The sequence below is a fragment of the Cherax quadricarinatus genome, chromosome 18 (genome assembly GCF_038502225.1).
Source record: "Cherax quadricarinatus isolate ZL_2023a chromosome 18, ASM3850222v1, whole genome shotgun sequence".
NCBI classification, from domain to species: Eukaryota; Metazoa; Arthropoda; class Malacostraca; order Decapoda; family Parastacidae; genus Cherax; species Cherax quadricarinatus.
Genome location: NC_091309.1, coordinates 15,001,153 through 15,073,241, shown reverse-complemented (window position 1 = coordinate 15,073,241; position 72,089 = coordinate 15,001,153). Strand labels below are relative to the sequence as shown.

The 72,089-nt window shown below is 38.6% G+C and overlaps 3 protein-coding genes across 4 annotated transcripts in view; 2 read left to right on the top strand and 1 right to left on the bottom strand.

Annotated features, from left to right (window-relative positions):
* LOC128689414 (uncharacterized) overlaps positions 1-11,996 on the top strand; it is an 82,048-nt gene extending 70,052 nt beyond the window's left edge. The window contains exon 2 of the mRNA XM_053777652.2: positions 7,234-11,996. The gene's annotated coding sequence lies outside the window, so the exon portion shown is untranslated. The remainder of the gene's footprint in view (positions 1-7,233) is intronic.
* Positions 11,997-23,675: 11,679 nt separating this feature from the next.
* Positions 23,676-40,412, bottom strand: Aldh7A1 (aldehyde dehydrogenase 7 family member A1). 2 transcript variants are annotated; one of them, XM_070086271.1, is made up of 9 exons: positions 40,142-40,412; positions 37,828-37,935; positions 36,374-36,482; positions 35,587-35,804; positions 34,374-34,589; positions 29,270-29,449; positions 28,816-28,975; positions 26,012-26,241; positions 23,676-24,219 (listed from the first exon to the last, which is right to left on the bottom strand). In XM_070086271.1, the coding sequence occupies exons 1-9, from the start codon at positions 40,337-40,339 to the stop codon at positions 24,007-24,009; spliced, it is 1,632 nt and encodes a 543-aa protein (XP_069942372.1). In that variant the 5' UTR covers positions 40,340-40,412; the 3' UTR covers positions 23,676-24,006. The 2 variants fall into 2 exon arrangements, with proteins under 2 accessions (XP_069942372.1, XP_069942373.1); XM_070086272.1 differs by lacking the exon at positions 40,142-40,412 and adding an exon at positions 39,414-39,434 and having other exon boundaries at positions 23,855-24,219.
* Positions 40,413-52,258: 11,846 nt separating this feature from the next.
* On the top strand, positions 52,259-67,641 carry Non1 (nucleolar GTP-binding protein 1). Its single transcript, XM_070086270.1, has 11 exons — positions 52,259-52,361; positions 54,913-54,984; positions 56,041-56,211; positions 56,877-57,195; positions 57,627-57,742; positions 57,938-58,129; positions 58,870-59,034; positions 60,689-60,821; positions 65,375-65,577; positions 66,400-66,804; positions 67,232-67,641. The coding sequence occupies exons 2-11, from the start codon at positions 54,937-54,939 to the stop codon at positions 67,382-67,384; spliced, it is 1,905 nt and encodes a 634-aa protein (XP_069942371.1). The 5' UTR covers positions 52,259-52,361; positions 54,913-54,936; the 3' UTR covers positions 67,385-67,641.
* The last annotated feature ends 4,448 nt before the right edge of the window (positions 67,642-72,089 follow it).

The following is a 72,089-nucleotide window of genomic DNA, read 5'->3' as shown; positions in this document are numbered from 1 at the left end:
GCTCCTTCCTTAAGTGGATATGACCTGGGCCTGACTATGTTGCGACTTGGACCTGCCTCGCATGGGCCAGTAGGTTTGCCGCAGTGTTCCGTCTTATGTTCTTTCCGTCCTCTCTACGTACTCCATGAACTTCCTTCAGTGCTACTCACTTCACCTCTTGAGAGAGAGAGAGAGAGAGAGAGAGAGAGAGAGAGAGAGAGAGAGAGAGAGAGAGAGAGAGAGAGAGAGTTGGGGACGGGTATCAGATAGTTTTCTCTCCTGACACATTGCTGATATAAAACAGAGAACTGACGGTAGTATACCACATGACAGTAAGAGTGATAGTGGATGGATGGCATGACTCTACAATAACAACTGCTGCTCAAATATTATTTCTACCACTGTTAATACTTAAGCAACTCCACTGTATCTATCACTGGAATCACTAATCTCGTGCCATCATTAAATACCGTAGTCCGGGTGGAGCATTGCCAACCCAACAACCTAAGCTGGGACGGAACTGTCTCTCCAGAGTGACGGTGCCATCACCATCTTACAGCACAGCACCTACTCACTCATGGTCTCTGCCTACTCATTCATGGTCTCTGCCTACTCATTCATGGTCTCTGCCCACTCATTCATGGTCTCTGCCTACTCATTCATGGTCTCTGCCTACTCATTCATGGTCTCTGCCCACTCATTCATGGTCTCTGCCTACTCATTCATGGTCTCTGCCTACTCATTCATGGTCTCTGCCCACTCATGCATGGTCTCTGCCCACTCATTCATGGTCTCTGCCCACTCACTCATGGCCTCTGCCTACTCATTCATGGTCTCTGCCCACTCATGGCCTCTGCCTACTCATTCATGGTCTCGGCCCACTCATGGTCTCTGCCTACTCATTCATGGTCTCTGCCCACTCATTCATGGTCTCTGCCCACAGACTCATGGTCTCTGCCTACTCACTCATGGTTTCTGCCCACTCACTCATGGTCTCTGCCCACTCACTCATGGTTTCTGCCCACTCACTCATGGTCTCTGCCCACTCACTCATGGTCTCTGCCTACTCACTTATGGTCTCTGCCCACTCACTCATGGTCTCTGCCTACTCATTCATGGTCTCTGCCTTCTCGTTCATGGTTTCTGCCCACTCATGGTCTCTGCCCACTCACTCATGGTCTCTGCCCACTCACTCATGGTCTCTGCTATGTCATGCATAGAGACTAGTTATATCATGTGTGTGTTCTAACCATTCTTGCAGGACTTCACTTTTTTTTCCCTAATAACATGACTGGGTGTGATTGGAACCTGCCTAGCAAGGGCCAGTAGGTCTGCTGCAGTGCTACTTCTTTCTTATGTTTTTTTCTGCACTTCAGAGGGGCAATTGTTCCAGTGTTGTACACTGGTTTGCTGGGTTTAAAGCCGAGAGTCATTAAGGCTGCAGGCGTCAAGAGTAGTACTTTAATCTCTAAAATATGGATTAAGGTAAACTTTCAGTGTATTTGTACTGCGAGACATACACCTCTCGGTGTATATGAGCTTCCAGTGTTACAGATCTTAGCGAAATAGCCTTTCCATCCATTTGTGTTCCAGCGCCTGCCACGGAGTTTCATAGGGGTGAGAAAGAGAGAGAGAGACAGAGAGAAACAGAGAGAGAGAATCAGACAGAAACAGATCATCAGTTAGTATGTTTATACTCTGTGAGTTGCTTACCCACCGCCACCACCACCACGACCACCGCGACAACCACCACCACCACTACCGCCATCACCACTACCGCCATCACCACCACAACCACCGCCACCAAAACCACAACTACCACCACCATCACCATCGCCGCCACCACCACGAAATAGAAAGACATGGGGGAAGAAGGTGAGGTGGGCGATGGAGTAATGCAAATAAGCACTGCAGCTAGACATGATGTTGGAGGAGTATGTCGGGACAGTGTTGGAGGAGGATGTTGTGGTAGTGTTAGAGGAGGATGTTGTGGTAGTGTTAGAGGAGGATGTTGTGGTAGTGTTAGAGGAGGATGTTGTGGTAGTGTTAGAGGAGGATGTTGTGGTAGTGTTGGAGGAGGATGTTGTGGTAGTGTTAGAGGAGGATGTTGTGGTAGTGCTGGAGGAGGATGTTGTGGTAGTGTTAGAGGAGGATGTTGTGGTAGTGTTAGAGGAGGATGTTGTGGTAGTGCTGGAGGAGGATGTTGTGGTAGTGTTAGAGGAGGATGTTGTGGTAGTGTTAGAGGAGGATGTTGTGGTAGTGCTGGAGGAGGATGTTGTGGTAGTGTTAGAGGAGGATGTTGTGGTAGTGTTGGAGGAGGGGTGGTGGTAGTGTTGGAGGAGGCGTGGTGATAGTGTTGGTGGAGGGGTGGGGGGATCGAGTGGTTCACCTTGGGCTCCGTTAACTAACAGTGGGATTTACCCTGTACATTCCTCCCCTCCCCCCCACAGGGCACCCCATCTCCCTTACTACTCACCCCCATCTCCCTCACTGCTCACCCCCATCTCCCTCACTGCTCACCACACCTTCAAATGCAAGAGATTCGAAGACTAACCCAAAAGGATTCTTTCAGGTATACAGAAGTAAGATCAGGGACAAGATAGGTTCACTCAAAAGTTCCTCGGGTCAGCTCACTGACAGTGATAAGGAAATGTGTAGAAGTTTTAACACATACTTCCTCTCAGTTTTTACACAGGAGGATACCAGCGATATTCCAGAAATGATAAATTATGTGGAACAGGACGATAATAAACTGTGCACGATTAGGGTCACAAGTGACATAGTCCTTAGGCAAATAGATAAATTAAAACCTAACAAATCCCCAGGCCCTGATGAACTGTATGCAAGGGTTCTAAAGGAATGTAAAGAGGAGCTTAGCAAACCTTTGGCTAATCTTTTCAACATATCACTACAAACTGGCATGGTGCCAGATAAGTGGAAAATGGCAAATGTGATACCTATTTTCAAAGCAGGTGACAGGTCCTTAGCTTCGAACTATAGACCAATAAGCCTAACCTCCATAGTGGGAAAATTTATGGAATCAATAATTGCCGAGGCAGTTCGTAGCCACCTTGAAAAGTATAAATTAATCAACGAATCTCAGCATGGTTTTACAAAGGGGCGTTCCTGCCTTACGAATTTATTAACTTTTTTCACTAAGGTATTTGAGGAGGTAGATCATGGTAATGAATATGATATTGTGTATATGGACTTCAGTAAGGCTTTTGACAGGGTCCCACATCAGAGACTATTGAGGAAAATTAAGGCACATGGAATAGGAGGAGAAAATTTTTCCTGGATAGAGGCATGGTTGACAAATAGGCAGCAGAGAGTTTGCATAAATGGGGAGAAATCAGAGTGGGGAAGCGTCACGAGCGGTGTTCCACAGGGGTCAGTGTTGGCCCCCCTGCTGTTCACAATATACATAAACGACATAGATGAGGGCATAAAGAGCGACATCAGCAAGTTTGCCGATGACACCAAAATAGGCCGTCGAATTCATTCTGACGAGGACATTAGAGCACTCCAGGAAGATTTGAATAGACTGATGCAGTGGTCGGAGAGGTGGCAGATGCAGTTTAATATAGACAAATGCAAAGTTCTAAATATTGGACAGGACAATAACAGTGCCACATATAAACTAAATAATGTAGATCTTAATATTACGGATTGCGAAAAAGATTTAGGAGTTCTGGTTAGCAGTAATCTGAAACCAAGACAACAGTGCATAAGTGTTCGCAATAAAGCTAATAGAATCCTTGGCTTCATATCAAGAAGCATAAATAATAAGTCCTCAGGTTGTTCTTCAACTCTATACATCCTTGGTTAGGCCTCATTTAGATTATGCTGCACAGTTTTGGTCACCGTATTACAGAATGGATATAAATGCTCTGGAAAATGTACAAAGGAGGATGACAAAGTTGATCCCATGTATCAGAAACCTTCCCTATGAGGATAGACTAAGGGCCCTGAATCTGCACTCTCTAGAAAGACGTAGAATTAGGGGGGATATGATTGAGGTGTATAAATGGAAGACAGGAATAAATAAAGGGGATGTAAATAGTGTGCTGAAAATATCTAGCCTAGACAGGACTCGCAGCAATGGTTTTAAGTTAGAAAAATTCAGATTCAGGAAGGATATAGGAAAGTACTGGTTTGGTAATAGAGTTGTGGATGAGTGGAACAAACTCCCAAGTACAGTCCTAGAGGCCAGAACGTTGTGTAGCTTTAAAAATAGGTTGGATAAATACATGAGTGGGTGTGGGTGGGTGTGAGTTGGACCTGATTAGCTTGTGCTACCAGGACGGTTGCCGTGTTCCTCCCTTAAGTCAAGGTGACCTGACCTGACTAGGTTGGGTGCATTGGCTTAAGCCGGTAGGAGACTTGGACCTGCCTCGCATGGGCCAGTAGGCCTGCTGCAGTGTTCCTTCGTTCTTATGTTCTTATGTTCAAATATCATATTTAATCCCCCCTTCTCTGCGTCCAATCATCCTCACCCCAGTTACACCCCGCTCAACTAATCCCAGTGAGGTAAGACACATATGCAACAGTTAGACAACTTTATTCCGAAACGTTTCGCCTACACAGTAGGCTTCTTCAGTCGAATACAGAAGAAGCCTACTGTGTAGGCGAAACGTTTCGGAATAAAGTTGTCTAACTGTTGCATATGTGTCTTACCTAACAACCTGTCGGTATTGTATACCATTTTGATGTTAATCCCAGTGACCCACACCACACCCCGCCAATGTTTCCAGTTACCTCTGTTGCCCCTGCACACCTCACAGTAAAACCAGGCACCTGTGTACTCACCTACTTGTGGTTTCAGGGGTCGTGTCGTGGCTCCTGGCCTGTGTGCTAGCTGACTGTTGTAGGTCGTATCCGGAAAACAACCACTGTACAAATATGTTAATACCTCCAATCCTGCTGGAAGTTGTATATTCTTCGTTAGTACCTCCAGTCCTGCTGGAGGTTACGTATCCTTCGTTAGTGCCTCCAGTCCTGCTGGAGGTTACGTATCCTTCGTTAGTACCTCTAGTCCTGCTGGAAATTATATATCCTTCGTTAGTACCTCCAGTCCTGCTGGAGATTGTGTATCCTTCGTTAGTACCTCCAGTCCTGCTGGAGGTTACGTATCCTTCGTTAGTGCCTCCAGTCCTGCTGGAGGTTACGTATCCTTCGTTAGTACCTCTAGTCCTGCTGGAAATTATATATCCTTCGTTAGTACCTCCAGTCCTGCTGGAGATTGTGTATCCTTCGTTAGTACCTCCAGTCCTGCTGGAGGTTACGTATCCTTCGTTAGTGCCTCCAGTCCTGCTGGAGGTTACGTATCCTTCGTTAGTGCCTCCAGTCCTGCTGGAGGTTACGTATCCTTCGTTAGTACCTCTAGTCCTGCTGGAAATTATATATTCTTCGTTAGTACCTCCAATCCTGCTGGAAGTTATATATTTTTCGTTAGTACCTCCAGTCCTGTTGGAAATTATATATCCTTCGTTAGTACCTCCAGTCCTGCTGGAGATTGTGTATCCTTCGTTAGTACCTCCAGTCCTACTGGAATTTATATTCTGTGCGACATGTCATTATGTTAGCAAACTTCCGCTGGAAGTGTTTAAATGTTAAGTAAATGGCATCCGAGCACTGCGTTGTATCTAATATATGCCATTTTGTTAAGCAGCATGTCCAGCCCTGGTCAGAACTATTAAATGAAAAACAAAACATGTTCAGATATTAATGTTACACCCCAGTGATCGGCGGGAGGTCCATAAACCACCTAGATAACTTCGTATTTTCGACAAGAAAGTCAAATATAAATGTCAGTGTTACGCAAGTTTTTTTTTTTTTTTTTTTTTTTTTTTTTTTTTTTTTTTTTTTTTTTTTTTTTACATTTTGTCCTGAAGGTGGAATTTCTTAGACAGCCTCACTCATCCTGTGAGTTGACATACTGCCTTAAGGACAGCATTGGGAAGTGCCACTCATGCTGTGAGTAGTACTGTCCAATAAATAGTTGATCCACCATAGGCATTATCAGTTCCAGCTGCAATATTCAGGTATTACCACCATTATAAATTATCACTAACAGATTCTGTGTATGGGTGTTAGATGTTACCACGAAGCTGAATCACAACGTGTTTAGATTCCTCATGAATGTCAGTGATCTTACCTAAATATTCACGTATTCTTTTGCATTGAAGATATAATGTATTTATCATTCTCTACACACATTTTACGTCTGGAGTACTTACTGACTTAGGAAAGAGGCGAAGAAATGGGCAGGGCAGGGTAATGGAGGAAAAACTATTTAACCTGACCCCAGTGTACTATATATGTCTGTAATTTAGCTGTGTATGTTTGTATTAGTACTGGAGAAACCGTCACAATTAGTTTCTCGATTGAGGCCTAGTTGACTGAAAGACAACAGATAAGCATGAATAAAGAGTATAACATTGTTGACACAAGTGGCGTTCCACACGAGTCAGTGTTGGGCCCCTTGTCCGCAAGGGGTTAAAAAAATTCATTAGAAGATACAAATAACTTTCGAGATGCAAACTAATGACGACGTTTCGGTCCGACTTGAACCATCCACAAGTGTGACTTGTTAATGGTCCGAATCTGACCGAAACATCGTCATACATAAGTTTTAATCTCTTAAGTGTGTATTGTTCCAGCCAAAGTATTGTGAGTTTTTATTCAATACATGAAAAGGGTTGGGTGTGAGCAGCACCGGCCTTTATTTTCTTATCACTCTGGCCACCAGTGTCTATACACCTCTGTTTGTTCTTTATTTACAATAGTAACATAATGTTCTTCTATCTATTGAATCTGTAAACACGGAATTCGATATTCTATCATCTATTGAATCTGTAAACACGGAATTCGATATTCTATCATCTGGTGAATCTGTAAACACAGAGTTTAATGTCCTTCTATCTGCTGAATCTGTAAACATGGAATTCAATATTCTATCATCCATTGAATCTGTAAGTACGTAGTTTAATATCCTTACATCTACTGAATCTGTAAACATGGAATTCAACATTCTTCCATCTGTTGAATATGTAACTAAACTCGATATTTTTCTATCTATAAACATGGAATTATATATTCTTCCACTTACTGAATCTCCAAAAATAGTATTCAGTATTCTCCTATCCACTGAATGGCCAAATACAGAATTTAATATTTTTTTCATTTATTGACTCCACGTAAAGTTCGGATTTGATGATGCGCTCGTGTCTAAAATAAATATTATAATTCCAGGTGGAGGGAGCGTCGGCCAGCCTACTACTACTACTACGGGACTCGGGGACCATCTACGGAGAGTGCACATGCGCTATGGAACGGACATGACACGTACGCTCAGGAGCCACCAGCGTCCACAGAGCATGTGCTCGGAACCAGCAACGCGCAGCGCACGTTTCGTCCCGCCAGTTAGGCATTAGTGACTGTACATACATTAGTATGCACTGGTGTATAGACTTTAGTATATACACTGGTGTATAGACTTTAGTATATGTATTGCTGTATAGACTTTAGTATACGCACTGGTGTATAGACTTCCGTATACGCACTGGTGTGTATATGTAACGCACTCGAGTATAGACTGAGTGTACACACTGGTGTAAAGACTGAGTGTACACAATAGTGTACATACCGAGAATACACACTAGTGTATACACCGAGGGTACACACTGGTGTATAGACTAAGTGTAGTCGTAATCTCAGAATGCCAAGGTATCAAAGCACGCTACGTGAAGCAGCGGTCAAGATATTCCTCGCTTTTTTTAAATATTCGCCAGGAACGAAGTCCTGATACGGGTGTTTGCCGGATGGTGACCCGTCGCTATTTCTTGCTGAAATATCAGTGTTTGAATTAAAATAGCACTAACGCTGAGCGATGCAAAGTGACTAATTGCTTGGACGTAATATGAAAGACGGGTCAGAAATTTCTGTTTCGGCGTCAATCGGAGGCCCTCTTCATCTGATGGTCTCCGACTGAAACCAAGATATACCGACAAGACCAGAGGGTCTCTGGCTCATTTGACTGAGTCATCACATCCCACTGAGTGGGCCATCACATCCCATTGAGTGGGTCATCACGTCCCACTGAGTGGGTCTCATCACGTTCCATTGAGTGGGTCATCACGCCCCAATGAGTGGGCCATCACGTCCCATTGAGTCACCATCATGTGCTACGTCACCTGATATTCTCTTATGAATAAGTAAATAGAAACATGGGTGGTGCATGAAGCAGATCCTGGCCGCTGCAGGTACCAGCAGCAGCAGCAATAACAACAGCAGCAGCAGCGTACCTGGATGAAGGAAGCACGCTGAGGGAGGATGGTGCAACCTGGTACTAGGGCCACCCCGCCCAATCTCGCCATCCACTAAACCCCCAACCACGCCCACTACCTTGCAAACCACACTGTCACCCCCACACCTACTAGCACAGCCTGTCACCACCACACCTACTAGCACAGCCTGTCACCACCACAACAACAACAATACGCAACCACCACCACCTCACCAACAACCACCACCACCACCACCACCCCCCATAACTGTCTGGCTGACCCGGAACCCGACATGTCCCTTCGCTCTCATTTTCACCGTAATGTGGGTCACAGTCTAAGGAACGTTGCTTTAGTTATTGTTAGATTTTAAAGTACTTTCCGCTGCAGTGAGTGGTGTTGTTGCCGCTCTTGCAGGGTGCTACCATCAGTGCGAGTTTAGCGCTTTTCCTGACTACAATAATACACTAATGTACTTATCTGTACTTCTATGTGCTCACTTGTATGTATTCACCTACTTCCGTTTGTGGAGGATCAAAGCATAGCTCCAGGCCCTGCCTCCTCGAGGGGATATGCATTGATGTCAATGAAGGGCTCTTGAGTCAAGGAGTTAAATCCATCCTCCCTTTCCTGGGCCCAAACCTGATTACTTTCAGTTACCCAGGAGCTGTATGACACTTGGGTTTAACACTTCCACATAAATATTATAATCTACTGGAGTCTGGCCTACAGTGCTTTCATAATTACTTTTGAAACTATGCATGGAAGATGCCTCTATCTCGTCAAGGTCATTCAACCAGCCTGAGACCGAGGAAATACTCTCTGACGTCTCCCTGGGTAACCCATCATCATCCTCTTAGAGACAGACATGTTTATCTCATCAGAATACATTGAGCTTACATTGGGTGGCTTTACAATTTGCATGGATGGGTAATGGGGTTTATTGCAACACAATTGCCCTCAAAGATTTGTTAAGTTATACCATGAATTAAAGAAAGATCCTGGACTTCACCTTACAAAACAGACAAAGCAAATGCGATAGTAGTTATGGACAAGGTAGATTATAGTGGAAAAATGAACATATTAGAAGACGGAGGAACTTACGTGTCTCTGAAAGCTGTACGCAACCTCGTCACCACCTGGCAGGAACACTTTAATCCCTAAATTAGGGATTAAAGAGAGAGAGAAATACATCTCTCGGTGTATGTATGTATGGTTGCAGTTTTAGGAAAACGTTTTATTACATGTTTTAATAAAAGTCCATTATTATTCAAAGCATCTATGTGGATCTCTCATATAGGATTTTCAGCAAATTTTCTGGAGTATACCTGGGGGTTAACGCCCCCGCGACCCGGTCCATGACCAGGTCTCACAGTGGATCAGGGTCTGATCAGCCAGGCTGTTACTGCCAGCCGCACGCAATCCAACGTACGATCCACAGCCCCGCTGGTCAGATACTGACTTTAGGTGCCTGTCCATCTCCCTCTTGAAGACAGCTAGAGGTCTATTGGTAATCTGGATTATGTATAATGGGAGGCAGTTGAACAGTCTTTGGCCCCTGACACTTTCTACATTAAATAAATGAGATAAAAAGTTTTGTCTTGAGACCACGCGGGCAGCCACTGGGCAAAACAGACATAACTCCAAGTCAGATTTCCACTGTCTTTACAACAGTGAAGCAGCGCTGTATAGCCCTTGTGGCTTAGCGCTTCTTTTTGATAATAATAATAATAATAATAATAATTTACAACAGTGAAATGTTAACGATTGTGAAAAGACGGGCTGCTGTGGCTCATGTCTAGTGTATCATACCTGGTCCTCTCAGCCTAGCTGTCTCCAGTGTACTCGTTTATTTGTGGTTGTAGGGGTCCTGCCTCTTCACGTCAGTGAAGAGGCAGGACTAGATTAAATTTTGAGTGGTTTTAAAAATAGGTTGAATAAATATTTTAGTGAGCAGGGTTGGCCCTGTCATACCTATTCTTAAACCCGTGAATGTAGTCTCCCAAATCACGACTTCATCATCCAGGTCATTCAGTATCCTGACTTAAGAAAAGTTACATCCCTGTAGCCCTTTTATGATCTTGTAGCTTCTACAAGTACTCTCGTGCACCCGTTTCCCGGCTCTCGAACAGTATTCCTGCCCCCCCAAGTACTCTTTGCGTCATCACCATGTTCCCACTGATGTGTGCGTGTGTCACAAAAGATTCAGATTTTGCCGCCGAAGTGGCTAGTTTATTGTGCTGGTCATATCCATCCCGTGGACGGTAGCGCAAGAGCATATGGATACACAAAAGGCTAAAGTACTAGGCCCCAAAAGGGTGTCCAGTACTACATCTGAATTTGTCTACAGTTAATGATCTTTTATCTCTAATTATTTGTGTTGACTAAATTATTTGACGTAACAAATAATTAAGAGAAAACGACGTAATCAGAGAGCCGTGCATTCCGGTGAAGCTGCCCTGCCTCCCTCCCAGAGTTGTGACTTCCTGTCTCCATGCCCTCCTTACCCATTACATCCTAATATATTTTAAAATTGGGCAGTGCTTTCTCTCCCACACCCACACTCACGCCTGCACTCACCCACGCCCGCATCCACGCACACACCTGCATCACCATCTTGTACGTGTATTATATAACTTGTGAGAAAGTTTGTGCTGTGTAAGAAAATTGATTAGTTTATTAGGCTGAAAGCCTAGCGACTACACACTGGACATTAAGACTGCATATCACCTGTACACCAGTTAAGAATACCTTAATCCCTAAGACAGGAATTAGGGTAAACTCCGCGTATATTCATTGAGGGAGCCTGGGGAGATTAATAAAGGTTGACTGGTTAATGAGGTTTAAAGCCTATCGGCTTCACGAATGTCATTAAGGCTGTATATACACAAATATCCCGCACATAGAAGAGAGGAGCTTACGACGACGTTTCGATCCGACTTGGATATTTGTGTATCGTTCCAGTCACGGTATTGTGCCTTTTTTGTTATTTAAGGCTGTATATAATTATTCACTGCCAGTCAAGAACACGTTAATCCCTAAAATACTGATTAAGATAAATTCTCAGTACATATATACTGAGAAACTTATACATCTCGGTGTATATACAAAGTATAACCCGTAGTAGAGAGCTATCCGTGCCATGAGAATCATTCTTCTATGCAATTCACTCTCCTAATATGAGTTTCTCAAACCTCAGCCCGTAAGCTCCGCCACAATAATAATAATATGTAATATTAATATTAATGATAGCATTATTAATAATAATGATAATGAAAATATGAGAAATCTGAATATTGAGTCCATATACAGTAGTTACCCTTTTCAGCATGTTGACACGGACCTTGCAACAGTTGCAGCTTATTCTCGTATATGTTGGTTTCCTTGAGTGTTTCCAAGCGTCAATTTCTGAACGTTCCCTGTAATTATGTAACTTGAGGTTACATAAACCTATTTGATCAGGCCTAAGTAAACTAAAAAGGCGTCTGACAGCGTCATGTTTGAGGAATAGTTACGTTGAAGCCTGATTGACAATTTTCGTCCGTGTGTGTTCGCAACGTCATTAAGCTTTCATGTAACTGCATGTGTGTCTGTGTCTTATTTTGTGGGTATTTTATACCATTACCTCACCCCATCATGGCGTATGGACAAGCCCAGGGAACGTTGAGATCTGCAGGCTTGGGTGAGGATGGCTTGCTATACAAGGTCTGTCTATACTGTTTACTAGTGACAGTATATATATATAATATATATATATATATATATATATATATATATATATATATATATATATATATATATATATATATATATATATATATATATATATATATATATATATATATATATATATATATATATATATATATATATATATATATATATATATATATATATATATATATATATATATATGTCGTGCCGAATAGGCAGAATATATATATATATATATAGGACAAGTGAAAATTTGTGTATATAATTTCGCCAAAATATATATATATATATATATATATTTCACTGTGTTTGTTTATATATACTGTAAACAAATCAAAAATATATAGTTGGGTTATATATTGTTCTTGTTATATATAGGTAAGTTTTCTAAGTTCCTTTTGGTGCAAAATTATATATCAACATTAATATATATCTTTAAACGTATATAGAAAGGACTTAATTTTAAATGAGTTCTTGCTAATTGACCAGTTTTACATATATATATATATATATATATATAATATATATATATATATATATATATATATATATGTATATATATATTACAGGAACATGCTAGGTTTTACTGTATACTACATGTACTCTAGTATGTATAACACACTTTAATCTGTATATTTGTCGTCTAAGTTGTATAACTTGAGGTATATATTGTTTGCATGGCTGCGCATATAAGGGGAAGGGAGGGTGTCTCGGTGCCGGTGAAGAGCTTGACATCCAAAGAAATATTCTTCCCTTCCTTGAATCAAGAGGCCTTGACCAGCAAAAAGGCAACCCCCCCATCCCCCTTTTTCCTTGAAGGGAAATCAAAGCGCTGACAGTTGTTGTGGTTGGGTGGTCTATAGGCTTAAAGCCTATCGACTACGCAATAGGCATTTTAAGGTTGGACTGGATATCACCTGTTCACCACGTCAAGGCTATTTTCATGCCTTGGATAAAGATTAAAGTAAACTCTGTGTATATACACTGCGAGATACACACCTTTCGGTATATATATGTACTGAAAGATACACACTCCTCGGGATATATACAGTATACACACACGTCTACATGTATATACACTGATGCACAACTGTGTGTATATACTCAGAAATACGCACTCTGTATATAAACATACACATGCCGGCGTATATATACACATCTCCCGGTATATATACACACATTGAAAGATATACATCTTCCTATATATATATATATATATATATATATATATATATATATATATATATATATATATATATATATATAATTATATACCTCCCAGTGTATATATCCTTGAGTTGTCATGAAAGGAGCCTCTCTTAACTAACTCACTGGCGCTGTCATGTACGCCCATAAAATGTATATATTAAAACTATGGCATATTAATAAGGGTATATATATATATTTTTTCATTTACATGGCTGTATTTCACCAATATATCATCAGTCAAATTCCCATACAACCTCTTGAGTTGCTCAGTCAGTGCTTGAGTGTTAAGTGTGAGTATTATTTAAGAGGTATAATCGCCTATTAAAACTGATCCTCAAGCACTGGCCTTCAGGAACTGTTTTTTGGAATACCGGCCTGGAGGATAGCAATGCCCCGGGCTTTATATTCATATACATATATATAGATAGAGCTGATCCGCATGTAAATATCATTTATAAAGGCAGTAGCGAATTTCTGTCAGTTTCAGCTGTACATTGAAAGTGGCTTATTATTTGTTAGGTTATTTTATCGGCTCAAGCAGTGTACATATACACACGGCGTGTACTGGAGCAATGTATATAGGCGTATGGTTTTGTTATTAGGACATGTACCAATGCGTATGTATAGTACTGGAACTAACCAAGGATCACCTGTGCTCGTAATAGTGATCGTGTTTATACACTACTTTGTTATAGGGAATAAATGTTACGCAATTGTCTCGTCTTTCTCTTCTCCAGCATCACTTGTAAGATATATATATATATTATATACTGTGACTATCCGGGGATCGAACCCGTATTATTTTAGCCCGCCTCGTGGGAAGCCAGCCAAAATCCACGACGCTCTAACCACTGAACCATCAATACTACAAACAACAGGTGCCCAGTACCACTGGACATGTCACTCCTGATGCGAGTACATACGTGGATGTGGTAAGCACAGAATTAATTTCATTCTACTCCCGTTTGGAATACCAGTCTTTACGAGCGGTACGAATTAATGTATCCACGAACAAGTGGTTTTAAAGCAATTAACAATACTGCGACTAGCCGGGAATCGAATCTGTGTTAACACATATTAAGAAAAATTTAAGATGTATTAATACTTTTTCTACTTGTGGAGAGTACCTTACCAAACTATAAACAACCACATCTCAGAACCTATGGGTACCCACACCAGTCGACTAATACCCAGGTACCTATTTGTTGCTAGGTGAACAGGACAACAGGTGTAAGGAAACTTGTCGAAATGTTTCCACCCGCCGGGAATCGAACCTCCGTGTGTGAAACGGGAGATTTAGCCACCAGGCCAGGATATATACACCGGGAATTTATTATTATTAAAACCAAGGGGGAAGCGCTAAATACACCGAGAGGTGTACATATCATCTTAGTCATTTGGGAAAACCTCCAACATGTAGAGCTCTCACCTGTGATACCATTCATGAGTCACTGCGGTGGGATGACATCATGTCATATATATATATATATATATATATATATATATATATATATATATATATATATATATATATATATATATATATATATATATATATAATCCTTGTTTTCTTCGAAAAATATCTCATAGGATAAGCCCTTCAAAGGGGGCCTGAGAGTGATTTCATGGTGATGTAGAGCTCGTGATCTAAGGAACTGAGAGCTACCTCCCCTTCCTTGGATTAAACTTGAGCACCTCTCACTTCCCAGCGTCGTATGATCCATAAGATTTTATAGCCTGGCTGGCAGAGCTCTTGCTTCATACACGGAGGGCCCGGGTTCGATTCCCGGCGGGGTAAAAACATTTCGACGCGTTTCCTTACACCTATTGTCCTGTTGACCTAGCAGCAAGAAAGTACCTGGGTATTAGTCGACCGGTGTGGGTCGCATCCTGGGGGACAAGATTGATGACCCCAATGGAATTAAGAGACAGTCCTTGATGACGCACTGCCTTTCTTGGGTTATCCAGGGCGGCTAACCCTTCGTTCTTAAAAATCCGAGCGAAATCTTAACAAAAACGTAGCTCAAATTTGATCCTGCAAATAAATTTTTAATTCCATGAGGTCACCCCTGGCCAAGGACGAGGCTGTACCACGTACTCACCCATCCAGTAGCTGACCTAGACCCAGCGGCACGTAATCTGAAAGACTGAGCGAGGAGCACGTTGTCTGGAGGTAGAAAATACGAATAAGTGGAGCAGCAGACAGCCATTATGGTAGTGATCCTCCCTCAGGCTAGAGCGGTCAGCCTCTGGTACATTCCTGTGGTTCTATGCTAGTCCACACCACTAACTTCACTCCTGGAACATGGACCACTATTATTTATACCTAAGGTTTTTTTCCCCCTGTATTATTAAATATCTAGGAAGAGGTGCCTGAAAGTGGTTTCCTGATTTTTTAATCTCCAAGGATTTCGTTCATAATGTTTTTTTTATGCTTAACAGTTAACAACGTTTTATTACATGTAAACTACATTTTTATACTGCACATAAAAATATATTTTGTGTGTCGTTTGTAGTTTGAGAATGCATCATGTGATCATCTTTAAATTTTCAACATTAGTGTATTGTAACTAGGGAAAGCTTCATGTAGCTTGGGTATGTGTTTTTTTGGAATCCATTCAGTCATTAATGGCTGATGCATCTTGTGAAAAGATACCTTTTGGGTTTAAGGTGTGTAGGTGCAAATTTTCCAGTATACTAATATACCTGGAATTATTGAGCTGTGTTCGATAACTGAAGAATGGCCATATTATTATTATTATAATAAAAAAGAAGCGCTAAGTCACAAGGACTATACAGCTAGAATGGCCATAATTATATTCCTAGTATCATCTTCATTAGTAAGCGCTAAACTGTTTTTCCTGATATGCCTTCCACAAATTATTATTATAATCAAGGGGGAAGCGCTAAACCCGTAGGATTATACAGCGCCCAGGGGGGGATGTGGAAGGCATTCAGGCTTAATTCGGGGAACTGGAGCACAGATTCAATTCCCTAAATCAAGAGCCCCTCACCAACATCAAGGAACCTTCCATGAGGGGCCTTCCACAAAGTAAGCTTTGTATTGATATAAGCCTGAATGCCTTTCATCCCCCCCCCACTCCACAGGCGCTGTATGATCCCTACGGGTTTAGCGCTTCCCCATAATTTGCATTGTTTTTGGATTGTGCAAGTTTTAACTTTCCATTTTTTTTAACAAATTAGTTTCCATGCAGTAACTGGAGAATACCTCTTCTGATCAGTATTATTATATTCAAAACTAAGTGCTGAACCCATCAGGGTCATACAGCACTGTGATTAGCTTCAAACTTTAAATGCTGGTGTATCTTACTTTGAGACAGGTTTAGGCTGTGTAGGTAAATACCAGATTGCCAATTTTACTCAAAATTAATTAAATTGAAATAGCGGATTTCCCGCAATAATTTACGAATACTTCATTCGAGCGGGTACAAACCTTTGTCAGTGTAACTTGAGAATGGAACTTCGGAGATCTGTAGGAGCCATGCAGTGCCTGGGTGACTCGGAGACAATCAGGTTCGATTAAAGGAAGGTGTAATCAGGTCCAGTTCCTAAGATACAGGACCCCCCTCATTTGCATCCAGATACTTCCCTTTCAGGGTGCACCAAGAGATACACCACTGTATATACAGAAATTTCATGAAGGAAGCATTAAACACATAGGAGTTGCAGTGCCTTGTTAAATAGGAAGCAATCAGATTCCATTCAAAGAAAAGAGCAGCCCCAATTCTTTGGAACAAGAACACAACACATTAATAAGATATATATACCAGGGTGTATATGTGCTGACAGGTACACCTCTCAAATGTATATTCACCTACACATCTTTAGGTATATACAAACTGTGCACTGAATCTTTCTCACTTTGTGCTGGAATGTTGGAGTTACCTAGAAAATTGCTCTCACATTCTATAATTAAATGCGGTTTCTATACAGTCTCACTTTGCACATTGAGAGCACCCAGAAACCACTGCTGCTTTTACAAAAGTTTTCAAAGTCAGCCACAATCAGAAACGTATAATTTGTGTTAAAACCACAAACACAGTTGCTAGCAAGATTTAGTTTTAAGTTTCCTCTTGTGACTTTCCCAGATGCTCAGGTATACAACACTCAGGAGTTTTTAGCACAAATCAGTTTTGCAAGCTAAGAGCTGTTATCCGACCTCAGCTCATTTCAATTATAATCAAAGAAAGCACTAAATGGAGGAGGGTCATGCAGAGCTCAGCCATATCTTATGTATACTACCACCCCAGGATCCCAAGCCCATATGAGTTAATCAGCACAAGACTCTTAGGTACATTATTATAATATTTGAGAGAACAGGCTAAAACCATAGGGATTATATAGTATCTGGAGAAATAAGTGGCAATCAGGTTTAATCCAAGGAAAAGTTAGGTCCAATTCCTTGGATCAAGAACCCTTCATTTTTATTATTCATGGGGAAGAACTAAACCTGTAAGGGTCAGACAATACATGGAGGAATGGGAGGTAATTTGATCTGACCCAAGGAAGGAGAGGTTAATTCTGATTCCTTGAATCAAGTGCCCCTCATCAGCATCTAGGAACCTCCCTGAGGTAATGTACCTTACATTTGATTTAAGCTGAAGTAGGATGATAGCTTAACTTGTAATTAAAACGGTATATAAAAAAAAAAATCAAAGCTCCAGATTGCTGTTAATGCACTTTGGGAGTGGGGTGTTACACTCTTAATGTTTAAATTTTAAAAAAGTCAGATCAAAAGTATCACACAATGCAGTTTATCTACTACCATGGCAACATTATGAAATCTTAGTACAGAGAATTTTTCTATGCTTGTCTAACCTATTGGCATGACCAACTAGTGGATTCTGTCCACCAGTGCTGTTGCCTCCAATTGCTTCTTGCCTGTTTCCAGTATATCAACCCCTTATCCATGCATATGCTGAATTTTTATCAAGATTGATGGACTGAACACATCTCCTGGATGAAGGACTGATTACCTCAAACTCCTTAACATCTTCCACTGTTTTTCTCTGTATTGGATTGATGAAGCCACTGGATGACAAAACACTTCCACAATAAAGATTCACAGTGTAGCACAAGTCATGAAGAGTTAAGCTTCACAATCCTCAATTGCTCAGATACTCCAGCAATTTTGTATCAAACCTAGTAAATTTTATTATTTCATCAAATATACTTTGTTTAGTGTGCAAGTATTTTTGGGTTGATTTTAATATTGTACATATTATTGTACAAGTATTAGAATAAAGTTTATAAAGTAGGACCCCCATATCCATGAATTCAGTATCCACGGTTTCAGTTATACAGTGGTACCCCGAGTTTCGAACTTTCTTCATTCCAGAAGGCTGTTCGAGTGCCGTTACCGAGCGAATTTATTCCCATAAGGAATAATATAAATTAGATTAGTCCATTTCAGACCCCCTAAAAATACACTTACAAAAGCAATTACAATAATATACTTACATAACTGGTCGAGTTGGGAGCAGTTCGAAACTCGGGGTGCCACTGTACATTGTTTACTGTGGCCCAAAAATAACCATTGATTTTGCTTAATAATGGCCCCAAAGTGCAAAAGAAGTGATAGTGGCAGTTGTTCAAAGCCTAAGAGAAGCTGTGAAATGCTTCCCATCAGTGAAAGTGCTAATTATAGAATTATTTTGCATAATTTATCAATTAACCCGTAAACGGTCCAAACGTATATATACGTTTTTTCAACATTTGAAAGTATGTAAAAAAAGTAGATCTTCTTTTTGTTTTTCTACATTTGAAAATGTGTAAAAAACTTTGATCAACTTTTTTTTTTTTGTTATATTTGAAAATATGTAAAAAAACTTAGATCTACTTTTGTAGCACTACACATGTGAACGTAGATCTGCTTGGACCATTTACGGGTTAAATTTTATCATAGGTGAGTATATAAATGAAAAATTACACATAGTATAGGGTTCACTATCCACAGTAGGTGTTGGAACGTATTCCCTGTGGACACAGAGGAACTACTATAGCTGGAACATGGGGTATGAATTCTTGAGTTTGTTTTAAGTGCCAACAAGATTTATGTTGCTATTTTCGCTAGTTCTTAAAGGCGGAAAAGTGTGTAGCTATCAAGCAAACTCGTATGGCTACTGTGAACTGTGTTCCTTTTAAGAGAACAGTGAAAACAGGACTGGGAACCAACTCCCAGGGGCCAACATTGGTATAATTACTAACAATGCAAGGTAAAAGGACATATGCAACTAATTTGTCATTATACTGCAACAACGTTTTGCTCTACAGGGAAGTGTTTATTGTATAGTATAACTAATTTGCATAATAGTCCCCTGAAATCTTATGGATGGATTGTGATTATACATTGTGTAAATTACAGTTTAAGGAATCTTGAAATTTTGTAGACAACTTGTGATTGTGCAAGAGGATGTGATATCTGGCAGAAAGATTATAGAAAACAGAATAAGGTACTGCACTATTACTTGTAAATGCAGTTTTATACTTTTTTATGCCCAGTTCTCTTATTAAATTTATGCTTCTTAGTCATTAAAGTGTAAGTGTTTATAGTGTTTGCACTTCTCTGAGTCAATTATATGAGGCCCATGGAACTACATTTGGTACTATTGTAATACAGTTTTGCTAGATTCAACAATCAGGGAGAATGCCTACTGCTCATAGTACACACAACACTATCCTGAGAACCAGAACTTACCAAAATTCAAATTATTTTGTTTGGTTATGTCAAAGGTTTAGGCCTTTGTGCTTAGGCCTATCTACTACCATTTCTCAATGAGCAGGTGGAGGCAGCAATTGAGGTAAATGCCCCTTTTCTCTAGTTTTCTCCTTTTCCTTCACCCTGACTTGAGCCTGAGAGATTATCATCACTGAGTTCATGCAATAACCTCTTAACTCCAGGCTGCACGTGGCATGGCCACTTCATTTCAAAGATAGCCAGGAACCTAGGTGTCAGTGTGGTTTGTTATATTCTCATTTGGAGAAATGTTATTTTTTTTTCTTACTACATTATTATTACTTAAACTATAATTACTACTTATGTTCAACCTTATAAAATACTGGACAGTAACAGTACTGGAATTAATTCTGCCCAAAAATGGTATGCACAATACCAGCTATTTACAATATGATCAAATCTTAACCCTTTCACTGTTGGTGCCGTAGTACTACGGCTTACAAGCCAGTGTTGGTGCTGTAGTACTACGCCAAAATTCTAGCAGCTTCAGATCTAGCAGGAGAAAGCTAGTAGACCTACATATGAGAGAATGGGTCTGAGTGGTCAGTGTGCACAGTATAAAAAAAATCCTGCAACATGCAGTGCATGAGAAAAAAAAAAATTGTGCAAGACAGGTATACAATATCGACAAGATGAGAGTTAAGACACTTGTGCAACATCTGGTTATCTTTATTGTAGACGTTTCGCCATCCAGTGGCTTTATCAATACAGATTCTTGGACATAATTAGAAAACAGAAGAACTATATACAAAAGATGCGGTAATCAGTCCCTCAGCCCTGGAGGTGGTGTTCACAGCACCATGGTTGTAGAGATTCTGAAGCACAGGTAAGAAGACTGGCGCTTATATAGGCGTCAGTGAATAGGGACGTGTAGCAGACGAGGGCATAGTCACTGGTAGGCGGGATTCCCCAGTGGAAGTAGGTCCTACCCAAATTGATGGGTTAGTTGCAGAAGCCATGAAGGTGGTCTTGTAGATGTCCTTTGAACCAAGATTCCACGATGTTGCAGTGCCTGACAAGATGAGAGTTAAGACACTTGTGCAACATCTGGTTATGCCCTCGTCTGCTACACGTCCCTATTCACTGACGCCTATATAAGCGCCAGTCTTCTTACCTGTGCTTCAGAATCTCTACAACCATGGTGCTGTGAACACCACCTCCAGGGCTGAGGGACTGATTACCTCATCTTTTGTATATAGTTCTTCTGTTTTCTAATTATGTCCAAGAATCTGTATTGATAAAGCCACTGGATGGCGAAACGTCTACAATAAAGATAACCAGATGTTGCACAAGTGTCTTAACTCTCAAAAAAAAAAAAAAAAAAAAAATTTGGGTATAAAATACTTCGTGGTATTTTCGTATGGTATTTATAGTCTTATTCACGTTTTCTTGGTCTCATTTGATAGAATGGAAGCTGTATTACAGAACTGAAATGATTTTGAATGGGTTTTGGACTAAAAGTACCTTGAAATTGAGCTCAAAGTAGCAGAAATGTTCGATTTTTAATGATGTTCAAGAGTAAACAAATTACGCCACGCGTCCAATACACGTCAACTGGCAAGTCTATTGTTCTTTCACAAATGCACTGATATTATTTATACCATTTCTACAATAATGCAGTAGTCTCAATAATAGTAAATCTTCTATTTTTGTGAATAAAAAAATTCAAAATGGAAAGCAAGCGTATTAAAAGAGGGGCCTGGAGACATGAGTAATGAACAGAGAAATGTTATTTTAGTGCTAGGAATGTCTTCATTGTTTATTCTTGCCCCTATTTTGAAATTGGCCTTACTTGAATTGTGTATGAAATTGGCCAAATTAATAATTTCTGATCACTTTATTGGGTAGTTGAAATCAGTACACAAGTGGTTTCTTGTATTCAATCGATAGAACAAATGGAGTTCTAGTGAAATAGCTATGAGATTGGTAGACTGGAACAATAGAATTGGTCGAAAATGGGGCTCAAAGTGGGCAAAATCGCTGATGCGTAAATATCGCCAAGACTGCTAACTTTGCGAGTGTAATTCCATAAATTTTCCATCAAATTTTGTACCTTTGGTGTCAATGCTATTGGGAAAAGATTCTCTATCATTTCATGAGATTTTTTTTTTTTTTTTTAATTTTTCAACACAGAGCAAGTTTGTGAGTAGGGGTCTCAACAGTGAAAGGGTTAGGTACCTACAGATTCTTAAAAATATAATAATGTATGTCATGTCTGAAATTAATTATTTTTGTATATTATTATTATTAACATTGCAACCCCCAATCAAAAACATCTCTCGTAAAGTAGATTCCTGAGGTAAACTGTGCTTACCGCCCGTGCCCCCCCACCCCAACATACAATGCCCCCATTTTGTTTATTATGACAGGCTAACCAATGTTGGCAAGTGTTCCTTAACTGCTCTTTCTTTGTATGCACAACATACATTTATGGAACATTCATTTAACCCTTTCAGGGTCCGTCCCGTAGATCTACGGCTTTACGTTCAGGGTCCAAACCGTAGATCTACGCCATGAGCTCAGCTCACTCTGATAAACTGTGAGTGGTACATTTGGGCCTAGATATGAGAGAATACATCTATGTGGTATGTGTGCACCACATAAAACAGATCCTGCAGCACACTGTGTATAATGAGAGAAAAAAAATGAAATCATGATTTTTCGATTAAAACAGCAACTTTGCAGTGTTTTTTCGTATGTTTTTTATAGTTGTATTTGCAATTTCGTGGTCTCATTTGATAGAATGGAAAACATATTACAGAAATAGAGATGATTTTGATTGGTTTTAGCACTGGAAATGGCTTGAAACTGAGCTCAAAGTAGCGAAAATGTTAATTTTTTGCCGATATTCAAGAGTAAACAAACGACCTCACACGTCTAATACACACCAGCTGGTGGGTCTAATATACATTCACAAATATGGTGATGATATTTATACAATTATTACAGTATTGCATAACAGTAAATCTTCTATTTTTTGGTGTGAATAAAAATTCATTATGTGAATAAAAAATCAAAATGGAATTTATTTGTAAAGCCTCAAAACATAACTAATGAACAGAGGAAATGTTAGTTTAGTGCCAGGAATGCCTACATTGTTCATTCTGGACCCTATTTTGAAATTGGAATATTTTGAACTTTGTGTTAAATTGGCCAAATTAACAATTTCCGATCACTTTATTTTGTAGTTGAAACAGTTGACTTGGCGATTTCTTGTGCTCAATCGATAGAATAGAAGTAATACTAGTGAAATAGCTAAGAATTTGGTTGATTGGAATAATGTAATTGGCCTAAAATGGGAGTCAAAGTCGGCAAAATCGCCGATTCGTAAATATCGCTGACACATCAAAATTCGCGAGAGCATAATTTCGTCAGTTTTCCACCAAATTTCGTACTTTTTGTTTTATTACCTTCACAAAAAGATTCTCTATGATTTCATAAGAAAAAATAACAAATTTTTTTTTTGAAAATTCTTGGACACTGGTGCGTGACTCCAGATTTGGGCCTTGGACCCTGAAAGGGTTAAAATCACCAAAATTCTGCACTTGAGAGTGGATCCTCATGACGATGTTTCAAGACCACTATCAAGTCACAACTGAAGGAGAGAAGAGTAGAGAAGGCCAAAAGGATTGATGGTAAGCTTAGGCAGGGAAAGAAAGCTAAGAGAAAAATGTTCACTTATACCCACATGTGATGCCTTCAGTTTGACCAAAGCATTTTTAAGAAAAAACTTAAATTATCAAATTTATTGAATCTCATTACTGGTAGGTACAAAAGCATTTTACAAAAACGTAGAAAATTAGCTTGTACAGTTCAATATATAAAATACTCTGAACAATAATTGAGGTCAAGACTGTACAATATCATATTTTACATATAAAAGACTTGAAGCTACATCAATAGAAGCTTCATGGTACACTGTTACAATAAGTATTTTTAAACATTCCCTTTTCACAATGATTTCTGATAAAAATTTTGTAAACATTTAATATGTAACCTTTCATAGCTGTATTTTTAATATTCTCACATAACTTTCAAACACTGTTTGAAGAGTTCTCTGGGCTACTCAAACTTAATACCCTGAGCAAGAGGAAGATTTTTGGTGTAGTTGATGGTACAAGTTGAGCGACGCATGTACTGCTTCCAAGAGTCGGAGCCACTCTCTCGGCCTCCACCAGTGTGCTTCTCTCCTCCAAAAGCACCACCTATTTCAGCACCATTTGTAGGTATGTTGATGTTGATGATACCACAGTCAGAACCCTTAGGTCCCAACCACTGTTGATTGAAAAAAAATGAGTACTATGCTTATCACACAAGATGTATATAGAAGTGCCCTATTTCTCGTCATTACCATGCATGATTAAACTAATCAGGCTTCGTAAAAAAAATTCACGATACATTCACATGCACATTTGTTACCTACAGGTAATTTGGAACCCAAATGTTGACATAAGATGAAAGAAAGATCATGAGAAAAGAAAAAAAGTGACAAACACAAGCAAGATGCATGGCAGCAGAAATCTGTCTTGCCCATTTTAGCCGGTGGTAAATTAAGTGCACAGGTAAGTGGTGCCCCCATTCATAAAGGGAGTCTACAGGAGAATGGGCTGTGCTAAGTGTAAATTTTTCTTATTTTAAGTTTGCTCTGGAATGCATTTTTGTGGCTGTGAGGACTTTCCTGTATGTGTGTCTAAAAAACTCAGTGCATACTCAAATATGTAGTAACAACAGTGCAAAATTATATAACTATTTGGTTTTTGTTTTGCAGAGCGAGGTGTGATGATGGGTTATAACACAGCTATGTAAACAAACTATTCTGCAACAAAATAAATGGCCATTATCTACTTCTGTACTTAGATTTTCAAAAAGGCTTGACAGTTATCTATAAAAAGCTAATATATAAAATAAGAGATATAAAAGGAAAATATGCTTCTAAGCTGTTGTGTTCTGAGCATCTCTGCAAAAACAGTGATTATGTGTGTGTGAGGTGAAAATGTTGAATGATGATGAAAGTATTTTCTTTTTGGGGATTTTCTTTCTTTTTTGGGTCACCCTGCCTCGGTGGGAGACAACTGACTTGTTAAAAAAAAAGGAAAATGAACACAGAAAAAATGTTTGTGGAAAAAAATGCCAGCAGCAAGGCTCTGCACTTGCTATGATAACATTTAATTACATTATGTACGAGATTTGAAGAAATAAAAAAATATGCACACTGTAGATGATGTAAGAATTACATATAGTACTGTAAAGAGCTAAAACTATGAACTCTGTACAAGAAGACTGATGAATTCAGAAAGCCAGATAGATGCATGGAATCTAATGCAGAGCATTAAATTATGAATAAACACTGTCATCAGATATGATAAACTTTAAAATATCTAGCCATCATATACCATATATGACTAGAAAATATTAGAAAAGTTACTCAAAATTTATGTCGGACAAAAATGGGAATACGGCCTCTCTACACTTAGCAATGTACTCATTTACTGACGACGAACTTACAACCAGCTCTCCAACCAGTATGCAACCTAAGTAGTGTATATTAGAGCAGATTTCCTCTATTCTGTTTATTGCAGCATACAGTACACTACTGTATAATCGTTTAAAAATATACTAGAAATGTTATAAATGGTGCAAAGGTGACATTAAAAAAATATCTAGAGATGGTTGACATAAACCCACTACTAATTTATTATGCTCCTCACTTAATGACCAATTTGCTTACCAACTTACTCTTAGGAATGGAACCCCCACCGTTAAGCGAGGCGAGAACGTAATGCATGCAGCTGTAGTGTTGTGGCCTCCAATAATTTTTTTAATAAAACAAGTCTATAAACAGTCTGAGAATAACTCTCTCATGTATATATTTGGTCCAAAATATGAAAACTGGCTGAACACTCGATACTGTATCTTCACTGGCCAATAGGAGAAAAAGAGCATACCAAAAAATGAAGATGGGATACCACAAGTATCAATCTGCTAGTTTTAGCAGAGTTATATACCCATACACAATATATAACAAACTTATAAAAGGGGGAAAAAATAAAAGTAATATTTTACATACCTTAAACACATTAGCGAGATTTTGAGTGAAGAGAGACGAAGAGAGCCCCTGCTTCACTTCATTGTTCCATTTGATACCTTCATCAACCGAGGTACACTTAAGAACATACACAATGGGGGCAAAAGTTTCTCTCTGAACAACAGGAGAGTTGTGAGGCAAGCCAGTAATAATGGTTGGCTCTACGTAGTAACCATCTCGGTCAAGAACTTTACCACCAAACAAAACTTTACCTGAAAAGAAGAGACTAACCTAAGCAGCTATTAGAGATATGCAAAACCTAATAGAAGGCTTATTAGTACTGTGTGTATGTGTATATGTGTGCGTGCACACAGTCTGAGTCTCGACCCCTGAAACCACAATTACGCGAGTACATACATGTGCGCGTGCATGCACGCACACACACATGCACACACGCATGAACACGCACGCGCGCACACGCATGCGCGCACACGCACGCACGCACACACACGCGCACACACCTACTGGAGTTTTAAGTAACAGAAGTAAGACACGAGAGAGAGAGGGGTGGGTCGATTGCATCTTCTTGGACTGCAAGAAGGCCTTCGACACACTTCCTCACAGGAGATTGGTGCAGAAGCTAGAGGATCAGGTGCGTATAACAGGAAGGGCACTGCAATGGGTCAGAGAATACCTGACAGGGAGGCAACAACGAGTCATGGTACATGATGAGTTACCACAGTGGGCACCTGTGATGAGCAGGGTCCCACAGGGGTTGGTCCTAGGACTGGTGCTATTTCTGGTACATGTGAATGACATGATGGAAGGGTTAGACTCAGAAGTGTCCCTGTTCACAGATGTGAAGTTAATGAGGAGAATTAAATCAGATGAGGATCAGGTAGGACTTCAAAGAGACCTGGACAGGCTGGACACCTGGTCCAGCAACTGGCTTCTCGAATTTAACCCCGCCAAATGCAAAGTCATGAAGATCAGGAAGGGCAAAGAAGACCACAGACGGAGTATAGGCTAGGTGGCCAAAGACTGCAAACCTTGCTCAAGGAGAAAGATCTTAGGGCGAGTATAACATCGAACACGTCTCTGGAAGCACACAACCAGATAACTGCTGCAGCATATGGGCACCTGGCAAACCTGAGAATAGCGTTTAGATACCTTAGTAAAGAATCGTTCAAAACACTGTACACGGTGTACGTCAGGCCCATACTGATGTATACAGCACCTCTTTGGAACCCACACTTTATCAAGCACATAAGAAATTAGAGATAGTGCAAAGGTTAGCTCCAGAGCTAAGGGGAATGTTCTATGAAGAAAGGTTAAGGAAAATTGGCCTGACGACACTGGAGGACAGGAGGGTTAGTGGAGACATGATAACGACATTCAAAATACTGTGTGAAATAGACAAGGTGGACAGAGACAGGATGTTCCAGAGAGGGGACACAGAAACAAGGGGTCACAATTGGAAGTTGAAGACCCAGATGAGTCAAAGGGATGTTAGGAAGTATTTCTTCAGTCAGAGTAGTCAGGAAGTGGAATAGCCTAGCAAGTGAGGTAGTGGAGGCAGGAACCATACATAGTTTTAAGATGAGGTATGAAGAAGCTCATGGGGCAGGGAGAGAGAGGACCTAGTAGCACTCAGTGAAGAGGCAGGGCCAGGAGCTGAGCCTCGATCCCTGCAACCACAATTAGGTGAATTTACACACACACATGTACACACTCACATGCACTCACACGCACACACCCACGCACGCACGCACACACGCACGCGCACACACACACTATGTATTATATTGGTCTCACAGGCCACAAAAGTTACTTGAAAAAAATAAAATATTTGAAAAGAAAAAATTAGAATAAAAGTAAAAAATAATATTACCGAGTGAGTGGCAGTTGCTGATGTTGCAGTCAATGGTTCACTTCGTCAATTTTACACCTCTGTTTTGGTAAATACTAATCGCAAAAATTTTTTTTTCTTTTAAAATCCCAGAAAAATATTCTTAAGATTTTGGTAGGAGAAAATACAGTTAACCCCCGCCTTACAATATTATTTCATTCCAGAAGTCTGTTCAGGTGCCGTTATAGACCGAATTTGTTCCCATAAGGAATATTGTGAATTAGATTAGTCCGTTTCAGATCCCCAAAAATACACGTACAAAAGCACTTACAAAAATACACTTACATAATTGGTCGAGTTGGGAGCTGATCGTAAGGCGGGGGTCCACTGTATACTACTGTATTTTTTTTTTTTTTCAATTTTTCGACACAGAGGAAGTTTGTGATCAGAGGTCTCAACAGTGAAAGGGTTAAGTACAAAAACATCTAATGTTTTTTTTAATTTATATACTGTATAATGGATGTTTCTGAACACATCTGTCACTAAGTAATAAATGGCAGAAAACAAAAGGACGAGATACCGTATTTGTGAAGACCCTTCTTTGTGCTAGAAAAAAAACAGCAGTACCAAAATTAGAAAGCAGTGTAATCACATGTATTATAGTGTCAGCAAATTTCATGTACTGTACTGTGCAAAAATAAAAAATAAAAAGTTTTTGAGTCAGGAAATGCAAATTATTAGTGATAATTGAAAGCCCTGAAAATAAGTACCCTCATTTCAATATAAGAGGAAAAAAGAGAAGATACAAAAACAAGCAAGTTTTAATAAGGATACAGGAAATACGAATGATACACTAAAAAAACTGAAATGTACTCAAAGAGGTACTGGAAACTAACAACTTAAGATAAATCACTCTTAAGATGGCACTACAAGCATACCCGTGTTCTTACAATTATGAATTCATAAGAAATAGGCTGTAACAATATAAACAAAATACCTCCAAGAGCTTGTGCTTCTTCAATGGTTGTTAGGTAGCCATCAACACCTTGCTGTGAATGCATAGGTCCATAGAGTACACCATCTTCTAAAGGATCTCCAATACGTGGCATGAAACTGCCATATGCCTTGACCAGACGATCCACTACTGTGTCGTAGAGCTGAAATAGTTTACCATTAATTTTACTTTTTTATTAAAAATTATACACAAATCAAACTAACTTACTTTCCCCACCCATAAGTGTTCCAAATTCTTTACTCAATTTAAATTTTCATTATTAAAGCTATGAAACCACATCCCCTTTTTTCAAAACCAGCAGTCCTGCTTTCTTCAAAATGAATAAAAGCATTAATACTGTGGCTGGAATAATTTCACAACTAACACTGATTAGAAAACTGTCCTCAACCACTATAAAGTCTTAAGCTATTTTGTAATGACCCACAATGCAACTTACAGTCTCATGCAGTATAAGTCTCCGAGTTGTGGTACATCTCTGTCCAGCAGTACCAACACATGCAAACAGCGCTGCTCTCACAACCATCTCAGGATCAGCATCTTCATCCACAATAATAGCATTATTCCCGCCGAGTTCAAGCAAGTGACGACCAAAACGTTCTTGTACCATCAATGCCACCTTAGAATGAGAATTTAAGTAATGTACTAATTAAATCTTAATAATCCCTATATAAATTTTTACAAATAATTCCACACCCCCATAAGAGATCAGACTATTGTTATATAGTATGTACTATCATTTCCAGTGCTTTTTAAGGTATAAAGTGACATACAGACATTCCTCACTTAACGACCTACCTGTTTAACGATCATGCAGACTTATGACCAGCTCTCCAACCAGTCGGTTGAAGTGAAAGATATTGAAGAATTAGTGGAATGTGTCGAGGAACAGCTAACTAACGAAGATTTAATACAGTTGGAAGCGCAGCAGCACTTGGAAGAGGAAGAAGAGGAAAGAATGGAAGAAGTATGGAACAGAACTCAGTTGATAAGTGAGGAGTGCCTGTACTTCACTGCAACAGCTCAATTGGTCTAATACAGTAGAGCCCCACTTATACAGCATTTTACGTTCCAGGCTACCACCAAAAGCGGAAATTGCCGTAAGGTGAAATGCCATTTTTTCCACTTATCAAGCTGTATAGTCCTTGTGGCTTAGCGCTTCTTTTTGATTATAATAATAATAATAATCCACTTATGAATGCCGGATAAGTTTACACAAACATATATTAAGTTAATAGTAGAACTAAGCATTAAAAAACAATAAAAGGTAAAATAAATACACAGTTCATTCATTACTCACCTTAAAATATTTGTAGTCTTAATGTAGGGTAAGAGGCGAGTAGTATTTATTGTAGGAAGTCAGGTGTGGCAGCTCCCACACCAGCTACCATAACTACATGAAATATATGACTTAAATTTAAAGTCCCCCAGAGTGATTATTATTATTATTACCATCGACATAACTTTTTCACTGAATTTAATCATTTCTAACAACTACCCTTAGATACTATCCTAAATGAGAGAGAACGAGTAAATGAGGGATACCAAGAACGTAGAGAAACAGACGAATGCGTAAGGGGAGTCACTTGGTCAGATAAAACGCATATTAATACCTGTCTACTTTTGGTTCGTTTAAGTACATTTCTCCTAGGAAGCAGGTTGGTCGACAGCAACCGCCCAGGGAGGTACTACCGTCCTGCCAAGCGAGTGTATAACAGAAACCTGTAATTGTTTTACATGATGGTAGGACTGCAGGTATCTTTTCTCTCTCTCATAAATGTGCAAGATTTCAGGTATGTCTTGCTACTTCTACTTACTTAGGTCACACTACACATGCATGTACAAGCATATATACACACCCCTCTGAGTTTTCTTCTGTTTTATTACTAGTTCTTGTTCTTGTTGTTTATTTCCTCTTATCTTCACGGGAAAGTGGAACAGAATTCTTCCTCGGTAAGCCATGCGTGTTGTAAGAGGCAACTAAAATTCCGGAAACAAGGGGCTATTAACCACTTCTCCCATATATAATTATTAAATTTAAAAAGAAACTTTGGTTTTTCTTTTTGGGTCACCCTGCCTCGGTGGGATACGGCTGGTTTGTTGAAAGAAAAAAGTACATTTGCACGAGTTGGTGCTGTATAGCCCTTGTGGCTTAGCTCTTCTTTTTGATTATAATAATAATAATAATGCACGAGTTGGTGAAGCATTTACCCCGCAATACAAACATTTACATTGTGTACAAGTTGTCTTCACGTTAGTGCAGTAGAATAAATAATAAGCTACAAATGAAGGCATACGAAAGGAATAATTTTCTACAGTTACCCTCAGTAATACTAGTGTACACATTTTCTCTGGTGTTGGACTTGAGAAAACGTAATTCTTGCTGTCATTCCAACAAGCTGCCAGGCTACCACATTTCATACTGATGTCAAATTTATTCTACTGTGGATGTATCAGGTTTCTTATATAATTTTGAAAAAATATCATAGATGGATTAATGAAAATGTTTATATTAACATAATATACGACATTTAATGTGCCCCAGAGCAATTATTACTACTTTTTTTTTTAACAAGTCGGCCGTCTCCCACCGAAGCAGGGTGACCCAAAGAGAAAGAAAATCCCCAAAAAGAAAATACTTTCATCATCATTCAACAATTTCACCTCACTCTCACATAATCACTGTTTTTGAAGATGTGCCCAGAATACAACAGTTTAGAAGTATATACTTATAAAAATACACAATATATCTCTCCAAACTGCCAATATCCCAAACCCCTCCTTTAGAGTGCAGGCATTGTACTTCCCATTTCCAGGACTCAATTCCGGTTATATAAAATAACCGGTTTCCCTGAATCCCTTCACTAAATATTACCCTGCTCACACTCCAACAGATCGTCAGGTCCCCAATACCATTTGTCTCCATTCACTCCTATCTAACACGCTCACGCACGCTTGCTGGAAGTCCAAACCCCTCGCCCACAACACCTCCTTTGCCCCCTCCCTCCAATCTTTTCGAGGACGACCCCTACCCCGCCTTCCTTCCCCTTCAGATTTATACGCTCTCCATGTCAATCTAATTTGATCCATTCTCTCTAAATGACCAAACCACCTCAACAAACCCTCTTCAGCCCTCTGACTAACACTTTTATTAACTCCACACCTTCTCCTAATTTCCACACTCCGAATTTTCTGCATAATGTTTGCACCACACATTGCTCTTAGACAGGACATCTCCACTACCTCCAACCACCTCCTCGCTGCAGCAATTACAACCCAAGCTTCACACCCATATAAGTGTGTTGGTACCACTATACAGTGGACCCCCGGTTAACGATATTTTTTCATTCCAGAAGTATGTTCAGGTGCCAGTACTGACCGAATTTGTTCCCATAAGGAATATTGTGAAGTAGATTAGTCCATTTCAGACCCCCAAACATACACGTACAAACGCACTTACATAAATACACTTACATAATTGGTCGCATTTGGAGGTGATCGTTAAGCGGGGATCCACTGTACTTTCATACATTCCCTTCTTTGCCTCCATAGATAACATTTTTTGCCTCCACATATACCTCAATGCACCACACCTTTTTTTCCTTCATCAATTCTATGATTAAACTTATCCTTCGTAAATCCATCCTCTGATACGTCAACTCCCAAATATCTGAAAACATCACTTCTTCCATACTACTCCTCCTCAATTTGATATCCAATTTTTCTTTATCTAAATCATTTGATACTCTCATCACTTTACTCTTTTCTATGTTCACTTTCAACTTTCTACCTTTACACACATTCCCAAATTCGTCCACTGACCTCTGCAATTTTTATTAATATGGCATCAAGACTAGCGAGACACTCAGTGATTTTAATGCATACTGTACCTGCATGGCAGCACAAATTTATTTAGATGCAGGTACACATCAGTATAATTATCAGAGTATATATAATATATTCTCCATGGGGAAGTGGAACAGAATTATTCCTCCATAAGCCATGCGTGTTGTAAGAGGCGACTAAAATGCCGGGAGCAAGGGGCTAATATCCTCTTCTCCTGTATATATTATTAAATGTAAAAGGAGAAACCTTCGTTTTTCCTTTTGGGCCATCCTGCCTCGGTGGGACACGGCCGGTGTGTTGAAAGAAGATACAATATATTCTCCATTGGGAAGTGGAACAGAATTCTTCCTCCGTAAGCCATGCGTGTCGTAAGAGTCGACTAAAATGCCAGGAGGAAGGGGCTAGTAACCCCTTCTGTATACATTATTGAATTTGAAAAGAGAAACTTTTTTTTTTTTTGGGGGGGGGGGGCCACCCTGCCTCAGTGGGAAATGGCTGACTTGTTGAAAGATATATAAAATATGCAATAACTTTGCAACACTTGAAATTCTGGAAGGTTTCTAGACAACGGAGAGATGCAGAGCTCACAGAGGATGTAAAACAGTGGCATGCAGAGGCCATATTAGTGAGTCAGGTGGGAGGAGGGGGAGCCGTATAACAAGCTTCGGTCATAATTTGAAATGTCTATTAGCAAAATGCCACAAAGCGGGGCCCTACTGTACATTCATCTATCTGTAGCTTGGAGTTTTATACTGAAGATCCACTTGAAAGTTTCATTCATAATCTAAGTGCATATAAATGATTCTTCATAACTCGAATGGTTATATAATTGGATTATTTGCAGAGAATAAGAAACATACAACTCCTAATAGTATTAAGATCTGACCTATTTTAAAAAGAAAAAAAAAAAGAAAAAAAGACAAAAGCATGCAAATGATGTACAGGGAACTTCAGTTGAACAGTCTATAAATAATGCCTATTAAACTAAACAAAAGATGTACAGTGATTATACCTTTGATATATCTTTGAAGAATTTCTAAAGTATATCTACTCTCTGAGCCCGGCCATGGGCCAGGCTCATCTGGTGCTCGCCTGGTCAACCAGGCCGTTGCTGCTGGAGGCCCGCTGCCCCACATATCCATCACAGCCTGGTTGATCTGGCACCTGGTGAAGATACTTGTCTAGTTTCCACTTGAAGGCTTCAACACTTGTTCCAGCAGTGTTTCTGATATCTTCTGGTAAGATGTTGAAAAATCTGGGACCCTGGATGTTGATAGTGTTTCCCTATTGTCCCCACTGCACCCCTGCTCCTCACTGGATTTATTTTACACTTCCTCCCATATCTCTCACTCCAGATAAAAATTACTGTTAAATAGGGTGAATGTAGTGTGATAGCATAGTCTCAAAGTCAAGAATGATCACCGGTGGTAAAAGGACGAGTGACAGGGGGCCAAGACTTACTCGACACCAGTGGTAGAGGGATGAGTGATGAGGGACCAAGACTTGCTAGACAACACACCTGAATGTTAGAATACTGTATACTTTACAAGAATTTTTAGGAAGAGTAAGAAAATACTTAAGTGGAAATGAAACTGGCCCATTATCAAGGATGCAATGGCATCAGAATTATGCAAACAAAATCTTAGAAAGTCAATATGATCTATGCTCTGAATAAATTAGTTCATTTTATAACTAACCTGTTTACCAACTTTAGTGGAACCAGTGAAGGAGACCAAAGGAACCCTTTCATCTTTAGCAATACATTCACCAATGTCTGCTCCACCACAGCACAATGTTGACACTGCCCCGGGGAGTTTATTCTTTTCTAATACGGATGCAACAATCTTGGTTGTGGCTACTGACACTAGAGGTGTACTTGGTGCACCCTTCCAAAGCAATGTATCTCCACATACCTTCGGACAAAGGTGAAAAACACGTGGCTTTTAAAAGAATTGTATATAAAAATATTATGGATTCAGCAGTTTTATATTATTGCATTAAGGACGTCTTTAACATTTAGAGGAGACAAAGATGGTTCCCTAGGAAGCCCACTCTACTTTCTATCACAGGGTAGTGTGAGCTCCTTATTTAATCTTGTCTGAACAGAGGTTCCTGGATACAAGTGAGGGACAACTGATCCAAGGAACTGGACTTGCCCTCCCTTTCCTTAGATCAAATGTGAATACCTCCCATTCTCCCAGGCACTGTGTAACCCCTATGGAGTTAATGCTCCCCCATCAATGTAACAATAATTCTATCCAATCTCATGCAGTGTGGCTTCTGATGATCACTGAACACAAGCTTGAAGTCAATTATGCAAACTTATGGAAATGAATACAAGTGGCTCACCTGTTATCTGAACCCAACAGTGTACAACTTGTGGTTAGATAATGCTTTTGTCTCACCTCAGGACTTACAATCTACCTGACCTCTGAACCAGCCACTAAGATGCTAGTTTATTTTGACTAACTTTAGGATACTCACATGGCTGAACAATCCATTTTATCCTACCTTGGCACTTTCTTCCTGATGTCGGATAGTGGAGCTACTCTATTCCAATAGTCAGTATGCTGATAGTAAGCGAACAACTATATACAGTACATGTATATTTTAATTTGAAAAAAAAAAAAATCATATACATTTGAAATGTAGTTAAAGGATAGATAGCATAAAATAGTATTGTAGATTGTACATAATCTGTTTACACTAATATTCAAGATAGTAAAAAATTAACACTGTGGTAAAAAAGAATTCTTAATTAATTAGCCACATTATTTATACACTTAACACACTGGATACATATGGTTAAAAACTAAAATATGCTAACTGAGTAAAACTCAAGATACAACTTCTTGTAAAAATGTACATTTTGTCTAAAAGTAACTTATGTATCAATAACTGAATACTAACCATGGCAATGGCACTGTTCCATCCATAAACAGCAACAGGGAAATTGAAAGCAGTTATGACACCCACTACACCAAGAGGATTCCAGTTTTCCAGGAGAACATGACCAATTCGCTCAGAGGGTAACACAGAGCCACCAACCATGCGTGATAAACCTACAGCAAAGTCGCAGATGTCCACATACTCTTGAACCTCTCCAATACCCTCAGGTTTTATTTTACCTGAAAGAATTTCATAAAATTGTAGTATACAATACTGACTCGTCAAATTATCTGGCAGTATCCCCCGTCAGGTCTGTAGCCAGTCTAATTCGTAACTTCACTGCATTTAACATTTTTTGCAATCAGTATGTCATCTATACCTGTCCTACTTCTTTAATGCCTGCAATGATTCTCTTACCTCCTTCATTCATATAACTATATAATGGTAATTATTATAGTCACAAAAAGTGATAAACCCATGCATGTCATTCAGAATGTAACAAGTTTATACTAGCAGTTGTTTTGTGCTTCTTAAACCATTAAAGCTAATTTTGTATACTTTCTTTTAATGATTCAATCCATCAGACATCAAAATGGCACTCTCCCTTCACTTCCAATTACTTTTTTATCAGCAAACCTTATCCTACACTTATCCTAAACACTGCATTGTATTCCCAAGTGTTTACCATCAGCCTCCTAGTTGCACCTATGCAACTTATATTATATTTTAAATATGGTATAAAAATATTGTACAACACAAAGTACAGTATAAACATTGTCTCCCTAATTTGACAAGGTATATTACCTACCCATCTCCAAAGCCACTAATTTGCCAAGTGGCTCTAACTTTTCCCGTAATGCCTCACCAATCTGTCGAACAATCTCGCCTCTTGCAGGTGCTGGCATATCTGCCCACACCTACAAAATAAAAAATTTGTTAAATAGACAGCACAGTTCTTTAATATAGTATACTGTGCATATTTTCTTAAAGCTATCTATGCAATATGGTGACCCATATCATCAGTATATTTTTCTTTTAACAATTACTTTAGTTACTTACTAGTGAAGATTCCTCTAGGACCAAGAAAACTACAATAATGACCGGTTTTATTTCTTTGCAAGGGTTACAATGTGTGTTTACACTTTATAATTTGATTGGTACAAAAAAATCCATTATCATGCCGAGGCATTTTGGGAAGACAACCTAATATGAAGTGTCTGGTGGTAGTGCCTTTAGCTCACAACTGAAAGACCCGGATTGGATCCTAGGGCAGGTGAAAACGGACATGTTTCCTTTATACCTGTTGCCCCAGTTCACCTAGCGGGAAGTACTGTGGGGTACCTGGGTGTTAGCTAACTGTTGCGGGTCACATCCTGGGAAAGAAGACCAACCAAAACTAGACAATTCTGTAATTAGCTTTCTTGGGTTATCCTGGGTTATTAACACTCCAGGTTACTAACTCAAACTTCATCTTCATCACCCTGACTAGATAAGAGGGGATGACATTAAAAGGGAAGATGCCAGTTTCTTCTGAGATATGAAACTTACTAAGATCAAAGCATGGAGCAAGATTGAACAATATTTTTTTAATCAGGTAACCACTAGCCAATAAAATTTTGACTCATTAGCCAAGTTCCCACTGAGTACTACTTGTCTATGTACATACTTAATTTCTCTGAAACAAAACAATTACTATACATCACTCCTAAGGACATTATTTACAGGATAAAATAAACAACAGCTTCAAAATACAGTACAGAAAATCCTCACTTAACATCGTTGATAGGCTCTTAGAAACTGTGGCTAAGCGAAACGATGTATAATGAGATCAATTTTACCATAGGCTAATTGATATAAACATCAGTGGTGCACAGTGCACCTTTAGCACTCACTGCAACAGGGTTAAATCAAGGAATAAATGTTTGCAAAGCAAAAATGAACATGCAAACTCCACACAGACAGCAGACCTGGCTGGGACTCTTTTTTTTCCCTCATCTTTATAAAGAAACGACACTGAACAAAACAATGTTAAATGAGGACTAACTGTACAGCTATGAAAAATGTTTGCTTTGTAGGAAAATAATAGTTGAACATAACTTGTTCCATACATACAGTAAATGACAATGTGTGTACATCCCAAATATTTTAGGAAATTGAATTCATGATACATACCAATTAACATCCATTAGCATAAGGCCCCTCCTAAATCAAGATAATATCTCACAATATTCCAGGTGGAGCATGAAATTTAGTTTTATGTACCTGCCATGCTTCTTGTCCTGCTTTAATGCAAGAGTCTAAGTCCTCTACTGTGCCCTGTTGAACTTGTGCAATGGGACGTTTATTGGCTGGGCACACTGATGTCACAACCTGAAGAAATTAAAAATCATTACTGTACTCTTATTTCATCCATAAAATTTATACACTTTTCACATACATGTACCCCCCACCTCTCACACCACACTAACCTTCCTTTACCCCATCCCTCACACCACCTAACTTCCTTTCTCTCACACCACAGTTATACACCTTTCCCTCATTCCACACTTCCCCTTTCCCTCCCAAAAAACACCTGTGCCCCTCGCCATAACTAACTCACAACTGTTTACATTATAACAACTGGACCAAAATGGTAATTGGTAATTTCCCCCCATGTATACTGGGAGGTAGCTGAATAATCTTGGGCCCCTGACACTTATTGTGTTCTCTTAGCGAACTCAGGACACCCCTACTTTTCATGGGGGGGGGGATGTTGCACCGCCTGAGTTGTTTTCAGAACCAATGATTTTCGTGTGTAGATTTGGGACTAGTCTTAGGATTTTTCAGTGTTTATTATCATGTATCTTTCTCGTCTGCATTCCAAGGAGTATAGGTCAAGGGACTTCAACTGTTCCCAGTTATTTAGGCATTTTATTGTACTTATACATGCAGTGAAAGTTCTTTGTATATTCTCCAGGTCTGCAATTTCGCATGCCTTGAAAGGGGCCATTTAGTGTACAGCAGTACTCCAGCCTAGAGATAACAAGAGATTTAAAGAATTATGAGCTTGGCATTCCTAGTTTTGAAGGTTCTCATTATCCATCTTATCATTTTCCTAGCAGATGTGATAGTTGTGATCTTTGAAAGTGAGATTCTCTGACATTATCACTCCTAGTTCTTTCACAATAGTTTTTCGCTCTATTGTGTGGTTGAAACTGGTTTTATACTCCGATCCAGTTTTCAGTTTTTATTTCAAGTTTTCCATAGCGGAATAACTGAAATTTGTCTTCACTGAACTTCATATTGTTTTCTGAAGCCCATTTAAAGACGGTGTAAATTACCTAGTATAACCCAAAAAAGTCAGAAAATGTGACTTATTTCCATTACACTATGTATGTGGCCGTAATGTATGACCTCGGTATCATAAAAAAAAACTTTACTTGGGTATCCCACAACAGCATAAGAGGGCGGGGCCAGGAGCTGTGACTCGACCATACAACCATATAGGTGAGTACATATAGGTGAAGAGTACGAAGACAGTTTATTAACCTTATGGGAATTAAACAAGTTAAGGAGGATTAAATTCAGGGGGAAGTGGTAAGTGCTTCAAGGTCATTATGCCCACGTAAGGAATAGGTGGCAATCAGATGTAACGAGGGGCAAGGGAGGGGAGGGTAGTTCCATTTCCTTGGATCAACTTGGACCACTGAATACTTCATTGCTTAGTTAATCTTAAGTTAATTTTAAGCCTGCCCGTAATGTTATGCATTCAAGTGGCTTTGGCATGCTGCATTTAACTGTATTCTTTTGTACTTCTCTATCATTTTCAAATTAATAAATAAATAAAATAAATAAAAACAGCCATTTACCAGCATTAAGGCAAAATAAATAACCGTGAGCCCCGCCTTAGTGCTGGCCAATCACTGCTGAGCTGGGCACTGGTCCAGCCACTCAGGTGCCACCCAGCTGTTGCCATGCCATTTAACACAAGTGTTTTAAGTAACGAGTTTATACTTTTTATGACATGTGGCACTAGTTTACTTGATGATACCAACATTAATATGATTGGAATTTTATAAGTGTTTAATAATGCCTTAAAAAAAAAAAAAAGGTATATTCATCCGCCCGGCTCTGTCTAATCTATTTTTAACTACAGTTTTACTCTACATTACGCTACGCTGTACAGCCCTTGTGGCTTAGCGCTTCTTTTTTATTATAATAATAATACATTAAGCTACAAGCTAAGTGTTGTCTCCCACATTATTAACATAACTGACAACACCACAGTTTGTGATATCTAATGAGACTAAAAATCAGACTTCCATGATTATGAAGAATATACGTCAATATACCAGCACTCACTGCAAATAACCAATGCACCCCAATGGAAAAAAAAGTCAAGGATCTCAACAAATAAATCAGTGACTTTTTTGGGTTATCATAGGTAATTTACACGTTACTACATATGATTATTTGTGTAGCTGTATTTATGTGTACTTGTACCTAAATAAACTTACTGAACATTACAAATCCAACAGCTGATAAATTTACTTCCTATATAGTATATACATAATTTGATTAAATTTTGATTCCTCACCTCTCCATTGGCAAACCACTTGCCGTTGAAAACGCCTTTGTTGCTCTCTGCTAGTCCCAGCTCCTTGAGAAAGGCATACTTAGGGTCGTTTATGAGGAACCCTGAGGAAGACATGGCTCTGACAAGGAGCAGTGAGGTGCCGGGAGCACGGATAAGTAACCGTGTGAGGAGGGGAGCCATGACTGCCTCCCAACTCATCTGCTCCCCACCACACACAAAATTCTCCCTCACCTAGACACTATTCTTCCCTGTCCTCCACTCCCTGTCACTATTCATCTCTCCTCCCCTCTCATTCTTCCCCGTTCTCTCTTCTACATCAGTCTTCCCAAAAATCCCCCCGACATGGTAAGATAACTCTTCTCCCCACCCAAGCACAATTCTCCCCTGTCTCTCCCTCCCTGTCATTGTTCTTCCCTATTCTCTTCTAGCCACAATTCTTCCCTATCTCCTCCCTGTCACTTTTTCTCCTCCCCTCTGCCACTATTCTTTCCCATACTCCCCTCCCTGTCACTTCCATGTACTTCCCTCCTTGTCACTATTCCATGTACTCCCCCTCACTATTCTCTATCTTCCCCATGTCTTATCCCCTCCATGTCACTATTCTCCTCACTTTTCCCTCCATGTCACTATTCTCCTCACTTTTCCCTCCATGTCACTATTCTCCTTGCTTTCCCCTCCCTGTCATTCTTTCCCCACAGTCATCATTCTTCCCTACAATCCCCACCTAATCACTATTCTTCCCTATCCTCTCTTCAGTCACTATTCCCTATCCTCCTCCTCCTCTCCCTGTCACTATTCTCCCCTGTCCTCCCTTCCCTGTCACTATTCTTCCTCGTATTCTCCTCTCTGTCACTTTCCCATACTTCCCTCCGTCACTATTCTGTCGTTTTCTACCCTACCTGTCATTATTCTTTCGTCTTCTTCCCTCTCTGTCACTAGTGTCCTTACATTTCCCTCCCTATCACTCTTCTCCCCACCTTTTCCTCTCAGACGTCATTCTTCCCAACAATCCCCTACTTAGTCACTGTCCTTCCCCTCCCAGTCACTATTTTCCCCACCCAGTCATCATTACCCCACCCTCCCCTCCGTCACTTTTTCCCACCTTTCTCTTTCAGACACTGTTCTTCCTTATCCTTTCCTTCCACCACAACTTTCCCCTCCCCTCCCATTCCAGCCATCACTCTCCTATACGGTTCCCCTTTGTGCAGTGGTTAGCGCTTTGGCTCAACCAAGAAAACTCGGGGTCGAACCCCTTGAGTTGTGTCATGATTCACGAAATCGTAATGACACGACTGCAAACAAACCATACCACGGGTGGGGATAGAACCCGCGATCAGAGAGTCTCAAAACTCCAGTGGCTAACGCGACGGTCTGGAGTTTTAAGACTCTCTGATCGCGGGTTCTATCCCCACCCGTGGTATGGTTTAGTTGTGTCATCTAACAGTATATAGATACCTAGGAGTTTAGTTGAGTGTTGTGTGTCGCATCCTAGGGAAGAACCTAATCAGGACTTAATTAGAAATAAGTCACACTACTTGGCTGACTTGGGTTATCCTGGATAACTTACACTCTCAGATTAATAATCCGAGAAAAGTTCTTCTCCTCCTCCTTCCCTTCCACTTCCCCTCCTCCTCCTTCGTCTTCTTCCTCCTCCTCCTCCTCCCTCCTCCTTAGAAGATACAGCGAGCCGTGAAGCAGGGTAATATAAACCAAGTCTACCAGCGGGCCACTGACAATATGATATTCAATGAAGATAAATTTCAATTACGCCATGGAAGAATGAAGAAATAAAAACAAGATCAGAGTGCAAGACAAACTCAAACTACTCTATAGAAAATAAGTCAAATGTGAGAGACCTGGGAGTGTTGATATCAGAAGACCTCGCTTTCAAGGAGCACAACAACGTTTTTATATTACAGCTGTAAGAAAAAGTGTCAGGTTGGATAGCTAGAACCTGGAAAACAAGGGATGCCACGCAAATATTGACACTCTTCAGGTCGCTCGTTCTCTCTTGGGTGGAGTATTGCTGTACTAACGACCCTCCCCTTCAAGGCAGGCTAAATTGCTGAGCTGACAAATGTACAAGGAACCTTTACAGCTCAATGAAGTACCTAAGCTACTGGGAGCTCCTGAAGTCCCTAGAACCGTACTCATTAGAACGTAGTAGAGAAAGATACTTCATGATCATTTTGTTATATTATACATTATTATGCTACAAATTTGTACAACTATAATGCTTCTTAATTGAAATGTTCAAATTTCATTGTTTAAAATACTCATTTGTACTTCATGTTGTAATTTGTTTAGGAGTCAGGAATCGCGGGAAGAGCTAAAAGCCATAAATGAAATCGAAAGAAACCCAAAGTATTTCTTCTCCTATGCCAAATCAAAGTCGAGAACAACGTCCAGTATTGGGCCTCTACTTAAACAAGATGGGTCCTACACAGATGACAGCAAGGAAATGAGTGAGCTACTCAAGTCCCAATATGACTCAGTTTTTAGCAAGCCGCTAACCAGACTGAGAGTCATAGATCAAAATGATTTTTTTATGGGAGAGCCACAGAATTTGGTTAACACAAGCCTATCCGATGTTATCCTGACGCCAAATGACTTCGAACAGGCGATAAATGACATGCCCATGCACTCTGCCCCAGGGCCAGACTCATGGAACTCCGTGTTCATCAAGAACTGCAAGAACGAGCCTTTACCATCCTATGGAGAGGGAGCATGGAAACGGGGGTCGTCCCACAGTTACTAAAAGCAACAGACATAGCCCCACTCCACAAAGGGGGCAGTAAAGCAACAGCAAAGAACTACAGGCCGATAGCACTAACATCCCATATCATAAAAATCTTTGAAAGGGTCCTAAGAAGCAAGATCACCACCCATCTAGAAACCCATCAGTTACACAACCTAGGGCGACATGGGTTTAGAACAGGTCGCTCCTGTCTGTCTCAACTATTGGATCACTACGACAAGGTCCTAGATGCACTAGAAGACAAAAAGAATGCAGATGTAATATATACAGACTTTGCAAAAGCCTTCGACAAGTGTGACCATGGCGTAATAGCGCACAAAATGCGTGCTAAAGGAATAACAGGAAAAGTCGGTCGATGGATCTATAATTTCCTCACTAACAGAACACAGAGAGTAGTAGTCAACAGAGTAAAGTCCGAGGCAGCTACGGTGAAAAGCTCTGTTCCACAAGGCACAGTACTAGCTCTTGTTCCTCATCCTCATATCCGACATAGACAAGGATGTCAGCCACAGCACCGTGTCTTCCTTTGCAGATGACACCCGAATCTGCATGACAGTGTCTTCCATTGCAGACACTGCAAGGCTCCAGGCGGACATCAACCAAATCTTTCAGTGGGCTGCAGAAAACAATATGAAGTTCAACGATGAGAAATTTCAATTACTCAGATATGGTAAACACGAGGAAATTAAATCTTCATCAGAGTACAAAACAAATTCTGGCCACAAAATAGAGCGAAACACCAACGTCAAAGACCTGGGAGTGATCATGTCGGAGGATCTCACCTTCAAGGACCATAACATTGTATCAATCGCATCTGCTAGAAAAATGACAGGATGGATAATGAGAACCTTCAAAACTAGGGAGGCCAAGCCCATGATGACACTCTTCAGGTCACTTGTTCTATCTAGGCTGGAATATTGCTGCACACTAACAGCACCTTTCAAGGCAGGTGAAATTGCTGACCTAGAAAATGTACAGAGAACCTTCACGGCGCGCATAACGGAGATAAAACACCTCAATTACTGGGAGCGCTTGAGGTTCCTAAACCTGTATTCCCTGGAACGCAGGCGCGAGAGATACATGATTATATACACCTGGAAAATCCTAGAGGGACTAGTACCGAACTTGCACACGAAAATCACTCACTACGAAAGCAAAAGACTTGGCAGACGATGCAACATCCCCCCAATGAAAAGCAGGGGTGTCACTAGCACGTTAAGAGACCATACAATAAGTGTCAGGGGCCCGAGACTGTTCAACTGCCTCCCAGCATACATAAGGGGGATTACCAACAGACCCCTGGCAGTCTTCAAGCTGGCACTGGACAAGCACCTAAAGTCGGTTCCTGACCAGCCGGGCTGTGGCTCGTACGTTGGTTTGCGTGCAGCCAGCAGTAACAGCCTGGTTGATCAGGCTCTGATCCACCAGGAGGCCTGGTCACAGACCGGGCCGCGGGGGCGGTGACCCCCGGAACTCTCTCCAGGTAAACTGAATATATCATTGCTTAGTCAATCTTAAGTTAATTTTAAGCCTGCCCATAATGCCCTGCATACAAGGGGCTTTTGGCATGTACACCCAACCACTATAATTTCTTGCATAACTTTGTATCATGTTCAAATAAAAGTTTATTATTATAATTATTATTATTATTATTATTATTATTATTATTATCTACTCCATGAAGATACTGGAGGGATTGGTCCCAAACCTACACACTTAAATTACTACCAGTGAGCACAAAAGGCTTGGCAGACAATGCAGGATACCTCCAACGAAAAGCAGAGCGGATGTGAATACCCTGAGAGAGAACTCAGTAAGCGTTAAAAGGACTATGATTCCTCAACGCCCTCCCTTCATACAGAAAGGGGATTACCAGTCAACCCCTTAGCTGTCCTCAAGAGGAAACCCTACAGAATCCCCAAAACAGTTCCTGATCAACCGGGTTGTGGTGATTACGTTGGACTGCGGGCGGTGGGCACTAACAATTTGATCGATCAGGCCAGCAGAGGCGGTGACCTCCGAAAGCGACTCTAGGTAAACTCCTCTTTCTCTTCCTCTTACCAAATTGTGAGTTCATTACCTCTGTAACTTGCTCAGCTATCAAAACTTTGGAGTCCAGTCCCTGGACCAATTATGTACCTCTGTAATCTTTTGACTACCGCCCACAGGATGGGTATGGGGTGCAATAAACATATTAAACTAACTCTTCCTCTTACCTCTTTCCTCTTCCTATATTACTACTTTCTTCCAGCCACTGTACTTCACCGGCTCAGTATTATACCACTGATCTAACGAAATCCCGGGTACGAACGATCCTTGGGTCGTAATAAAGTTGGTAGAATTACCGACAATATGTAAAGAAAAGGGACACAAGTGCAACTAATGTGACATTTTATTGTGGCAACGTTTCACTCTCCAGGAGCTTTATCAAGCCATTACTTGATAAAGCTTGATAAAGCTCCTGGAGAGCGAAACGTTGCCACAATAAAATGTCACATTAGTTGCACTTGTGTCCTTTTACGATCCTTGGGTCGGCGAAACACACTGAGAGCCCGGGATCGATTCCCGGCACGGAAGAAACGTTGTGCATGTTCTCTTACACCTGCTGTTCCCATTCACCTAGCGGAAAGCAGTCATCTGGGTGTTAGTCGTCTGGGACACGACTAACCTAAATTGCCCGAAATGCTATGCATAACCAGAGGCTATATAGTATACCAGGGATGTCAGCTAGGTCTGTAATAGCTGTATCATTCACTTATTATTATTATTATTATTATTATTATTATTATTATTATTATTATTATTATTATTATTATTATTATTATTATTATTACATTAATAAGCTCATATCCCACCTTCTCCTTCCACTCCAAGAGTATTACAGATAAATAACACAAAAGTTACAGTATCTATTACCAGATAACCACAGTATCATGTATATTTTGTCAGTGGGTTGCAAAGTACACGAAAAAGTCAACAGAATTCAGATTCCTGTCATATTCCATCACAGTGGACGACTTTCCTATTCTACTTTATCACATTGGGTGGTTTTTATCCTCCACCACATACGATGTTTTTTTATACTCCATCACATAGGATGGTTTTTATCCTCCATCACATAGGATGTTTTTTATACTCCATCACATTGGATGGTTTTTATCCTCCATCACATAGGATGTTTTTTTATGCTCCATCACATTGGATGGTTTTTATCCTCCATCACATAGGATGTTTTTTATACTCCATCACATAGGATGTTTTTTATACTCCATCACATTGGATGGTTTTTATCCTCCATCACATAGGATGTTTTTTTATACTCCATCACATAGGATGGTTTTTATCCTCCATCACATAGGATGTTTTTTATACTCCATCACATAGGATGGTTTTTATCCTCCATCACATAGGATGTTTTTTATACTCCATCACATTGGATGGTTTTTATCCTCCATCACATAGGATGGTTTTTTATGCTCCATCACATTGGATTTTTTTTATATTTCCTATTCTACTCCACAGAGGATGATTTTTTATAATCAATCACATAGGATGGCTTATTTATACCGCATCACATAGGATGGTTTTTATATTCCATCATATACGATAGTTTTCCTTTTATACTCCATCACATTGGATGATGGAGTATAAAAGGCTTGATCCAGGGAATTGGAGCTTCTTTTGGTCAAACTTGGTTGCCTCTCATTCCCCAGGCGCTGTAGGACCCCATAGGGTTTATTTATTTATTTATTTATTTTATTTATTTATTTAAAAATTTGAGCACACATACAGAGGTACAAAAAATACAGATAAGAGCAGCATGCCAAAGCCACTTATACTATGCATAGCATTACGGGCTGGCTTAAAATTAACTTAAGATGAACTAAGCAATGATGACATCAGTGATAAAACTTTAATGTAAACAGATTACTATAAAGCACAAGTGAGTATTACAAAGACAGGTCATATGGTTGTATGCATTGTTGTACATTCAGTAGAATGGAGTATTCTGTTAGGTAGTGTATTTAAAAAATAATAAAGTTAGATTGGGTTTTAGGTTTAACATTTATGTGATATAATTGTGAGAAACATTTAAGATATACAATTTATAAGGTTCAGTTATTCAGTATTTATTTGGTTTTGGGTGAGTAAGTGATCTTTGAGAAGAGACTTGAATTTATAAACAGGTAGTGTTTCTTTTATATTTACAGGTAATGAGTTCCAGATTTTAGGGCCTTTTATGTGCATTGAGTTTTTGCATAGTGTGAGATGGACACGAGGAACATCAAAGAGTGATCTGTGCCTTGTGTTATGGTCATGTGTTCTGTTGAGGTTGGCAAGGAGATGTTTGAGGGGAGGGTTAATATCAGAGTTAAGTGTTCTATGTATGTAATAGGTGCAGTAATAAGTATGAATGTTTGTATGGTGAGTAGGTTTAGTGTATTGAATATTGGTGGAGTGTGCTGCCTATAGTGAGAATTTGTTATCATTCTAACTGCAGCCTTTTGTTGGGTAATTAGTGGTCTGAGATGGTTACTTGTTGTTGAGCCCCATGCACAAATTCCATAGGTGAGATAGGGGTAAATAAGAGAGTGATATAGGGCCAGGAGGGCTGACTGTGGAGCATAGTACCGTATCTTCGATAGTATGCCTACAGTCTTGGAAATTTTCTTAGAAATTTGTTGTATATGTGTATGAAATTTGAGTCTATTATCAAGGTGGATTCCTAAGAATTTTCCCTCTGTTAGCTTTGTGATAGGTGATCCGTTTATCATTATGTTAAGAGGGACATCTGTAGCTCTGTTACCAAACTGAATGAAGTAGGTTTTGTCAATGTTTAGTGTAAGTTTGTTAGTCCTCATCCAGGTAGATATTTTCTGTAATTCGGTATTTACAGTATTGGCTAGCGTGACTGGGCTCGGGTGGGAGAAGACGTATGTAGTGTCATCTGCAAATAGTGTGGGTTTGAGTAATTGCGAAGCATTTGGTAGGTCATTTATGTATAGGAGAAAGAGAAGAGGGCCAAGGACACTTCCCTGTGGGACACCAACTGTAATTGGTTGTGCAGAAGAGTTTGCCCCATTTGCATACACATATTGGCTTCTGTTGCTGAGGTATGACTTGAGGTAGTTGAGGGAGTGCCCTCTTATACCATAGTGTGACAATTTTACGTGGAGCAAGTCATGGTTAACTGTATCAAAAGCTTTACGTAAGTCAATGAAGATCCCCAGTGGGACTTCTTTTTTCTCTATTGCAGTGTATATATGTTCTAGCATGTGTATAATAGCATCATTAGTATTTTTATTTGGCCTGAATCCAAATTGGCAGGGGTTGAGTATGTTTTGGGAGATAAGGTAGGAGTAGATTCGTTTATGAATTAATTTTTCGAAGATTTTTGAGAGAGGGTGTAAGTTGGATATTGGCCTATAGTTATTCAACTCTGTTTGGTCTCCTCCTTTGTGGATCGGGGTGACCCTTGCTATTTTGAGTACTGTAGGGAAGGTGGAGGATTCAATGGATTTGTTAAAGAGTGTTGCAATGATTGGTGATAGCACTTGTGACACTTTTTTGTATATAAAGGGTGGTAAGGTATTTAAATCTCATGCCTTGTTTTTTAGCGTGTTGATAATAAGGGAGACTTCGTATGGGTTAGTCGGAGCTAGGAACAGTGTGTTCGGGTAGTTGCCAGTGAGGTAATCATTTGGTGGGGTATCTGAGCTTGGGATTTTATTGGCAAGGTTTTGTCCTATAGTGGAGAAGAAGTCATTGAGTCTGTTTGCTGTTTCTGTTGGTGGGAGTTGGGGTTCATCTGATTTTGCTAATTTTATTTCGCTATTTCGTGATATCTTTTTTGTTCCTAGAATTTCTGATAGGGTTTTCCAGGTCTTTTTTTATATCACCTCGTAAGTTGGATAATCTGTTCTCATAATACAATTTTTTTGCCCTTCTTATCAGGCTGGTTAGGATTGACGAGTAACGTTTTGTTTGGTCTCTGGTTATGTGACCCATTCTGTACTGTTTTTCATATTGGTGTTTTGTATTTATGGATTTGAGAATGCTGGGTGTTAACCAGGGACTGTTCAGTCTCTTAGCTGTCATCTGTTTAGTTTTTTTAGGGCAGTGCTTGTTATAGAGGTATTGGGTCTTTTTTAGAAAATTATTAATACATTCGTCAATATCTGTATAGATTTCTAGCTCAGTGTGCCAGTCAATGTTTGCTACTGCTGTTGTGAAGTTATTAATGGCTGCCTCATTGTGAAGTCTGAAGGTGACTTTAGTAGTGTCTTGGGGTAATTTACCAAGAGTTGTTATGAGAAAAGTAGGGTAGTGGTCTGTGGTATTATCTGTAATTATGCCTGATTTTAAAGGGGATATGGTGTTGGTCCAGATGTGGTCAAGTAGGGAAACACTAGTCTCTGTAACTCTTGTAGGTTTTGTTACTGTTGGTAGCAACATACAGTTACTCATTGTGTTTGTGAATTCAGTAACGTGTGGGTCCTGGTCTTGCAGGAGATTTATATTGAAGTCACCTGAGAGTAGTAAGTGATCTTTGTTCATGCGTGCATCAGTTATCATTCTTCCTAGGTTTTGACTAAATTGGCTAATGTTTGACTGTGGAACTCTGTAAATGTTTATCAATGTGAGAGGTTTTTGTAGGTATTTGGATTTGAATTTGGCTATTATATATTCCCCATGTTCATCCCTTGTGCAAGTATTAGTGATACATTCTAGTTGGTCTGAGTAGTATATGGCTGTGCCACCCCCTTGTTGGTCTGGCCTACAGTTGTGTATGGCTGTGTAACCAGGAATGGCATAGACATCTGTACTATCAGGCTTTAGCCAGGTTTCAGTTAGTGTAATGATGGACATATTGGCATGTAAGGAATTTAGTAATGCTATGAGGTCATCGTAATGCTTGCTTAAAGATCTGATATTGTAGTTAAAGATAGTTATGTTGTTGTTGGCACTGAGAAGTGCCTTTGATTGTTCTGCAGTGTAGTAATTACAGTAACTGTTTGATTCATTTAAGTCATTAAATAAGAGGTTGGTATCAGGATCAATGCTTGTAATCATAAGATTTGTAGTGAAACTATAGTTAGAATTAAGTATAAAACAAAGTAAATAGTCTTAAGCTAAAAAATAGCACCTGAATTATTTAACAAATGTAAAATAATGAGCTAAGGTAGTTTTTTTTTTTTTCTTTTTTTTTTTTTTTTTTTTTTTAAGCTAAAATAAAGGAGACAATATAAAAGGGACTAATACAAATAAAGTGATAATCAAATAATGGAGCTTGGGAATATGATAGTAGGTAGTACTATAAAGGTAATTCTTTAAAGTTAGAATTATAGTATAAAATAATAATATAAAAGGGACTAATGTAAGTTGTGGTGAACAATAAAGTGGTAATCAAATAAATGAGCTTTGGAATATAATGGCAAAATTGTGAACTTATTCTACTTTAGCACCTGAGAATAGCGCTTAACTACACATAATAATAATAATAATAATAATAATAATAATAATAATAATAATAATAATAATAATAATAATAATAATAATAATAATAATAATAATAATAATAATTAATAATAATAATGATAATGATAATTTCCCGCCATACTCCACATATGCTGGTTTTTCTGTTATATTCCTACACACAGGATGGTTTTCTCTGCATACCCCTTCACAGGGGATGGTTTCCATAATATTCCATAGCACGTATGGTTTCCCCCGTCATATTTCATCACACAGTATGCCTTTCTTAGCATACTCCATCAATAGGGATGGTTTTCCTGATATATTTCATCAATAGGGATGGTTTTCTTGACATACTCCGTCAATAGAGATGGTTTTCCTGACATACTCCATCAATAGGGATGGTTTTCCTGACATATACCATCAATAGGGATGGTTTTCCTGATATACTCCATCAATAGGGATGGTTTTCCTGACATACTCCATCAATAGAGATGGTTTTCCCGATATACTCCATCAATAGGAATGGTTTTCCTGACATACTCCATCAATAGGGATGGTTTTCCTGACATACTCCATCAATAGAGATGGTTTTCCTGACATACTCCATCAATAGGAATGGTTTTCCTGACATACTCCATCAATAGGGATGGTTTTCCTGATATACTCCATCAATAGGGATGGTTTTCCTGACATACTCTATCGCACATGAAGAATTTTCCCGTAATATTCCAACACACATGATTGTTTCTCTGTTATACTTCTTCATACAGGATTTTTTTTTCCTGCCATATTCCAATACAGGATGGTTTTCCTCTCATATTCCACCACGCAAGTTTCCATTACTTTATCACACTAGATAATTTTCCTGCTTTAATCTATCACACAATGATTTTCCTGTCACATTCCATCACACCAGATTCTATTCCTGTTATTCTCCGTCAGTATGGCGTGATTGATGTCCACGGATGGAAATAAATCACTTTGACTTTTTGGGATTATCCTAGGTGATTTACACATACGGTACTAGGTATGATAATTGTAATTATGTGTACCTATACTTCAATATATGTACTACCATAATTTTTAAAGGGGTGGACCGGTAAGCCAGTGGAAGGCCTCTATCAGATGACCAAAAGCTCCAGCGGCGGGTCATCATCAAAGATCTTACTTATAATGAAGCTAACACTCTATACTGCCTCATTACAGCGGAAAAGGATAGAGGCCTTATATAAGCTGTCAACCTATTCATCCATGTAAACGTGTCAAAAAAAATGTTTAAAGAACGATGAAAAGGAGGCTTGTTAATGAAAATAGCGGAGATCAAAGCTGGATTCAGGATTCTCTTGCTCATCAGTTTCTTGTTAAATAAATGAACACAAGTGCAACTAATGCAGTATTTTATTGCGGAACGTTTCTCTCTCCAGGACAAAGCTTGACAAAACTTCTAAAGAGCGAAACGTTACCACAGTAAAATATCACATTAGTTACATGTGTCCTGTTACCTAACATATTGTCGGCAACTCTACTAACATTATTACTCCAGTTTCTTCCCCACACAGCCAGGATTTTTCCCTGCCCTGTTTTCCCCAACCCCATTTTATCGTTCTGCCCTTTTCGCATCACTTTATTGATGACCTACATGAATATGAATATTTATTGTAACAATGATAAACTTTATTATTAGTTTAACATCCTATATAGGTTAATAAAACATGTCAAGTGTGTTAATATTATATACATGCAAAATTCTACCACTATTCCAAAGGTTTATGGTAACCGAGCTTTATTATAAAGATAATTTGTTGTATAATTAATAAGATGAATATAGCTCATAAATACCCATTAATAGTGTTTTATTATGATATTAATAATGTGGATATTATAACATCAACAGGAGCACGAGGGACGTGGTGGCTGCTCGGGAGTTATCGTCTTCTTGTATCTTGATTCCTCCTTATTACGTTTATTAGTTGATTAATCTTAGTGAGTACACTTTTTTAACTTATGGTACCGTGTTCTTGTGGTGTAATATGTGAGAAAGTAGTCTTGGATTTCTGTTTTAAAGAGCAGCAGGTATAACCATACATCACCATGTATGGTTATACCTGTAAGGTCGTATTTAGATTTTATAGCTTTTTAACATTTTTACGGTGGTCTTGAGAGGACAAGCTTGCAGGTGAGGGGTTCTTGATCCAAGGAAATAGGCCTAGCCTTCCTGTAGATCGAGCTTGATTGCCTCCCATTCCTCTAAGCCCAGTATGACCCCTATGGGTTTAGTACTTCCCCCCAAATATATTACGATTTGGAGCAGACAGGTGTTATGAGTACACATTTATTGCACATTATGTCGATTTTTTCGCAAGTCAATCCAATAAAGTCAAGCAAGAAGTTGGAATTATCAACCCTAGAGAGTTAGTAACCCAGGAAAGCGAAGCAGTATGGCTTGTCTCCAGTGTGATTTTTTAAGAACATAAGAACGAAGGAACACTGCAGCAGGCCTACTGGTCCTCTTTCCCAGGTTATGACCCACAATGCTGTATAGCCCTTGTGGCTTAGCGCTTCTTTTTGATTATAATAATATGACCCACAACAGTCTACTAACATTCAGGTTCCTCTATACTGCTGAGCTGTATAGCCCTTGTGGCTTAGCGCTTCTTTTTGATTATAATAATAATCTATACTGCTGAGTGAACGGGCAGCAGGTGCTAAGAGAAGTTCCTGTGATTTTTTGCCCAGGGATTGAGCCATGTTGTTTATAGGTGGGAGATATGTTGCTTTATTCCTTTTTGTTGACTTTATAATGCTCTACTTAGAGCAAAACATTGTATGTAAATATAGGTTTGTTCTACACAGTCATTTTACCATATTTGCAGATTTTGCTACCACCCATAAATCTTCATCTGTATACTAATAATAATAATAATAATAATAATAATAAATAAATAAAAGTTATAATAGTAACTATTTAATATTCTAGTAATAATAAAACTAAGTAAATAATTTTATTTAGGCACAGTTTCATGTAAGTACAATTATGATAGTGTAAATTATCTAGGATAATCCAAAAATGTCATATACGTATATATAATAATAATAATAATAACAATAATACTTTATCACCCACTAAAAGTTACTCTATTTCTTGCTGTTGCAACTTTGATGCAGCTTTCTGGTTGACATTACTATTTATTAATTAATTTTTTTTAATTTTGGTATGGTAAAACCATAAGAATGGATAGTGGTAAGAAATACTGACAGTGATCCATATTTTTTTTAGGTGATACCATACAGCAGCTACATATCCCAATTTCAGCCTAATATATGTTATAAACAGCATTTTTAGCATTTGAAAGCTATTTTATAGTTAATTAAAGTATCATATACATTTTTCAGTTTCACTTATATGATCTCAGCACACACATTAAGTGTCCATGGTTCGATCCCCAGTACAGATGGAAACATTGGGCATGTTTCCTTAAGACACCTGCTCTCCCTTTTTACCTAGCAGTAAATAGGTACCTGGTTGTTAACCAACTTGTTGCTGCATCATCCTGGGGACAAAGTTAACCTCATTGCCCAAAATTCTCTGCCTAACAAGGGGCTTTCTATTTAGTATGTCATTGATGTCAGCTAAGTCTGTGTAAGTTGTATCATGTATGTACTTGTAGAAGTTAAGATGATTATTATTGTTATTATTATTATTATTATTATTATTATTATTATTTTTATTTTCCAGTGACACAATTAGTAACTCATCATATATCTCTGCCTCTATCTTACAGCACTTGCAAAATTTTATCACACAATCTATATTCTTTGTATAGTTCTGATTTCATTTTTTCCCATTTGTATTACATATCATTTATGAACCTTAAATTCCATCATCTGACTGCAACATGCCTACTGACCCATTGTAGGCTAGTCTAATTCACACCCACACCCACTCATGTACTTGTCTAACTTATTTTTAAAGCTATCCAAGGTTTCTGCCTGAGTGATGCTACTCCAGAGTCTGTTTCACTCATCCACAACTCTTATTACCAAACCATTGCTTTCCTATATCTTTTCTAAATCTGAATTTTTCCAACTTGAGCCCATTGCTTTTAACACATTATTTATATCCCTTTATTTACAGTATATTTTATTTTTGCCCAGATCTTTGCATTATCCACAGATTAATTCATAATCCTTTACTCCTCATAAATAATTTATATTTTGTGTGTGTATTTTCTTTTTCTCAGCTAGTTTATCTATTCCTGGAACAATAATTTTTGGCTGGTATGTCTCCATAGGGAAATTGAAAAGAATTCTTCCTCCATAAGCTCTGCATGTCATAAGAGGAGACTAAAATGCTGGGAGCAAGGGGCTAGTAACTCCTTCTCCAGTATAAATTAATAAATTTAAAAAGAAAAACTTTTGGTTTTCTTTTTAGGTCACCCTGCATTGGTGGGATATGGCTAGTTCATTGAAAAAAAGTCAAGTTACTTATTTTTATTTGTCCTTATTCATTGCTGATAATTTTTGCTCATTGCAGGTTTGACCTCACAACTCATTCAAGATGTCACATTACAATTTCAAAAAGATTACCATTGTCCCCTCAGCAAAGGTGAGTCAAAATTTTCTCTTGAAATTACAGTGCATTTTTTTTTTCTAAATAACAGTTCTGTATGTCCTGTACCTTATGTTTTTTTTTAAATATTCATTAAATAAAACTCTCATGATAAAGCTTAAGTTATTTGATAAAATAATTGTCTAGAAGGACCAGAATACATGTACAGAATTTGGAATTACCATACATAGTTCTGTACATTGCAATTACATTTTGCAGTTTCATTAATTTACAATCAACTTTATGAAGATTGTAAAGTGTTTTATCTGCTTTTCCTATTTTTTCATATTCTACTCCTTTTTACTTTCTTGCTCTTCCATTTCTCTTCCTCATCCCTTTCCCTTCTGATCCTTTTCTCTCCCTTCTCATTCCTTCCTCCACTTCTTCATTCCATTCTCTTCATTTTGTCGATTCCAACCACTTCATCCCATTCTCTTCCTCCTCTGTCCTTGTCCTCTCTCCCCTGCTTCTCCTCCTCCTCTTACTCTCTTTCCCTCCTTGCCATCGTATTTTCTTCTCTTTCTACAAGAATATTAAAAAAAAAAAATGCTCGGGTTTCCTGTACCCCTCTCTCTCTCTCTCTTTTTTTTTTTTTTTTTTTTTTTTTTTTTTTGTTTTGTTTTGTTAAAACTAATGATTCTCTTAACTTTAACACCACTATGACCTTTATTACTTAATTATTTGGACCTCATGTCAATGTCACAACATTATAATGTAGTAGGGTACCATACATACACCATGTGGTCTCATTCAGAACATCATAAACTAGGTATGTAGTAAGTCTAACCTAACATCTTGCACTTCACTAACATGCCAGCTTAGCTTATGTACTGCACAGAACTTAGCTAGATTGGTACAAGCTACTAAAACGTTGTCATTGAGTAGAGAAGGGTTAGCATTATGTAAGATTGTTCTTTAGTGTAATCCTTTGTCATTGCAATAGTAGCACCACTACCATTCATTATTACTGCTTTTAACCATTCATTAGTCATGCTTTTTAATAAAATCTACAGAATTTGTGAATTTACCCCTTAATGTCAATTTACATTTCAGGACTTCATAAACATCATACTCTCCAAGACACAACGAAAGACCCCTACAGTTATTCACAAACAGTTTAAAATATCTCGTATACGTCGTTTCTACATGACGAAAGTAAAATATACACAACAGAGTTTCCATGACAAGCTTACTGCAATTGTTACCGAGTTCCCGAAATTAGAGGTACAGTACATATGTCCAATTCTTTGTTTCATTTTACTCAGTAAGTTGATAGCAACCATTTAGAGAGGTAATTTCATCCTGTCATATGTAAAATGGGAGCCTTTTTAAATGTTTTGCATTTTTGCAGGCCTGCTGGTCTTTTCTTTCTGTCTCATGAACATGTAAGATAGGTAAATATTAGACTTTTACTTGCATTACACTTATCTTTGTGTTTTTCATTATATTGATAGTTCATACCTCTGTAATGTTTACTTTCCAACTTAGGAGGCATGGTTTGAGACTATCTTAGAAGATTTGTGTACTGTGCCAAATATTATGGTGACAGTCTTGTAGTAGTAGGGCATATATCTCTGTCTAGTATTGAGAGGGGAAAGGAAGTGTTGTGATGCATTAGTGGATTGATAATATCAAACCACCTCAAGTTTTCATTATAACCTTTGGTAATGATTGTTCATGGCTTTAGTTTAAATGTTGGATACATTTAGTATTACTTAAAGCCTAGATCTGAAAAAAAAAACTGATTTTTAAATTGCTCAGTGTGCAGTAAATGATCTTTGAGTAAGAACTGAGCACCTGTTTGAGTGTTGCTGTTTTATGCTTCACTATCATTGTTTTTAAATTTCTATAAATTATTTTTATTCTAAGATGTTATTTTAACTTTTCAGGACTTGCATCCTTTTTATGCTGACCTGTTGAACACATTGTACAATAAGGACCACTACAAGCTTTCCCTGGGTCAAATAAATATGGCCAGGCATCTTATAGACAAAGTTGCAAGTGACTATGTTAAGCTCCTCAAGTATGGTGATTCACTCTACAGGTGTAAGCAGCTAAAGAAAAGTGCCTTGGGACGAATGGCCACAATAATGAAGAAACAAGGACCACCACTAAAGTATCTTGAGGAAGTAAGACAGCACATTTCAAGGCTTCCATCAATTGATCCTAATACTCGATCACTACTGCTGTGTGGCTGTCCTAATGCTGGTAAGTACAGGAGATTTTAATGACTGCATTGAATTTTACTGAGAAATGCTAAACTTTTTTTTTTATATAGGCCTTAGAAATCCACTAGTTATTGTATTTATGTACAAAGTTTAATGCAGTATTTTGCACATGAACTGGTATAGAAGGGTGAGTCTGGCATCTCAGTGGTATGGATATGTGATGAATATGATCTTAAGAAATAGTGTCTGATAACTGTAGAAGCCATTTACATCTCAGCTGTCTGCATTTTCTTGGCCATCTACTTTTTCACTAGTAGAAAAAATCTGATTGTAGTGAAAGTACCCCCATTGTCAATTCCTAGTTTATGCCCTGGGTCGACTTATGGCTAGTAACGTAGAGTATGTATGTTTCTTGAATAGTAAATAAACTTCATTGAAAAAATTATCAGGTTGTATTCTATTTCTTATCAGGAAAGTCATCATTTATCAATCTTATAACTCGTGCTGATGTGGAGGTTCAGCCATATGCCTTTACCACCAAGTCTCTCTATGTTGGCCACACGGACTATGAATATCTCAGGTGGCAGGTTAGTTGGATTATTTATTGATGGCACTGCATATATATACATGTATATGTATTTAGATGAAAATGCTGTATACAGACTTAGTTTATGTAGTCCTTATAAAAAATGTGAAAGTTAGTTATAAAACATTTGTAAACAAGGAAATGTAATATATTATACTCTTGTGTTACCCAAGTTGTCTTACATTACCAATTTCAGGTTATTGATACCCCTGGAGTGTTAGACCGTCCATTTGATGAAATGAATACCATAGAATTGCAGGCCATTACAGCATTGGCACATATTCGTGCAGCTGTCATTTTCTTCTTGGATATCTCTGAAACGTGTGATATACAGATTGAGCAACAAATGAAAATTTTTGATAGCATAAAGCCACTGTTTGCAAACAAGGTAACGGTTTAAAATATTTTTTTTTTTTTTTATGACTAATACCTCCTGCTAAAATTATTCTTAGTTTTTCTATGAGCTTAGAAACTAAACTTGCACTCTCACACTTTAAAACAATAGTATGTCATAAGTGATCGTGAAAAGGTCAGTGATTGAAATTGTTATCATATAGTGTATTTTGATGAGGTGTGCAGCAACACACTTCATTGCTACTTGGGGAGGGTAAAGGTAAATTGGGTACACTACTCCTGTCAGTGGTCATTATTTTTTCAGCTGTACTTTTATTGCAGGAACATTTGTTGTGCTCTATTTTCATACAAGTACAGTACAGTCTTCAGTAGTTTATTTTTTTCTTGTTTGTTCTCATGTGTTTTCTCACTTGTGCATGTTTTCCTTATTCTTGTCTTTCATTGTAGGTGGTTATTGTTATAACCAAATCTGCATGTGGAATTCTTTAGAAATTAAAAAAAAAAATCCTTCATTTTATGGCATTTAAACTGAGTTTGAACAAGCTTGTGTTTTTTAAGCCAGCCCAGGGTTTAAATCCTACATTACTCTTAAATCCCTATTTGGGATGTTCATGTTATTGTTAATTTCTGAATTTCTAATAATGGTGGCAGTAATGCATTCAGATAATTGATTTGCTTTTCAGTTTTTTTTTTAACTTTTAGCAATTAAATGTTAGTGGTTGGCATAAAACATTCATAGAAATTATAACAGTTGTGCATTCTCCATTATTTCAGCCTTTATTGGTGGCATGCAACAAAATAGATATCACGAGTTTAGAGGGATTGGAGGAAAAGTACCCTGAAAAAAGGGAACTGATTGCTGCACTGGAGCGTGAGAATATTCCAGTCATGGAAATGTCAACTTTATCACAAGAAGGTGTAATGGAAGTCAAGAAGGAGGTAAGGATTAGTGGCTGCATTGCAATTGTTTGTAGCTCATAAATTTCTTATCTGTGATGAATATTTTTGTTAACCTAACTGGCACCTCATGTGAAGCTATTGAGCTCCCTGCTAAACTTCTGCTAACGTTACACATTACCGTATTCAGATAACCCGCGCAGAGAAGAGAGGAGCCTACGATGACGTTACGGTCCGATTTGGACCATTTACAAAGTCAGTGTGACTTTGTAAATAGTCCAAGTCAGACCGAAACATTGTCGTAGGCTCCTCTCTTCTAAGTGCGGGTTATTTGTGTATCATTCCAGTCACTGTATAGTGCCTTTTTTTGTTATTTACATTACTGTATTTATTATATTTTGAAGTATGTAATTTTCTGTAGTGATGTGAAAAATAGTTAGAAAAATACAAAATAGAAAGAACTGAATACAGTGAATACCAACAGCGTTACATTCTCTTTGACTTGAAATTATTCATATTTACTTATATGTAAAAAAAAAATTGGTTAATGTTTAACAGTTACATTTAGTTTTGTGCTGTTAGTCATTTTTTTATTAATGTATTTTTTTTAGTTTACAATTGTCAAGAATTACTGGTAGTTATACCATGTTGAATCTTGAAAGCTGTAATTTACTATACACGGCCTCTCCTCACTTAACGACGGAGTTCGTTCTTAAGACTATCAGTAAATGAATTCATCGCTAAGTGAGGGGCATACTATAATGATAGTGGATTTGTGTCAACCATCTTTGATATTGTTTTGATGTCACTTTTGCACCATTATAACATTTCTGATATATTTTTAAACATTTATACAGTAGTGTACTGTATATTGTAATGAAGAGAATAGAAGAAATCAGCTGTAATCTTTCTTTCTTTCAACACACCGGCCATATCCCACCGAGGCGGGGTGGCCCAAAAGGTAAAACGAAAGTTTCTAAAGTGAAAGTTTCTATTTTTACATTTAGTAATATATACAGGAGAAGGGGTTACTAGCCCCTTGCTCCTGGCATTTTAGTCGCCTCTTACGACACGCATGGCTTAAGGAGGAAGAATTCTGTTCCATTCCCCCATGGAGATAAGAGGAAATAAACAAGAACAAGAACTAGAAAGAAAATAGAAGAAAACCCAGAGGGGTATGTATGTATATATATGCTTGTACATGTATGTGTAGTGTGACCTAAGTGTAAGTAGAAGTAGCAAAACGTACCTGAAACCTTGCATGTTCATGAGACAGAAAAATGGACACCAGCAATCCTACCATCATGTAAAACAATTACAGGCTTTCGTTTTATGCTCACTTGGCAGGACGGTAGTACCTCCCTGGGTGGTTGCTGTCTGCCAGCCTACTATACTATATTATTTAGGTATGCATATAGGTAGAGAGCTTGTCATCAGTCTGAGTCGTTGATAAACGAGTACATTGCTAAGTGAGGAGAGGCTGTATATTTGTATGTATTAGTATAAACTGTGAGAGATCACACATTATATGACACTTTTTCATAATAGTCCATCATTCATTTTTTGCTCTTTTTCAGTTCATCCTAAGTTGTCATGGCAGTCATACATAATTTCCAGTGAATTATTCACTATTCAATTTTTCAGAGAGGATGAAGAAAAATATTGTATGAAGTTCACATTAATTGTTATGTTTTAGGCTTGTGACCGCCTATTGGCAAAGAGAGTGGATGCAAAGATGCGTACAAGAAAAGCTGATTCTATTCTCAACCGTGTTCATGTAGCCATGCCTGCACAGAGAGATCAGAAAATAAGAGAACCTTTTATTCCTGGTAAGTGAACTTTTTATAGAAAAATATTTAAAGTATAAATGGGCCATTGCCATACTTTGATTTAATTTTTTTTTCTCGTGAGTCAGTAAAGGTACCCCAATTTTCAGTGCATATCTATGTACCAAGTTTGGCAGGTTAAAGTGAAAACAAAAATACTAATGTACATTGTGAGGGGAGGGCATACCAAACAGAACTGTGAGGCTGCGAAAGAAATGATGAGGAAGTGAATAGGTTAGTACTGGAGCATTACGCTTGAAAGACATCAGGACCTGATGAAATTTCATCATAAATACCAAGGGGTAAAACTAAAATACTGAGCTAGCCACTCATATTTAGCAGCTTAAAATGGGGGGATGGGGGGGGTAGTATCAGAGACTTGAAGGTTTTAATAGGCATTCCTGTGGTTTGTTTGTGACCCACAAGCCTACATAATTATCATAACAGCTGATCAGGTACCAGTTGTAAATAAAAAGTCTTCCGAGATCCTTTAACTGTTCCAGTACGTAATTACATTTATTAGTTGGCATGTTAAAGAGTGGACCTCTGATATTGATGCAGTGTTTTTTAGTGTATCTGTGGCGCCTTTCGTTTTTATGTATATTTCTATACTGTCACCATAATTTTTAAAGGGATGGACCGGTAAGGCAGTGGAAGGCCTCGGTCAGATGACCAAAATCTCCAACGGCGGGTCATCATCTGACTAAGACTTGCATCGGGAAACACTTGTCCTGTTTCCTAACAAACCTTACCTAACCTAACCATCAGTATTTCCTTTCATCCATTATAAATAATGAGATTCTCTTGTCTGTGATCCAAAGAATAAAACTTAATTGCTGTAGTTTTATATTTTTTTTATTTTAAAGGTTATCTGCCAGCATCACTGATGTAAAAATACATCTTAATCATAATAACCTCAGATATGCTTTGATTGACAAATTTAGGCCTAGATCTGAGAGAATGGGTATGTGCAGTCACTATGCAACATAAAAGAATTTTGCTCCATTCATTGTGTGATAGGAACAGTGAATCTCTGACCCTGTATTTTGATTAAAATAGTGACTTTGAGCTGTTTTATAGATTTGTTTTACTAGATTGATTGGCTGTATTTTAGTGACATTTAAAAGACCGGAAGACATACTAGTGAAATGAAGATGATTTTGGTCAGTTTGAGAAAGGAAGTGGCATGAAATATTCCTCAAAGTAGAAATATTTGATTTTTGGAAATTTTCCTGAGGAAGGGTAGATGACCTCCCGTTTCCCTCAGGTCTGCTTTTTGAGTTTTTGTTAAGATTAAGTCTGCTTCAATCATTTGGATGACATAAACCATGATAACTCATTCTTGGGTCTTAGGGAAGAAATAATGCAAAACTTCAGTTTTCTGTGTGATAAGGATTCAAAATGAAGGGTAAGTGTTATACAGGAGAGGCCTTGGGCAATGATTAGTGAACAAAAGGAAGGCTGCTGTATTATCTGGAGTGCTGACTGTGTTTATATTGCACTTGTTTTTAACCCTTTAACTGTGTCTGACACACTAGTATGCAGGTGGTGGTACTGTGTCTGACCAAACTAGTATGCATCTTTTTTTTTAATAATTAATCTCCCACCTGATAATGTTTTCTTTTTACCTCAGGACCACTCTTTGTGTCTTTTTCCATCTATTCATACATTTGAAAAAATCTAAGGCCAGCAGGGTCCACACAAAGTATCATGGATAACTACTCAGGATAACTGTGTCTCATATACTAGTTTGCCTCATTAGCAAAAGTAAATGAAGGAACCGGGAGCTGTTGTTCTACCATCAGCTTCCCTGCCAGCAAACAGTGTGTGCAAGTAGCTCAAAGATGACTTCTTTCTTTCAACACACCAGCCGTATCCCACCGAGGCGGGGTGGCCCAAAAGGAAAAATGAAAGTTTCTCCTTTTACATTTAGTAATGTACAGGAGAAGGGGTTACTAGCCCCTTGCTTCCGGTATTTTAGTCGGCTCTTACAACACGCATGGCTTATGGAGGAAGAATTCTGTTCCACTTCCCCATGGAGGTAAGAGGAAATAAACAAGAACAAGAACTAAAAAGAAAATAGAAAACCCAGAGGGGTGTGTATATATATGCTTGTACATGTATGTGTAGTATGACCTAAGTGTAAGTAGAAGTAGCAAGACGTACCTGAAATCTTGCATGTTCATGAGACAGGAAAAAGGACACCAGCAATCCTACCATCATGTAAAACAATTACAGGCTTTCGTTTTACACTTACTTGGCAGGACAGTAGTACCTCCCTGTGTGGTTGCTGTCTACCAACCTACTACCTATATGATTAACCTCATCCTTCTTAAATCCATCCGCCGACACGTCAACTCCCAAGTATCTGAAAACATTCACTTCTTCCATACTACTCCTCCCCAATTTGATATCCAATTTTTCTTTATCTAAATCATTTGATACCCTCATCACCTTACTCTTTTCTATGTTCACTTTCAGCTTTCTACCTTTGCATACACTCCCAAACTCATCCACTAACCTTTGCAATTTTTCTTTAGAATCTCCCATAAGCACAGTATCATCAGCAAAAAGCAACTGTGTCAATTCCCATTTTGTATTTGATTCCCCATAATTTAATCCCACCCCTCTCCTGAACACCCTAGGATTTACTTATTTTACAACCCCATCTATAAATAAACAACCATGGTGACATTACACATCCCTGTCTAAGACCTATATATTAACCCTTTCAGGGTCCACAAGCTCTCTGACTTGTTCCCAGGGTCCTCCAAATTTAAAAAAAAAAAAATATTTTTTATGAAAAGATAGAGAATCTTTTCCCGATCATAATGACACCAAAAGTATGAAATTTGATGGAAAACTTACGGAATTATGCTCTTGCGAAGTTAGCGGTCTCGATGATGTGTACCCAGCGGCGATTTTGCCCACTTTGAGCCCTATTTTCAGCCAATTCCAATGTACTAGTCTACAAAAATCGTAACTATTTCGCTAGAACTCCATTTTTTCTATTGAATGAGTACAAGAAACCACCAGTTTACCGATTTCAACTATCCAATACAGTGCTCAGAATTTAGCAATTTTGCCAATTTCACACAAATTTCAAAAGATGCCAATTTCCAAATAGGGTCCAGAATAAACAAGAAAGACATTCCTGGCACTAAAATAACATTTCCTCTGTTCATTAGTCCCCACGCCCCTCTTACATTCTTTTGCTTTCCATTTTGAATTTTTATTCTCCCAAAAAAATAGAAGATTTACTGTTATGCAGACTACTGCATTAGTGTAGAAATGGTATAAATAATATCGGCGCACTTGTAAAAGAATGAGACTCATCAGTTGACGTGTATTGGATGCTTAGCATGATTTGTTTACTTTTGAACTTTGGTAAAAATTGAACATTTCTGCTACTTTGAGCTCATTTTCAAGGTACTTTTCTTTGTAAAACCAGTGAAAATCATCTCAATTTCTGTAATATGTCTTCCATTCTATAAAATGAGACCAGGAAAACTAGAATACAACAATAAATACCATATGAAAATACAGTGCAAAGTCGCTGTTTTAATCCAAAAACATGGTCAAAGTTTTTTTTTCTCATTACTCACTTGTGTGCTGCAAGATTTTTTTTTATACCGCACACATAGACCCATTCTTTCATATGTTGGCCTACCAGCTTGATTTCACTAGATTTGAGGGCGCTAGAATTTAGGCATATGTGTCTTAAGAGGCGACAAAAATGCTGGGAGCAAGGGGCTAGTAACCCCTTCTCCAGTATATATTACTAAATGTAAAAGGAGAAACTTTCATTTTTCCTTTTGGGCCACCCCACCTCGGTGGGATACGGCAGGTTTGTTGAAAGAAAGAAATAATTAACCTAGGATAATGAAATAGTCAAACTGATTTATTTCTGTGTTTTGAGGAGTATTACACCTTGAAACAGTTAATACCATAAGTATTCCTTATACATAGTGTTAGAAGACCAAAGTGGTAAAAAATAAATAAATAATTACATGTATTTGCACCAATTTATACTGTATATTCTATTTGGATCAATGTTTGGCTAAGCATTGCCCCATGTTTGAAGTGCTAAAACACATTGAAACATATCAGATAAACATTGAAAACAACTCAGAAACTGAAAATAAAAAAGCATAACATTAGCAAATTGTAAAATGTAAATATCATTGGTGCATTTATACCACTGTTGCCAACGAGTGATAATTTTTCACCACCTTCAACATCTCATAAAAGCACATGTTTTTAGTCAGATTCCACTAATTTTTCTTCTTAATTCATGAAATGTGCTCTTTCATTTTATATTTTTTTTTTGTCCCCCATCCCCCCTTGCTCAGTTTTCTTTTTTAAATCTGGGTATGCCACAGTAAATGGGTTAACAAGGCCCTGCTTAGTTGTGATAGTAATGTTGAACTGCAGGCTCAACAGTTTACATTGACTCAAGCAGTTTACATTGAAGTGTGGCCTCAGGTTGTGTAACAGGTGTAAAGTTATTAAAATCTTATAACTTTCAATTAATTTTTTTATTTTTAAATCACTAGAAAAGGTTAATCAGAAGAAGTCAGAAGCAGCTAAACCCAAAAAGAAATTTGAGAGGGATTTGGAGGAGGAATTGATGGATGATTACAGTCTTGACCTTAACAAAAATAAAGATCTTGAGAATGATGAATGGAAATATGACAAGATTCCCCATATTGTAGATGGATACAATGTGGCTGATTTTATTGATCCTGACATCATGAAAGTGAGTAAATAAATAGTTCATTTTTTTTATGTCTGATTAAAGTACAGGCATAACTTGCTTTAGAGCTGTTTGCTAATAGGGCACTTTTGAATTCATGTTTATTATTTTTTGGGGCCATTTTGTACCTACGCTCAGTCTGTATAGTAATACAGTACTGTGGCATTTTTTTTTTTTATATTTTACTTTTGCATCTTTTTTTTTTTAGGCCTAGTGCTATTGTGCACTTAATAATTGATTGTGTAAACACATTTTTAGGCTTTTACATGCATTGACAAGTGGAAAAAAAGGTTGTGATTCTCTTTAAGGCCATATTTGCTTTACAGTGATTTTTCTAGAACCTAACCCATCATATTAGAGAGGTATGCTTGTATACTGCACGAGGATATTTGTCTTCCTTCCCAAAGACTCGTTACAAGATGAGTATTTGTATTTTTCAAAAGAGCGTTTGAACTGTATGAATCTCTTGTCAAAAAATTGGAAGAGTGACACTGGCAAACACAAATTAGACACCAGTGAAAGTGTGTTTGTTATGGTCACACTGTTAGTATAGGAGTCTTTCATTCAGCTGAAATGTATGTTGGAAAATACATATTTCTCTGATTCTGAGATTTTTGGGGAGACAGACAGACTATTCTAGCCATTATATACTGATTAATGTTGTAAAAAAAAAAAATGCAATATGGTCATAGTGACAAGGCAACAAAAACTTTGAAGGTTTTGAAATATTTAAATGTGATATGATAAAAATGGAATTAAAAAATGTGCAACTTACTACACATAATAAAATACATATATTATTATTTATTCATTATTCCCAAATAGAAACTGGAAGAACTTGAAGCAGAAGAAGAAGCCCGTGAAAAAAATGGCTTCTATGTTGTGGAAGTGGAAGAAGAGGATGAGGAGATGAAAGAAATCCACAGACTAGCTCAAAAAATCCGTGAAAAGAAGATTATTAATGCAATAAATGCTAGAATTGATAGGCCTAAAGGTAAAGCTGTAATGCCACGTGTCTCTAGGAAACGCGAGAGATCTGTATCTCGTCTGAGATCAGAGTTTGAAGAATTGGGAGTGGATATGTCTGATGTGGATGGTTGCCACTTCACACGCACCAAGAGTGTATCAAGGTCACGTCCTCCACTTAAGAAAGCTCGTGTAGACTCAGAGGGTAGAGTGCGGTCTAGTTCCAAAACTCCTCGTGACCAGTCAGGAGTAAGAGATGCAAAGGTAATCATATTTTTTATATGGTATATCATATATATACAGTGGTACTTCGAATTTCGAACAGCTCCCACTTGAACAATGATGTAAGTGTATTTTTGAAAGTGTATTTTTGGGGGTCTGAAATGCACTAATCTAATTTACATTATTCCTTATGGGAACAAAGTTGTTCGATAACGGCACTCGAATAGCCTTCTGGAACGAATTTCGGCCGAAATTCGAGGTACCGCTGTATTTTTTTTTAAGTTCTTACACCTAACATATGTTGTACTGTTGTCTTCGTATAGAGATATCATACTTAATTTTTCCTACATGGGTACTCTGCAGTCTTATGTGAACTTAGGATTTAAACAAAATATTCACAAAAATCTTCATTATCAGAAGTGCATTTTTTTTATTTATTTATTTATTTATTTGTTGTTTCTGCCAACAGATGGCCAAGAAGATGAAGACCATTGGACGCAAGGCACAGTCGCAATTAAACAGAGATGGTCGCAAGGGTGAAGCTGATCGTCATGTCTATAATCTTAAACCCAAGCATCTCTTTGCTGGAAAGAGAGGTCTGGGTTCTGCTAGCAGAAGATAATTTTTTCCCCTTGCACCACAGACCATGAAGTCTGTCCGAAAATTATTTCATGTTAAATTATAATGTTTAATTATTATAATTTACCTTAATTTTACTGCAAACTACCAGTTTTTGTAGTTTCTAAATTTTTTTGTGGAAATTTTAATGTGTAACAGCATATCATTGTATTTGGGAAAAGAAGTTTTTCTTGACTTGGTATTCATAGTTCATGTAAGATTTGTTGTGTATGTTTTTTTTTTTTTTTTTTTTTTTTTTTTCCAACAAGTCGGCCGTCTCCCACCGAGGCAGGGTGACCCAAAAAAGAAAGAAAATCCCCAAAAAGAAAAATACTTTCATCATCATTCAACACTTTCACCACACTCACACATTATCACTGTTTTTGCAGAGGTGCTCAGAATACAACAGTTTAGAAGCATACACATATAAAGATACACAACATATCCCTCCAAACTGCCAATATGTGGTAGTAGGTTGGTAGACAGCAACCACCCAGGGAGGTACTACCGTCCTGCCAAGTGAGTGTAAAACGAAAGCCTGTAATTGTTTTACATGATAGTAGGATTGCTGATGTCTTTTGTCTGTCTCATAAATATGCAAGATTACAGGTATGTCTTGCTACTTCTACTTACACTTAGGTCACACTACACATACATGTACACATTTATTTATACACACTCATCTGAGTTTTCTTTGATTTTATCTTAATAGTTCTTGGTCGTATTACTTTTCCTTTTATATCTATGGGGAAGTGGAATAAGAATTTTTCCTCCGTAAGCCATGCGTGTTGTAAAAGTCAACTAAAATGCCGGGAACAATGGGCTAGTAACCCCTTTTCCTGTAAAGATTACTAAAAAGAATAAGAAGAAGAATTGTGTATATATTATTACAAATTTATTTGACAATTCATTGTTCAGGCCCCTAATAAAAATGTTACTACAGATGCCTTAACTTTTAATCTAGATGTAGTACCTTCATGCTACTTCTTGATTAATGTTTTAAATACTCTTTTACAGCTTAATAATAAAATATTGTGAGCCATAATTGTAATGTTCATCACAGTTATTGAGTTTAGATTTAAAAATCTTCCCTCTGCTAGCACTGTCACTAGAAAGATTTTTTTTAATTGATACAGTATATTGGAGACTCGGTGAAATAAAGCTAAGGAGAGAATATAGAGAGATTAAATCTCTAGGTTTTTGCTTCCTTCAGGGATAGTACCTTGATGCTACTGAAGGGATCTTGATTCAAGGATTGGTTACCCCTCCAAAGAAGAGCTCTTGATTTATAGAATTGGAGTTACTCTTCTATTCCTCAGGTCAAGCCTGAATACCTTCCTGTCCCCAGGCACTGTATGACTTGCAGGTTTAGCACTTTCCCATTGGTATAAAAATTTTGGCTTTAGCAATAGAGTTTCCACTCGGGAATCTTAGACATATGAGGAACAAAAATACGAAAGCCATAAAAAATTTCAAATGGGCATCAGTTCCAGTAAGTTACTCAGCCCATAAAAGTAGTATACAGTACATTAAGCTACTGAAATTTGGATTTTTACATTAATAGAGACTGGGAGAGAGTATGGAGGAGGTGAATGTACAGTGGACCCCCGGTTAACGATATTTTTTCACTCCAGAAGTATGTTCAGGTGCCAGTACTGACCGAATTTGTTCCCATAAGAAATATTGTGAAATAGATTAGTCCATTTCAGACCCCCAAACATACACGTACAAATGCACTTACATAAATACACTTACATAATTGGTCGCATTCGGAGGTAATCGTTATGCGGGGGTCCACTGTATTCAGATATTTAGGAGTGGACATGTCAGCAGATAGGTTTATGAAAGATGAGGTGAATCATAGAATTGATGAGGGGAAAAGGGTGAGCGGTGCACTTAGTAGTCTTTGGAGACAGAACTTTGTCCTTGGAAGCAAAGAGGGGAATGTATGCAATGTGTGGTGTGAATATAATGCAGAGAATTCGTAGTTTGGAAGTTAGGAGGAAGTGCGGGATTGCCAAAACTGTTGTCCAGAGGGCTGAGGAAGGGTTGTTGAGGTGGTTCGGACATATAGATTATTATTATTATTATAATCAAAAAGAAGCGCTAAGCCACAAGGGCTATACAGCGCTGCAGGGCAGGAAGGAAGCGAGGGTATCAGGTGGCAAAAGGGAGATGGATGAGTAATAGGTTACAGAGAACAGCGAGGCAGTGGATGGTGAAAGGGTAGAGGGCAGCAAGAGATTGAGGTAGAAAGGGCTGAGGGGAGTGCAAAAGGTATCATCACCAGAGTTTGTGGAGTAAATCAGTTGTTGTCAAGAAGTCAATGAGAGAGTCAGGATTAAAGGAGGGTCCATCAGCAAGAAGGGAAGGTAAAGAGAGAGTAGTAGAGCGGAGATGACGTTGGAGGTAAATTCTGCGTGCTCGTTGATAGAGAGGGCAGTCTAACCGAATGTGGCTAATCGATACTGGAACTTGACACTGCTCACAGAGAGGAACAGGGTGCCTCTACATGAGATACCCATGAGTAAGACGAGTGTGGCCAATGCGAAGGCGGGAGAGAGTAGTCTCCCAACCTCGGCACTGATGACAAGAAGACGGCCAGTAACCTATGCTCGGTTTAATAGAATGAAGTTTGTTACCGAGTAAAGTTGACCAATGTTGTTGCCAACGGGTGTGAAGGTGGGTAGCTATTACAGCAAAATAATCTGGAAATGGAACACCTCTTTATGAAAATGGTAGGTCATGTACTGCTGACTGCGCAGTAGTGTCTGCCTGTTCATTGCCCTGTACGTCAACATGACCAGGGACCCTGGCAGGCCGGACTTGAGTCCTGGAGATGGAAAGTGCAGTGTCTGCACTCTGAAGGAGGGGTGTTAATGTTGCAGTTTTATAAACCGTAGTGTAAAGCACCCCTCTGGCAAGACTGATGGAGTGAATGATGATGAAAGTTTTTCTTTTTTATGCCACCCTGCCATGGTGGGAATTGGCTGATGTGTTAATAAATAATAAAAAATAGAGCCTTGTACAATATACTAAAAACTTCTTTCCACTGATTAACTTTCAATTTGTGTTGACTAATCAGTCTAATATTGGAATGGTTTTAAAGTGCATCTTTGCCCTGTGACCTGAGGTCTGGTGTTTATTTGTTTAACCCTTAAGCTGTGGCATAACCCCTAGATAAAAAATTCCTGTGTGTGGGAAGATTTTGAAAAATAAAAAATCTTTATTCTTATAGAATGAAAGCGATTTTTTCTGAATCGAATAAGACTAACATTAGTGGAATCTGATAAAAACACATGATTTTATAATGTGTTGAAGTTGGTGAAAAAATTATCGTTCATTGACAACAGTAGTGTTACCTGGAGGTTATTCTGGGGATCAACGCCCTCGCGGCCATGTCCATGACCAGGCCGCCTGATGAATCAGGGCCTGATCAACTAGGCTGTTACTGCTGGCCGCACGCAGTCCAACGTATGAGCCACAGCCTGGTTGATCCGGCACTGACTTTAGGTATTTGTCCAGCTCTCTCTTGAAGGCAGCCAGGGGTTTATTGGCAATTCCCCTAATGCTTGATGGGAGGCTGTTGAACAATCTTGGGCCCCGGACACTTATGGTGTTTTCCCTTAGTGTACCAATGGCGCCCCTACTTTTAATTGGGGGCATTTTGCATTGCCTGCCCAGTCTTTTACTTTCGTAGGGAGTGATTTCTGTGTGCAGATTTGGGACCATTCCTTCCAGGATTTTCCAAGTGTAGATTATGATACATCTCTCCCTCCTGAATTCCAACGAGTACAAGTCAAGTGCTTCCAAGCGTTCCCAGTAATTAAGGTGCTTGACAGAACTTATACGTGCAGTAAAGGATCTCTGTACACTCTCTAGATCTGTGATTTCACCTGCTTTGAATGGAGATGTTAATGTACAGCAGTATTCCAATCTAGAGAGAACGAGTGATTTGAAAAGGATCATCATTGGCTTGGCATCTCTCGTTTTGAACGTTCTCATTATCCATCCTATCATTTTCTTTGCACGTGCAATCGTGGCACTGTTGTGATCCTTGAAAGTGAGATCCTCAGACATTACTACTCCCAGGTCCCTTACATTATTTTTCCGCTCTATTGTATGGCCAGTCTGTAGTATACTCTGTTCTAGTTATTATCTCCTCCAGTTTTCCATAACGGAGTAGTTGGAATTTGTTCTCATTGAACGTCATATTGTTTACTATTGCCCACTGGAAAACTTTGTTTATATCTTCTTGGAGGTTAACCGCGTCCTCAGCAGATGACAGCCTCATGCAGATCCTAGTATCGTCCGTAAAGGATGATACGGTGCTGTGATATATATCTCTGTCTGTGTCTGATATGAGGATGAGGAATAAGATGGGGGCGAGTACTGTGCCTTGTGGAACAGAGCTCTTCACTATGGCAGCCTCCAATTTAACTCTCTTGACCACTACTCTTTGTGTTCGATTTGTTAGGAAGTTGAAGATCCATCTCCCCACTTTCCCAGTTATTCCTTTAGCACGTATTTTATGGGTTATTACGCCATGATCGCATTTGTCAAATGCTTTTGCAAAGTCTGTGTATATTACATCTGCATTCTGATTTTCTTCCAGTGCATCCAAGGCCATATCATAGTGATCCAGTAGTTGTGAGAGGCAGGAGCAACCTGCCCTGAACACATGTTGCCCTGGATTGTGCAAATTTTGG

Coding starts and splice junctions, on each gene's coding strand:
- Aldh7A1 (XM_070086271.1), bottom strand. CDS start 40,339: ATGAGTTGGGAGGCAGTCATGGCTCCCCTCCTCACACGGTTACTTATC. Junction 35,805..36,373: donor ATTAGTGGCTTTGGAGATGG/GTAGGTAATATA, acceptor AAATTCTTTCAG/GTAAAATAAAACCTGAGGGT. Junction 28,976..29,269: donor GACTTATACTGCATGAGACT/GTAAGTTGCATT, acceptor AAACTATTTCAG/CTCTACGACACAGTAGTGGA.
- Non1 (XM_070086270.1), top strand. CDS start 54,937: ATGTCACATTACAATTTCAAAAAGATTACCATTGTCCCCTCAGCAAAG. Junction 60,822..65,374: donor AAGAGAACCTTTTATTCCTG/GTAAGTGAACTT, acceptor TTAAATCACTAG/AAAAGGTTAATCAGAAGAAG. Junction 65,578..66,399: donor TTGATCCTGACATCATGAAA/GTGAGTAAATAA, acceptor ATTCCCAAATAG/AAACTGGAAGAACTTGAAGC.